Below are 72,089 nucleotides of genomic sequence, written 5' to 3'. Positions count from 1 at the left end.
CATCAGCTAATAACATGTTATCAATGACAAGGGAGGGTTCCTTACCAACCTTACCAACTCCAATGATTTTACCTTTTGAGTTATCACCAAATGTAACGAATTCTTCATCTTTGGATATGATTGATGCAAATTTAGCCTTATCTCCTATCATATGTCGCGAGCATCCGCTATCCATGTACCACTTGTCCTTCAAGGAGGACAATCTCAAGCACATTTGCAAGATATAATCAGATAACCACTTTTGGTACCCAGATTCTCTTGGGTCCTTGGGGGTTAATACTAGATTCTCCTTTGACTTTTCAGACTTTCTTAATTTTGACATCTTTATTTTTAAAAGGATAGTCAAATTTTATGTGACCGAACTTCTTACATTTATAACATGTAATATTTTTATAATAGTCTTTAGTTGGAACATAAGATTTTGACTCTCTTACGAAATATCCCATGTAAAGATGTCTCTGTTTTAGGTCATCATTTCCATTATAACAAAGACCTTCCTTTTCTAGGGAGTTTCTTTGAATTGCAAGGAGTTTTTCAAAATTAGTTTGTCCTTCTGTAAATTTATAAATAATCTTAGATTTATCTTTTAAATCCCTTTCTAACTCTTCAATTTTCAAGTCCTTGTCTCTCATTAAGGATGCATGAGATTCATTTTGACTTTCTACTGACTTTGAAAGTTCCTTCAATTTTAACTTCAAAATAGAATTTTTCTTATTCATTTTCTCAAGCATTTTAAGTGTATACAAATAATCTTGTTGTAGTTCATCATAAGAGAGCATGCCATTTTCATTTTCTGAATCGCTGGAATTATAAGATGAAGCAGAACAAAAAGATTGTACCTCGTGGTCTTCATAAGCCATCAGACACAGATTTGCAATCTCGTCATCACTATATTCAGATTCTGAACTACTGGTACTGTGAGTATCCCAATCGACCTTTAGTGCCTTCTTCTTCTTCTTGGACGCTTTCTTCAGCTGGGGGCAGTCTGGCTTAATATACCTAACTTCTCTACAGTTATAACACATAGGAAGATCTTCCTTTTGCTTCTTTCTGCTTGTTTCTCCTTTTTCGGTTTTTGAGCCCTTGAATTTTTTGGTGTATTTCTTGTTATTTCTCATGAACTTTCCGAATTTCTTAGTGAGAAGATTCATGTTATCATCCGATTTTGAATCACTTCCTTCATTGGAGTTGTTAGATGATGCCTTAAGTGCTGTAACTTTCCTTACTTTATTTTGCTCATTTATCGCTAACTTATAAGTGATGAGTGATCCGATCAGTTCATCAACTGACATCTCCTTCATATTCTTTCCTTCAGCTATTACAGTAGCCTTAGCTTCCCAAACTGGCGGTAGTTCCCTGAGTATTTTCCTGATCAACTCATAAGTAAGGTAAACTTTACCAAAAGCATTTAAAGAATTCGTGATGTGTGTGAATTTAGTGTACATGGATTGAATAGATTCATTAGCAGTCATTTTAAATGTCTCATATTCACTAGTAAGCATGTCTATCCTACTATCTTTAACTTCCTTAGTACCTTCATATGTAACCTCTAATTTTTCCCAAATATCTTTAGTAGTGTTACTGGTCATCACCCTATTAAACTCATTTACATCTAGTGCACATAATAGCAAGTTCATTGCAGTAGCATTTATTTGCACAGATTTCCAATCTTCTTCAATATACTCATTTTAGTTTTGGGTACATTTATCTTATCAACTACTTTCATAGGGATGTGGTTTCCCTTTGAAACTATTTTTTATACTTTCCAATCTACATTACACAGATATATTCTCATCCTTAGCTTCTAGTAGGTGTAATTTACACCACAGAAAATTGGTGATCTAGTGGACGAGTGTCCCTCACCAAATGGGCTTACATCGATGTGTGTCATGTGATCTTTTTACAATAATAATGGTTAAGTCTGAGTAAACCTGGCTCTAATACCAAATGTGAATTATGGTGTTATCCCAAGAGGGGGGGTGAATTGGGTATTTTAAAAACTAGATCCTTTAGTTTCTAATTTTGTAAACGATAATTTCAAACTTGCAAGTTGTCAATTACTATTTCAATCAATTTTATTAATCAACCCAATGCGTAGTTTTAAATGTCTTTATCAAGCATACAACGTTACCCAATTATTCAAACATACTCCAATTGATCAGCACATACACACTATGATTACGTGGAATTTAAATAGAGATAAGGGTAAGAGAGATGCAAACTTAATTTTACGAGGTTCGGCCTACCCCAGCCTACGTCCTCGCCTTAAGTAACCCACTCAAGGATTCCACTAAATAATCCGCTCTTTTAACTGAGACGGAGCTTTCTTTATAATCCGCTACTTACAAGAGGTACAACTTCCTCCTACTCCGTTGGTTACAAGAGGCACAACTTCCTCCTCACCCGGTTCACAACCTGAATCGTAATTACAATATAGAATTAGAATTCTACACAAACTCAATATTGCTTCTCCAAAGCAAGTGAGTACAATAGAAATCCTAAGACATAATCATATGATAAAAACTTGAAGCTCAGTATGTATGTACAAATATGACTTTTATAAGTCAAATGATATGCTTCACAAATCTACCCTTCAAGCAATATCTCCCAAAAATTAGTTTTTTTTTTTATAAATAAATATTTTGGAGATCTTGGAGTTTGATTTCGAATCACTTTATGCAAGAATATCAAATAAGATCCTTGTTGACCTTATAGGTCAAGCCCTGGTTTTGATAATGACAAATACTCTTGTATTTAATAAATATCTAGTTCATGTGCAGGTTCATATTAGCATATCATCAATGGCGCGTGAAAGCTCAAAGATTGAAGACAAATTCATGCTCTTAATTGTAATAACTTTTAGTGGAATTTGTCTGTAATAGTAAATTAGGTTATTTGGTTTGTAATAAGTACACACAACACATGCATGGTTTAATTTGTAAGCTCAAACCAGATACAAACCAAAACTGTCCTTAGAAAGACCTTAGGGTATTCACTTCGGTCGACCGACACCGGACTTTTTCGGTGTCTCTATTTTCTACCCAAGTGACCCTAAGACACACACATATACACATATGATTGGTAGGCACTTAAATAGGGCTTGATTGTGTCAAGATGGGACCAAAATGCACACTTGGTGCACTTTCGATCGACCAGCCAAATCAGTTCATTTTTGGCTTGGTCGACCGAACCATACCTGGGTCAACCGTTGACCAAGGTCCCGGTCGACCGAGACCCTATAGTTCATTTGACCCCGGTCGACCGAGCACTTTTGTACTCCAACTACCTAGTCGACCGGAGGGTCTTGGGAGAATTCCCAGAGGTTTGGTCGACCGGAGGGTCTTGGGAAAAAGTCCCCTGGTCAACCGAACCTCGGAAGTTTGGGAAATTTCCCTCTCCAGTCGACCGAGCCTTTCAGTTCAAAAGTCCCCTGGTCAACCGAGCCAGTTGAGTCTTGGTCGACCAAACCATTTCTGGTCGACCGGACCTCTAGGGTTGCTCCTATTTTTTTACCGTGGTTAATAATTTTAAACAGGGTTAAATTGATTTAAATGTCATTAAACTTTTCCAATAATCCCTAATAGGTCCCCAACAATCAAAATTTTCAGTATGTCTATATATACTCTTTCATTTGGTGGATTAATGATTGATTAGCAAAAAGATTAATAAAATCTCTCTCAAGCAAAAATACTTTCTTTTTTATTCTCATTTGCTCACACTCTTCCAAATACACTCTAGCTTACATTCAATACTCGTAAAATCATTTGTAAGTATTCTTGAGTGCTTAGATAGGAAGGTTCACTCTCTCTTGGTTGTGAGATTGATATAATTTTATTGAGAGCTGAACTAAAAGGATTCTTAGGGTACTTAGCCAATAAGTTCATCCTAAGAAGACTTTACTAGGTCTTCTGAGATTGCATATTTGTTGCAATATCTTAAGAAGCCCATTTTTGCTTTTGGTTGCGAAATATTTTCAAAATCATTTACAAATATCTATTGCTCTTTATTTTGAAAACCATTTGAGGAGATATTTATGTTTGAGGTGAAACATCTTTGTTGCAATATTTATTCACTCAAATATTCTTGCTGAAAACAAAGATCCTATATATTTTGCAATCCAAGCATATACATACTTCCATGATTGAGATATTCTATTGATTGATATTCTTGAGGCTTATCTGATACTCTGTGTGAACATATTTGATTGAAATACCTTGAGATACACAGATTTCTTGTTAGACACTCTCACGTACTTACTACACTGATAGAAAACATAGTTGAGAGTTGAAATATTTAGACCACACAGAGCTTACATTTTAAATCATCTGTGGTGTTTGTGTTTGTGCGCATTTGTGGTACAAATCTGCTTTACGTGAAAGCACCAATATATTGTACCATTTGATTGTATATCTGAGAGATTCCAGGCGTGGCCTGAGGGGGCGGTAATCCAGTTCGGTAAGGATTGGTGAAGGTTGAGGTCAGCCCTGTGGTAATTTGACCTGGTTTGTATAGGTGCCGCTCCACCTGTTTAAGTGAGCAAGTTATTGTGATAATCCTTGTGCTTGTTAGCCAAGGCGGGGAAGTAGGCAGTTGGCCGAACCTCGATAACATATCTGCGTGTCATCCTTTCTTTACTGCTTTCTGGTGCTTGTGTGATTGTTTAAACTGCTTTACTTAATTTCTAGTATAGTTACATTATTTGCACTAGATTGACCATAGGCTTGTGAACATACTGCTGTTATGAGGATTACTTAGGAGATAAATTTTAAAAATACCAATTCACCCCCCCCTCTTGGGATCACGGTAAAGCTAACACCTTAAAAAAATAGACTTGAATATTATGTAGATCTAAGTTATTGTTATCAAATAACTTGTAAGAATAAATCTTTGAGTAAACAATAAAACTTGATAGTTTTTCAAAGATTTGAACAATATTTCTCAAATACTTTTTGCACAAATAAAGTAGGTCTCTTTAAATAAAAAAATACTTTTGAATATTACAGGGTTTCAACCCTTTAGAATACTATTCCCAAAAAAAAAAATTTCCCAAATAATGATCTTTCACAAAATGTATATATAATAAATCAAGATCAATCTCTCAAATAAAAATATTCAAGAATACGTTTGTAAAAAAAAAAAACTTTGAGAATAAACCAACAAGAGTTTGATAACCAAACCTCAATACCCACGTTGTTTGCGCAATATTCGCAGGAATGCCTTTTGAGAATCAACGAAACCCAAGTTTAGATTTGATGTGAATGCTTTGAAAACGCAGGCAAGGGTGTTCAATGATTTCCAGAGATGTGTATACGTTCAAGGCTCCCAATAATATGCAAAAAGTGAGGCACTAGGGTTCTTAGGTTAGTTTTATAAGTGTTCTAGGCCCTAGATTTAATCTTGGTCGTTGATCAAGTTAAAAACAAGATTTTTTGTCCGTGTCCGTGCTGAAATGTGAATTAGCATCCCGATCTTTGTCGACGAGTGGGTAAGTTCGTCAACGAGTGTATAATACTCGTTCGTCGATGAGACCATGAGTTCATTGACGAGAGCACTGTCTGAACTTTTTAGGCTCTCGGTATTTTTTCATCGATGAGACAACACTATTCGTCGCCGAGTGGCCTTCGTATGTTCATCGACGAGGCCATTGGTTTCATCGATGAGGCCTCTACAATTTGCCTTAAAAAATTTATTCAACCTAGTTTAATGTAAATGAATTTTTCATGAATGCATGAGTCCTAATGTATATTTGAGCTTCAAAATATATCATATGACATGTAAATACATTTAATTTTAAATACCCATTCCCATTTACGGTCTCAAACTTGAAGCTTGCTTCTCCATCCTTTTACTCTTCTAGATCCATGGATTGAGCCAAGTGATAAGTATTTTAGGTTCCTCGTGGCTTCCACATCAAGATCACCATTCATGCATTCTAAATCATGATTATGTTTACAAACTCCATTGCACAAGTTAAATATCAAGTGATTTGTCATTATCAAAACAGGATTGGACTCATAGAGTCAATAGCATGGATTCGCACAGCGGGATTCTATGACATTTACCGTATTGGCCATATCCAATTGGATTAATATTTGGTCATAACCTTCGTGGAGCGATGGAGGCCAGAGATACATATGTTCCACCTAGCCCATGGTCAGACGACGATCACGTTACAGGACGTCGCGATCTTGTTCGGCTTGCCCATCGATGAAAAGCTTGTCACTGATCATATATACATGTAGACCAGCAAACGATGATGTAGACCGACAAGGACGAGTGGCACTGTGTTGTATGTGCCACCGATTGTTAGGGGTTGTGCTACCTGACACTGCCATGCATGGTTCTTGCATCCGCATGTGCTATCTATAGGAGCAATTCAATCATTTACTAGTAGATGCTGATAATGAGCGTATAGACTTCTTCACACGAGCCCCCATTTTGTGGTTGATATGTAGGACATTATTTTGCGATTTATCGGGCAGTCATGCCCATATGATGTTCCTGCCACTATTATAGGACATTACAAAAATTAGCTCGTATAGTTGGGGATTTACGACTTTGGCATGGCTGTATAGAGACATGTGTCTCACCATACACTTGTCGAGAATAGCAATCTCTGGTCCTTTACGTTTTCTACAGATCTATGCACAGGAGAGAATCCCCTCCCTAGCTCCTTTGTGCCTAGGGTATACTGCAGATTGTAAAGGATGCAGACGGTCGTCTAGTTGAACGATGACCACTGACATACCGGTTAGTAACAACAGCTATTGCAATGGAGTTGTACTCTAAGTACTACAAAGTAGTAATTACTGCTTCCTTACTTTATAATATTTAACTTTTCATTTTGTACAGATGAAGGGATGACATAAGGGCTCCTTTAGTTGCGTAGAATATATTGCCCTAGTGTAGGTTCAAGTTGGACATGCACTGGGAGCAGGAGCTATTCAACTTTAATAAATCATAGTTTTTTTTTCTGAAGAAGATATGTATTTTCCGTTTAACATTTTTTTTTTTTTTTCTGTTATGTGCAGTTCATATGGAGGTCATACACCGATGAGGTCATAATCGACTTACCCGTCGATTATCATGTCGAGAGTGACTTGTGGGTAGCCCAAATGCCACTCATATGCTTTCATATTGTGGAGTGGTATCTTCCTGTCTGAGTTCTATGTCAGTTTGGCTATCGACAAGACATTCCCGACCCCTTCTCGACATCGGGGGTACATTTACATAGGTACAACCTCCATGCAATTGATGGACGCAGTCGAGGGACGACCGACTGGACAACTTTTCGCCAGATGTATGTGGATGCATGACAACATCGGAAAAAGCATATTGATTACGTGCTAAAACTGCATAATTGGACATCTTAACCCGAGTTTTATGACTCATATTTTTAATTAAATGACCAATTACATCCAATATTTTAACAAAGTGTCGTGTTTATCATTTTTTGAGTTTTATTGCACAATTTATGAATTTTTGGCAATTTTGTATTGCAGAAAAATTCACAGGAACCAAAACTGGCACATGTCCGTAATTCGCACATAACTTTTTCGTCCAAGCTCCGATAAAGAAGATTCAAATTTTTGGAGAAAGAGAAAGGATTATCTACAACTTTCATGTTTTGAGTTTTGTGAGAAACGGGCTTCAGGAAGGTCAAAATTGAGCTTGAAATTGTTGTACTTGCACAAGACAAAGAAGTATGTGGGCATAATATATTACATGTAAACCATGAAATAAAAGCAAATTAAATGAATGGGCCGCTTCAATGTGGGTTGCTGGAATTAAAAACACATGAAAGGGGTCGTGCACTTAAGAAAAAGAAAGCAAGGAGGGCCATGGGCTTTGGAGGGCTTAAAGGAATTGAAAAAAATTGTTTTTTTTAATGCATTTGAAAAGTCAACAATTGGAGGCTTCTTGTGGGGTTTAAAGTAGGATTTCTTGGAGGGATTACGGCTGGAGCTGTTGCAAGGCAGTGGGCTGGAGGGCAAGAAAAGAAGGGAAAATAAAAGTAAGGGAAGAAAAGTCAAAAAGTTGTGGTTAGTTTTAGGCTGGGTTTTTTTGTAGGGTTATTGGAGTTTTTTCTTTAGAGGTCTTCAAGGGAGCTGTGCTGGGGGCGCTGCAGGCTGCTGCACAAGGACGAACTGCTGTTGTGTTAGGGGATTTCTCACGGCCAACCCTCCTTTGATCTCTCTCTCTCTCTCTCTCTCTCTCTGTTTGAAATTACGTATTTATTTGGGTTATTCTTATTATTAAGTTCAGTTTATTTTTTTTATTATATAAAATCAGTGTTTAAATGAAATTTTATTTGGGTTATTCTTATTATAGAAATCAGTTTGTCTTTTTTATTTAAAGTCATTAAATCTTGTTTGAGTTAGATTTGTTGTTGAGTTTAGCTTGTTTTTATTTAAGATTAGTGTTGGAACTAAATATTTGTTTAAGTTAATTAGTGTGTTTAGTATATTTCATTGTTGAAGAATTCATAATTGTTTATTTTTTTTTATTCCTTATTTTAATATTTGGTTGAGTTGATTATTGGATTGGATATTTTTGTTTACGTTAGTATTAGGTTTGTTTATATTTAAGATATTGCTAGATTAAGTTCATTTTTAGTTTAACTATTGTTAAGTTCAGTTTATTTTTAGAGATTGTAGGATATATTTATTTTATTCAAGTCATTATTGTGTTGAGTTGGAGTCTAGTTATTTTTGTTGAGTTATTAAATGGATTATAATGGGTTGGCATAGTTATTTGGGCTATTTAATTTCATAGTATTTATTTTATTGTTCATGTGTGTTAGGTTCATGGTTTAAGTTTTGCGTCATTTTAATTCCATCACAAATTCTCCAAAAACCCAAAATTTCGAATCTGAACCATGTTCTGTAATTATTTTCTTATTTTCTTCTCCTATTTCATGCTAGTTTAAAACTAATTTGCATTCCCCGTGGAGATGATCTGGTCTATTTGGGCTAATTATTACATGACGTAACTCCTGTACTTGGGATAGCCCTAGTGCTACTCATTTTTAGAAGTGAGTCAAGTTTTTTGCGCTGTTGCCGGGGAAGTGCCAGAATTAGATTTAATCTAGTGTTTCTCCATTTATTTTGATTTTTCTCATAACTTTAAAACACAAAAAAGAAATATAATATTTTAAAAGAAAAAGCAAAAAACAAAAAAAATATTTTTTGATCATGCTTGACTGCTGCTATGTTGGTGACTATCTGCTGTTTGGGTTGATGTTTGATGTCTTAGGTTAGAGACATTTCACATAGGCTATACAAACTGTTACCTAATACAGGTAGTAGGTTTCCTATTTCTGTTGTAAGTGAGGACACTAAAATTGATTTGAGTAATCTTTTTGAAGAGAATTTTGAGGAAACCATGGCTGAACCTCCACCTGCACCACACACTTTGAAAGAATTTTTGTAGCTTACACGCACCACTACACCATCCTGTATTGCTTTGCCAAATAATGCACCGAATTTCACCATTAAGCACGGTATGTTGTCAGTAATACCTCAGTTCCATAGGATGGATTCTGATAGTTCTTATCAGCATCTGACCGATTTTGAGTTGGCATGTACTACCTTCATTACTAGAGCAGGAACTGATGAATACATTAAGCTTCGTTTATTTCCTTTTTCCTTGAAGGATAAAGTGAAGATCTGGTTTAATTCTCTAAGACCTAACTCTATTTCTAATTGGACTGACATGCAACAAGAGCTCTTACATAATTTTTTTTCCTTTTCAGAGAACCAAGTTCCTATAGGAGCAAATTAGTCAGTTTATGCAAAGAGGCGATGAGACTTTCCAGACTTGTTGAAAGGTTCAAAGAGCTTATTAATCTTTGTCCGCATCATGGGTTTGAGTCTTAGAGGTTGGTAAATTATTTCTATATTGCCCTCACTCCTGATTGTAAGCAGTTTGTTCAGACTATGTGTAAGGGGGAGTTCTTCAGCAAGGAACCAGATGAGGCACTAGCATTCTTTGATTACTTGGCTGAAAGTGCACAACAATGGAATACAATGATCTGATCGGGCACCAATGGCAGTGCAACCTCTCAGAGCAATTGGTGGTGGAAATAGATATAAGGTAAAGGAGGAAACTGATATCCAAGCTCTTATTGCTACATTAGCTAGGAGGGTAGAGATTATGGAGTTATAGAAGGTGAAAGCAGTGAAATCAGTTGAGGTGTGCTCTCTATGCGTCGAATCTAGCCATAAGGCCCAAGATTGTCTGATCATGACGGTAGTGCAGAAGAGTAGGTCTGATCAGATTTAATCAGCAAATTGGGTTAACAGAGCTCCCAATTAGCCCTTCTCAAACACTTACAATCTGGGATGGAGGAATCGCCCAAATTTTTCATGGAGGAATGATCAGGCTAATCAATCTTCTTCACAATTTTGGTAGTCTCTCCAGTCTTTTACACCATAGTCTCAGCATCCGTATCAGCCACATCCGATTTCTCAGCACTACTCACCTCCAGGGTTTCCATCTAATGTTGCACCCGTTCCACCAAAAAGGTCTCTTGAGGATACTCTTCAGAAGTTCATGCAAATTCAAGTCACAACTAACAATGAACTACGAGGCGCCATTAATAAGATCAGTACACAGTTGAGTACCTTAGAGAAGGGGAAATTCCCAGCGCAGCCTTAGCCTAATCCTCATGTATACTAGCAGCAACAGCAGCCAGTGCATAATGTTTCAAGGGATTCCATTGAGACAGCAAAGGTCGTCATTACTTTAAGAAGTGGGAAGGAAGTTCCCCGACCCGAGATATCTACTGAGAGGCAAACAGCTGCCTTGACACCATAAGTTGTAGTTAAGGCAGATGAGGCCAAGGAAAAATTAGAGGAAGTAAGTCCAGAATTGAAGAAGTCAGTTGACATGGAGGCTGAGACTAGTTAGGAGTATTGACCTGTGGTACCCTATCCTCAGAGGTTGATAGCTAGTCAGAAGAACAAATACCATACTGAGATTCAGGAGATCTTCAAGCAGGTGAAGATTAATATTCTGCATCTAGATGCCATTTAGCAGGTTCCTTCATATGCAAAATTTTTGAAGGATTTGTGCACAGTGAAGAGGAAATTGAATGTAAAGAAGAAAGCTTTCTTAACAGAGCAGGTTAGTCCATTGATATTGAGTGAAACTCCTCAGAAACTCAAAGATCTTGGTTCTCCCACCATCTCCATTATAATCGGTGAATCTCGTATTGGGAGAGCTCTACTTGATTTGGGGAGTAGTGTGAACTTGCTACCATTCTCGATATATAAGCAATTGGGGTTAGGTGAGCTGAAGAAGACCTCTATTGTGCTATAGTTGGTTGATAGATCAGTGAAGGTGCCACAGGGTGTTATTAATTATGTATTGATTTAAGTCGACAAATTCTACTACTCAGTGGACTTTGTGGTTTTGGATATGCAACAACCTATCTCTACCATTTCCCAGACAGCTGTTATACTTGGATGCCCATTCCTTGCTACCTCCAATGCATTGATCAATTACCGAAGTAGAGTGCTGAAGCTCACATTCAAGAATATGACATTGGAGATGAACGTGTTCAATGCTTGCAAGATGCCTAGTGGTTGTGATGACTCTGAGGTACGTGCAGTTGATGCAATAGATGATTTTGATATTTCAAAGTTGTTGTCAGTGTTTGGTTCTGACAGTGTATTTAAGAATGACTATCCTGAGCAGCCTGATATTTTTGATGAGACAGTTCTTTTTTCTAAAGAGTTGACAGAATCTGAGGGGCTGTGCATAGAGATATATGGTTCCCCTCAGTTGTTAGATGCAGGTTATATGAGTAGTTGGCGTAAGCCAACTTTTGAAGCTCTTGACTTACTAGAAGTCATGAAGTCATCAGAAGAAGAAGTCCCTACACTTGAGTTGAAGCCACTACCTGAGGACTTGAAATATGTTTTTCTGGGCCTAAATGAGGGCACATTCCTTGTGGTAATTTCTTCTCATCTTACTTTGAAGTAGGAAACTGAGTTATTGCAGGTATTGAGGTAGCATCGAGGAGCAATAGGCTGGACTATTGCGGACATCAAGGGTATTGATCCTACAATTTGTACTCACAATATTTTTCTAGAAGGAGATGCAAGGCCAGTTCGTGATGTGCAGAGGAGATTGAATCCAACCATGAAAGAGGTGGTAAAGAAAGAAGTGTTGAAACTATTAGCTACTGACATCATCTATCCTATATCCGATAGCAAGTGGGTAAGCCTGACACAGGTAATACCAAAAAAATCTTGTTTAACTGTCATTCAGAATGCTAGTGGAGAGTTGATCCCATCTAGGAAAGTAACGGGTTGGAGAATGTGCATTGATTATCATAAATTAAATTCGGTTAGCCGAAAAGATCACTTCCCGTTACCCTTCCTAGATCAGATACTCGAAAAAGTAGCCCGGTAATGCTTTTTATTGTTTTCTGGATGGTTTTTCTAAGTAATATCAAATTTCCGTAGCACTAGAGGATCAAGAGAAGACTACCTTCACTTGCCCCTTTGGTACTTACGCTTTTCACAGGATGCCATTCGGATTATGCAATGCACTGCACCCACTACTTTCCTACGTTGTATGATGAGTATTTTCTCTAACATGTTAGATGAGATGTGTGAAATTTTATGGATGATTTTTCTATGTTTGGTAAGTCTTTTGACATCTGTTTGAAAATTTTGACTATTATCCTAAAAAGATGTGAAGAAAAGAACTTGTTGTTGAATTGGGAAAAGTGTCAGTTTATGGTAAGTAGTGGTTTGGTACTTGGCCATTTAGTTTCTGAGCGTGATATAGAGGTCGACAGAGCCAAGGTAGAGTTGATTTCCCAATTACCTGTCCTTAAGACAGTGAGGGATATTCGTTCTTTCCTTGGCCATACCGGCTTCTATAGGCGTTTCATTCAGAATTTCAATAGTATTACTAAATCACTGTGTTCTTTATTGCAAACTGAGACTGAATTTTTATGGACTGATGCATGCCAACAGGCTTTTGAGACACTAAAAAAATATTTAACCATGACACCCATTATGCGATCCCCTCGGTGGGACTTGCCGTTTGAGATTATGACCGATGCTAGTGATTTCGCTCTTGGGGCCGTTTTTGGTCAAAGAGTTGATAACAAGCATTCTGTCATCTATTATGCAAGTCGTACCTTGAATGATGCTCAGAAAAACTATACCACCACTAAGAAGGAATTGTTGGCTGTTGTGTTTGCCTTGGAAAAATTTCGCTCTTATGTCATTAGATCTCCTATTATTATTTTTACTGATAATTCTGCGTTGAAATATTTGTTGGCAAAAAAAGATGCTAAGCTTAGGTTGATCAGATGGATTCTACTTCTTAGGAGTTTGACATCACCATTCGAGATAAAAAGGGAGTAGAAAATGTTGTAGCTGACCATCTTTCTCTTTTGCAGCTACCTGATATATCTATCTCCTTTTCTCCCTTAAATGATGATTTTCCCGATGAGCATCTTTTTGCAGTGTCGTACGCTCCTTGGTTTGCTGATATTGTGAACTACCTTGTCACCGACCGAATTCTAGACCATTGGGTAACTCAGGACAAGCGTAAGTTCCTTGCAGAGGTACGACACTACTATTTTGAAAATCCATATATGTTTAAATATTGTTTTGATCAATTGGTTCGCAGATGTGTTCCCAATGATGAATTTACTTATGTGATGCATTTTTTTCATAGTGAAGCGTGTGAAGGCCACTTTGCTGCAAAGAAAACTGTTTCAAAAATTTTACAAAGTGGACTCTACTGGCCTTCTATGTTCAAAGATGTTGAGAGTTTTTGTAAAACCTGTAAGGCTTGTCAGAAATTAGGCAAAATCACAGCAAAGAATGAAATGCCTATGTATCCCATTTTGACTCTTGAAATTTTTGACTGTTGGGGGATTGATTTTATGGGATCATTCCCAAACTCTTTTGGGCATTCTTACATTTTAGTTGTTATGGATTATGTCTCAAAATGGGTGGAAGCTATACCTTGTAGAACAAATGACCACAGGGTTGTTATCCGTTTTCTCAAGGAGTTATTTGCATGTTTTGGCATGCCCAAGACGATCATTAGTGATGGAGGGTGGCACTTTTGGAACAAATCATTTGAAAAACTCTTGCAAAAGTATGGAGTGACCCATAAGGTCTCTACTCCATATCACCCTCAAACTAATGGTCAAGCTGAGTTGGCCAATAGAGAGATCAAAATCATACTCGAGAAAACGGTGTGTCTTAATCGAAAAGATTGGTCAAAAAAACTTGTTGATGCACTCTGGGCCTACCAAACTGCATTTAAGACGAATTTAGGGATGTCCCCCTATAGGTTAGTTTACGGTAAGACATGTCATTTACCTGTTGAGATTCAACATCGCACTTTATGGGCTATAAAACAAATTAACTTTTCACTTGATGATGCCAAGGGTTTAAGGAAATTGCAGGTATGTGAGCTTGAAGAGTTTAGGAGGGAAGCTTACGACAATGCCTGCTTAGCAAAGGAGCAGATGAAGTTGCCGTATGATAGGAAAATCAAAGACAAACAGCTTTTCCCTACTCAGCAAGTGCTTCTCTATGACTCCAGATTGCATCTGTTTCTTGGGAAACTGAAGTCCCGATGGGGTGGTCCGTACATCGTTGAAAAAATTCATTCTCATGGCGCAGTAGAAATTGTAGATCCAAAGAATGGCAACAACTTCACAGTCAATGGCCAGCATCTTAAGCCTTTCATGATTCCATTCGACTCGCATGAGGAGGTCTTGCTTCTGCAAGATCCTAGGGGAGTCCTTTGACCTTTCTCATTTACTCTTTTCTTTTTCTTTTTGTTTTATTTGTTCTTATTTACATCTTTCTTTTCTTTTTCTACTGTTTTTGTAGGTTGTGACTCTCTATTGTTTTTTTTTTTTTTTTCTGTTGGTTTGTTTCCCCCATGCATATCTTTTCCAATTTCCTCTATGCTTTCACATTGAGAACAATGTCTCATTTTAGTTGGGGGGAGAAATTTTGCATAAGCAATAGTGTGCTTCCATGTGAAAAAAAAAAAAAAATTCAATGTGAAAATTGCATGTGATGTTTGCATGTCAGTTTGGTCCACATTTGGGAAATACTGTTATTGAGCTTAGAGCATGCTGAATTTCTTATTTGCGAACTGACTTATACCCTTCACTTACTTGCATATAACTTAAGAATTATACACTTTAGTCATTTAGGCGTAGTTTCTCTTTATATGATTTTGTGACTCCATGAAGAATTGATTGGTAGTACACTCGTATTAATCTGGCTATATAATTTCTTGTATTTACATGACATCTCACGAGGCTGAATAAACACATCCACATGATTCATTGCACTTAGAATTTCCTTGTGAGCACTAAGAGAACACCCGTGGCTACTATGACACCTTGTGAGATATCTTTGAGCTATTTATCGTCCTTTTGAGCGCTAACATCAAATCAGAGTTCATGGAACTCAATTCTCTTTTTTTGGATGATTCCTTGTACACTAGTCTCTATTTTTGATTTGCTAGCATAGAGGTGACATCTAGTGAGGAGATAGAAACTTAGGTCTTGTAGTCTACTCAAGATGTGAAGGCTGAGCAACCCCTAGAGATAGACTTAGTTCATGGACCACTATTCAAGCTTAATTCCCATTGAAGGTATAAAGATAACAAAAAAAGTGTAAAGATTGTCCTAATTGATCAAGAAAAGACAGAAAATGAAAAATGAGCAGAAGAAAGAATAAGAAATAAAAATGTGCATGAAATGAAAATGCTAATGCTGACTCCATAGAAATACTACAAAAAGTCAAAGACACGACACATGTTTTCCACATATGAAGATTCTTCAACCGTTTAATGCCTCAGATGTATTCACGACAAGTTTGTGAATAAGTTGATCTAGGGTGGTCTCGGTTGGATATGGCGAGTAGGTGAGAAGATGCTAGGGTGAAGGTCCCGACACCTCACAGATAGGCTAGATCCTTCTCAGACTAGTCCATTCCATATACTTAGCGTTTGTTCCTTTCAGTATGTGGGATGTTTGATCGCAACACTCCTCCTCACATATGATAAGTGAACCCATTTTCTTTGAGTGTTCTTGAGGGTATACCAGTTAGGCCGAGTTAAAGCGATTGTTCTGTAGGTGTCCACTGGTATCCCTAAGTGTACTGGGTCACACACATCACACACACCTCGAGATTTTACCAATTTATACTCGATCTTATATGACCGCATTAACTATGAATTGTACCACCGATTTACTTCATGTGAGTATATTGTTCTTAATTGCTATATAAAAGATGAAACTTGCATGAGTGATGTGCTTCAAAGTTGTGTGCATTGAATATGAAGGAGTTAGTGTGAAATTCAGTTATGTTCTTGTATGTGAAATGGTATGATTGTGTTGCATGTGCATTCATTTCAATTTTGCCGGAGTTCGTAGTTGTGGGCACCATCCTAAAATTTATTCACGTTATTTGCTAGAGACTAGCAAAACGTTAGTTGAGGGGTGTGATTACGCGCTAAAACTGTGTAATTATGCATCTTAACCTGGGCTTTATGACTTATATTTTTAATTAACTGACCAATTAAGTCCAATATTTTAACAAAGTGCCGTGTTTATCACTTTTTGAGTTTTATTGCACAATTTATGAATTTTTGGCAATTTTATATTGCAGAAAAATTCATGGGAACCAAAACCGGCATCTGTCCGTAATTCATGCATAACTTTTCCATCCGAACTCCGATTGAGACGATTCAAATTTTTGGAGATATAGGAAAGGATTATCTACAACTTTCATGTTTTGAGTTTTGCAACAAATAGGCTCCAAGAAGGTTAAAATTGAGCTTACAGTTTTTGTACCTGCACAACGCAAGGAAGTATGTGGACATAATATATTACATGTGAGCCATGAAATAAAAGCAAATTAAATGAATGGGCCGCTTCAATGTGGGTTGCTGGAATAAAAACACATGAAGGGGCCGTGCACTCAAGAAAAAGAAAGCAAGGAGGGCCATGGGCTTTGGAGGGTTTAAAGGAATTGAAAAAAATTATTTTTTTTAATGCATTTGAAAAGTCAACAATTAGAGGCTTCTTGTGGGGTTTAAAGTAGGATTTCTTAGAGGGTTTATTGCTGGGGTTGCTGCAAGGCAGTGGGCTGGAGGGCAAGAAAAGGAGGGAAAATAAAAGTAAAGGGAGAAAAGTCAAAAAGTTGTGGCTAGTTTTAGGCTGAGTTTTTTTGTAGGGTTATTGAAGTTTTTCTTTAGAGGTCTTCAAAGGAGCTGTGCTAGGGGCGCTGCGAGCTGTTGCACAAGGAAGAACTGCAGTTGTGTTGGGGGATTTCTCACGGCCAGCCCTCCTTGATCTCTCTCTCTCTCTCTCTCTCTCTCTCTCTCTCTCTCTCTCTCTCTCTCTCTCTCTCTCTGTTTGAAATTACATATTTATTTGGGTTATTCTTATTATTAAGTTCAGTTTATTTTTTTTTTCATTTAAAATCAGTGTTGGAATGAAATTTTATTTGGGTTATTCTTATTATAGAAGTCAGTTTGTCTTTTTTTATTTAAAGTCATTAAATCTTGTTTGAATTAGATTTATTGTTGAGTATAACTTGTTTCTATTTAAAATTAGTGTTGGAACTAATTGTTTGTTTAAGTTAATTAGTGTGTTTAGTATATTTCATTGTTAAAGAATTCATAATTGTTTATTTACTTTTTGTTCCTTATTTTAATATTTGGTTGAGTTGATTATTGGATTGAATATTTTTGTTTATGTTAGTATTAGGTTTGTTTGTGTTTAAGATATTGCTAGATTAAGTTCATTTTTAGTTTAACTATTGTTAAGGTCAGTTTATTTTTAGAGATTGTAAGATCTATTTATTTTATTCAAGTCTTTATTGTGTTGAGTTGGAGTCTAGTTATTTTTGTTGAGTTATTAAATGGATAATAATGGGTTGGCATAGTTATTTGGGCTATTTAATTTCATAGTATTTATTTTATTGTTCATGCCTGTTAGGTTCATAGTTTAAGTTTTGCGTCATTTTAATTCCATCACAAATTCTCCAAAAACCCAAAATTTCGAATCTAAACCATGTTCAGTAAAATTTATTTTCTTATTTTCTCCTCCTATTTTACGCTAGTTTAAAACTAATTTACATTCCTTGTGGAGACGATCTGGCCTATTTGGGCTAATTATTTCACGACGTAGCTCCTATACTTGGGATAGCCCTAGTGCTACTCATTTTTAGAAGTGAGTCACATATCATCCTAGTGGAGCTGGAAGAAGGTCCTTTGCGTCTAGATGACCCATACTTCAGGTGGTATAGGTTCGTCACATGAGACTTCATGGATAGGATCGTTGATGTATATATGAGTCTCGTAAGTAGACATTAACGCACACATTGTACTTTTGTTATGTGGATTTTATGATGCGAATGTACTAACTAAATTTTGTTCTATAATGCAGGATGACATACTATAGGAGGTAGATCTAATCTCTCCAGATCCTGTAGTACAGGGATTTGTGAGATCTGGATTGAGGATTTTTCACAAGGATGGATGACGAACCCATGTACCTTGACCTAACCTGCCTACATGAGGAGGTAAAGGAGTTCTAGTATGAGGAGGACATGCTCCGCGTGCGGATAGTGGTTCACGGAGCCACTCCGGTGAGTCGCCTGTTGTACAAGCTGAGTACTTGTTTGGTCTGTCAGCACCCTATGCATGTTCGACGGGAACTCATATTGTTAAGCCGCCCAGTAGCAGATCGTATTCTTCAAATGTTCGCCTTCAAGTTTGAGTACCCTGTCCGACTCTCCTACCACTCCATCTATATCATTTCTGCTGGATGATAGTCTAGATGTTGAGGATGTGGATGCGCCAGCCACGCCACCTTGTTCTCGTCCAACATCATTATATTAGTCATCTCCTAATCTGCTTCATATGGATGATGATGCAGTACCTCAGGGCATAGATGATAGACCTACAAGACGACGAAGGGGCAAGAGACTTGATGGAGATGACTAGTAAGGAGAGGGTGTATGCAGACGACAGCCACCTCGACACGGGAGACCACCTGCGTGTGGCACTTGAGTAGTCATTTGTTGTATAGGTACTTTACGACCTATATTGTGTTGTACAGTAGTCTGATTCTTATGTTTTCATTTGTATAGCCTCATTATATTATTTCTGCATAATAAGGGATGTTTATTTGTTCTTTCCTAATATGTATATGTAATTGGAAACTACTGCTTGCATAGTCTCAATGTATGCAATTATGTATGAAAGTTGTAAAAGTGTTGTTATCGATTATCGAAATTTTTACTGTAATTCGATGTAGTGTGAATGTCAACAGCTATGTATGAAAGTTGTGAAAATATTGGTATCAATTGTCGATGAAAATTGTTTTCTTTGAACAAGTGTAAGAATGAATGGATATACTTGATTTAAAGAGGAGACACTGTCAAAATTTTTACAGTAAGTTGATGTACAGTGAATGTATACTCTGCCAAAATTTTTAGATCCCTTTTCTTTTTATCTTTGTCATTATTATTCTAGATCATATGGACCACTTTGTATTTGTATATTTATGTGACCTAAGTAAATTATCTTGAACTGCGCATACATTGCGTTGGGTTAAACTAAAAAACAAAAAAAAAACCGAGTCAATGATGACCCTCCATAGATTCGCTTATATAAGCCACAACGAAAGTTGCAAAATTAAGAGCTTGAGTACCATTTGTAAATAATCAAAGGAACATGACGGGTATACGAACCACAAAAGGTATTAAAGAAACAAAAATAACAACTACTAATTTATCGACTGACATATTCTAGAAAAGTTGAAAATTAAGTGAAAAAGGTTTTTTATTCAAAATTTCTTTTGATCATTCGTTGAATTCAATGAAATCAATTGAAATAGACATCCTATAGATTCAAATAATTCTAATAAACAAAAATTACAAGTTTTCATGTTGCATGGGTAGAGCAAAAAACGCTCGACAGTCCAATATTTTTTGATTGCCACACGTCAACCAACGGCCAATTCTCCTTATTTAAAAAACGTTTGATGGTCCAATATTTTTTAAGTAAAAGACACTGGACAGTTCAACGTTTTTTGGCTGCCACACATCAACCAATAACCACTCTTATTATTTAAAAAACATAAATGGTCTAGCATATTTTGATTAAAAATCCCGTAAATTTTAGGAAACATCGGAATGGGAAATAAAATTTACCATTACCTTTATTAATATTTTTATATAAGAAAAATAAAAAAAGGCAAAAACTAGGCTGGCTGACGATCGACAGAGGAAGACCCCGAGTCACGTGCGGGTGGGCCACGTGGACCCCACCTCAAAAGAACACCCTGCAGTCGGCGGACCTTCCGCGGCTTCCCCTTCCTTCTCTGGCTTACACACCATCGCTGCGGAGGAAAAACAGAGCTTACGGGGAGAGGGAGAGAGCGCATAGCGAGTTGCGGGCGTCCTATGCTCTGGTTCTGCCACTTATAGCAGCGTTTCTGTGCCGCAATTTATGGTTAATTTGCTTTGACTTTACTTCCAATTTGTTTACCCTGCGTTTCTCTTCTTAGTCGCTTCTCAGTCTTCTCTTTGCTCTGTTCTTCTTTTTGGGGCCAAGAATCTTTTAGATAGTAACATTTCTGGCATTGTTTGCGATTCATTTGCTGGATAGTTTGCTTTAAGTTCATCAACATTTCTTTTCTGCTCTGTGATACGAAGCATTTGTCTGATAATTTTTCTTTACCTCTACATGTAATAAATTTCATAGCGGTCGCTTACTGTTCTCTGTTCCGTTTTTTCTTTTCCTTTTTCTTTTTGGGTAACGAATTCTCTCTCTCTCTCTCTCTCTCTCTCTCTCATCAGTTGACTTTTGGGTTAATTGGCCTTTTCATCAGCTGAAAATGCAAGCTTCAACGTATGCAGTGAAAGGAAGCGTAGGGGTCGAAGTTCGAAACAATAGGTTTTCACCTGGTTTTGGGGTATTTAGGAAGAGGAATCTCTGCATGACAGATAGGGGCACCTGCTGTGGACTGCGTCTGGGTTCAGTCGCCATGGGAGCCGAGCTTGCCCGTGCAGGAACTGCTGTCGAATGTTTGTTTAGGTCTGCGGTGAAGGCCCGATCGGTCAAGGCACAAGTTTCTGGTCTGTTTGTCACCGTTGATTTTACGCTTCATTGCTTTGCTTTACTATTTGATCTTTATTATTTATTCGTTTTTTTTTTTTTTGGGATTTTCTAATCTGTTCATTTAGGTGGACTTTTTTTTTATTTTTATTTTTTAAGTGTCGTCAGTTATTGCTTCTTTCATTTGGCTGTGCCTTAACTGATGACATAGTTGCTCAAATTTTGGAGCAGTCTAAGATATTTGTCTGGAGTTTTTTTTTTTGATTGCCATTTTGTACGTATCAACTCTTTTGTGATTAAATTATGATGTGGGCAACTGATGTTATGTAATAAGCTGTGATCAGCATTGTTTGTCTGATTATCTCTGCTGAATTTTTTACATGGTCAGGTCAGCTATGGTTTGCCTTCTCTGCTTATTTTACTGATTTTATTTGTGTCTATTCAACAGATTGTTAACTGAATGGGTGGATGGAAGTCCCAACACTTTTTTGTCCCTTGAGTTTGCAAGTCTTATGTGATTCCAAGTTATTCATTTGTGTTAAGTTTGGTTTGCGAAATCTCTATTCCTAGGATTCTAGGAATAGAGTGGTTACAATAGAAGCCTTTGATAATGTTCGTAAAAAATTGCATTACCACTGTAGAGCAAGTAAGAATGCAAATTTTGTTTATGAATCCATAACAAGGAATAGATAAAGAATTAACTATTTCCAAATTTCACCATGGGAATGCCAAATGTCTATTCCTTTCCTCTCCCATGTTGGATGGAATAACATAATTTTTTAGACGAGTGAGTTCTTTCTAAATTGTTACATATCCATACAATTTTCATTACATTTTATTGTATTTCATCTTATACATAGGAATGGGTATTTCGTGAACCAAACATAACCTTGGTGTTTTATTTGCTGCTGACTCCAGCTTTTCAACTAAGAAAGCCCCTCAAGTGACAGGTTCTTATTCTCCTTTGTTGTCAGGATGGTCTGTTAGTGTTAAATGACTAACCATTGTTAATTATTGTTTGCTTTTTTGATGTGCTTGTTTAGTTATCTTGATCCACATTTTGAAAAGGGAAGAGGAGATCTTTTGTTTTATCAAATTTTGCACATTTGTGGACATCCTTACTTTTGCAGTTTTGGCATGGGATATTAGTGAGGTTGTATTTATGCCTCTTAGAACACTAAATGTCCCTCCAAGAATTATCAAGAAATTTCATCATCTAATCATGAAGCTTGACACTTCTAGATTCTACATTTATTGTTTTTATGAGCGGCTTACAAAATTGTGTTGCAGATGGGGATCTTGAGGATGCTCCTTTAGACAAGCCTCTGGGAAAATCTACTGGAATTGTTTTACCATATGTTGGCATTGCTTGCTTGGGAGCTATTTTGTTTGGTTATCATTTAGGGTATGTCTTTGTTTAAATACCACATGCTGTATTTGTTTGCATTCGACCTTTCTAATTTGAAAATATTAATTTGCTTACCAGCTGTGGTTACTTTATTAGTTATAATCTTAACAATTGACTTCACATTGATATCCAAGTTTTCAATGTTTTCTGCTTCTGATTGTATTTTTTTTTCCTTGTTAAATCTATTTGTTTATAAAACTTCATGCAATTCTGTACTTCCTATCTTATGGCAGGGTGGTCAATGGTGCTCTTGAATACCTCTCTAAAGACCTTGGGATTGTTGAAAACACTGTTTTACAAGGCAAGTTTGAAAAAAAAAAAATGTGTGCGCCACAAGCACGACATGCATGTGCATGTGTGCGTATCTTTCCATATTTTTTTATTTTATTTTTGTATTTGTACATCTTAAAAAATGTAGCAAATGATTAGCATATGTCCAAAAACCAGGTGCTATATTGCAAAATGTAATAATATAGAGAGGGTCCTTGTCTATAGCCTCCACACAATATAAATGCATATAAGCATGCCAAGATTTTATGATTTGTCGAACAGTTGGTACCCACACTGTACCCTAAATTACAAGCTAGTGCACAACAGAATTTGTAATTGCTATTTCTAAAATTTTTTGTAGGATGGGTTGTTAGTGCAAGTCTAGCTGGTGCCACCATTGGTTCATTTACTGGGGGAACATTGGCTGACAAGTTTGGTAGAACAAAGACTTTTCAATTAGATGCAATTCCGCTTGCTGTTGGGGCATTTCTTTGGTCCGTCTTTTGTAATTAATAATGATGCTGTGACCTTTGATTACAATTATTGGAAGTAATAGTTCAAAATGTTTTGATTATTTTCTAGTGCCACAGCTCAGAGTGTGCAGACAATGATTGTTGGTCGTATACTTGCTGGAATTGGAATCGGCATTTCTTCTGCTATTGTGCCACTTTACATATCTGAGGTAGTATCGTGTCATTTACATATAGTCATTGTGTCTATGACCTGTTTCTCCTTTCTTTTTCTTTGTATTCCTCCTGCTCACACATTTTCTTTTCAGATATCACCAACTGAAATTCGTGGTGCCCTTGGATCTGTAAACCAGCTTTTTATTTGTATTGGGATTCTTGCAGCGTTGGTTGCTGGATTACCTTTGGCAGGAAACCCTCTATGGTATTTCTTCATTTAGACTTCACTTTTTTGAATCAAAGAGCAAGATGAAAGCACACGAACATTTGAGCTAAATATGAATATGCTGAAGAGAGGCATAAACGTTTACTAGGAAATGTTTTCCATTGTACCACTGTGTATGGTGTGTTTTTTTGGTTGTTGAAAAGGTGTTTGTTGAAGTATAAGTTTTCATTGATGCAATTCGTAAATTTCATTTAGAGCCTTAAATTATGATCATTTCTTTATTTTAGCAATCAATTCAAAGGCATTATGGGTGCATCTGAACTAATCTTTTGTTTGGGAGCTTGGAATTCAGGCCTTGGATTTGGATTTGTCCGAATTCGACAAAACTCAACACAGTTGTCCAAATCCACACAAATCCAAATCAAAGGCCTGACAAATCCTTGCTCTCAAACACAACAAAGAAATTTTAGAGTACAGTAAGTTGAAGCATATGAGTGTAATTCAAATTTTGATGATTCTCCACAAAAGTTGATTATTCAACTGCTTATAGGTAGCTTCCAATGCTAGGTACAGGGTAAAAATAATTGATATCAAGGTTTGGGACTACATTTTTCCTCTATAACGTCTCAATGCCATTCTATAATTTTGAGGTTGTAATGATAATCATGTGCAAGCTTGAACTGTATTTCCATAACATCTGACTCCCATTCTATAATTTTACAATTTGCATGATAACTTTTGGCAGAGGAGGCTGAAATTAGTCAAAAATATGAGTAGTTACAGTTTTCTCAGCTGCTCAAGGTAACAGTGCACTCTCCCTGTTTGTGTGCTTTGTTATCAAAATGAGGTGGCTTGTTTGCATCTATTGTAGCGAGATTCCTTTTCTTGTGGGTATCTGGAGTATTTTTTTTTTTTTTTTTTGCGTTTATGGAGAGCGTTGGGTTGTCCCATATTTTTTGGAATGTTTCTGTACTTATTTTAGGGGTTCTGGATTGAAGAAGAAGAGGAAGGTTCTATGGAAGTGTCCTGTTTTTGCAGTTATTTGGATTATTTGGAGTGTAATGCTGAAACCATTAAGTGCTATAGTACTGCTAGTTTTGTTTGGTGTAGAATGGCCTTTCTTGCTTCACATTGATGTTTTTGTGATGGCCTCTTTGGAAGAATTTCTCTAAACAACTTGCAGAGAGATTGGAGAATTTTCTTCATTAATATGTGTTTTTTCTTAATTTTTGCTTTTATTTTTCCTGTGTGTTAGTTTGTTTGCAGTATGCCTTATCCTCTGGTTTGTATCTTCTCTCTTTCTTCCCTTAATATATTTCTGGTTTATCACAAAGGAACAAAAAAAAGTATAAAAAAAAAAGGAAAGCAAAACTAGTCTGAAGTCTGAACATGCTTTGTGGAAACAGAATTGAAACAGTAAAAAGTTGCAAGGTAGTGTTTCACATGTGTTAGGGTCATATGAAGGATGAATTTCTCTAGCCATGTAAAAATGTTTTGTTTGTAGTATATTTTGAAAGAAAGCAGAAAGTTATGACAATACAAACATCTAAATGAAAGAAGGCAGTCTTTTCTTGATTTGTGTTTTTAGTTTTTAAATATTTAACAGTATTTGAATTTGGGGATTGTATAGAAGATATTTTTATATTTTGTTGGTCCCCCTCCTTTGTAATGAAGCAGCATGTTTTGGTTATCAAGATTGCATTTTGGATGAGTAGTATGTACCTGTGTATCTTGTCTGTCAGGAAGTGGTATGTTTGGGAGAGAAAGGACTGGTAAAAATCTGGTAGCCTGTGGGAATGGTTAAAGCTGTAATGGGCATCATCTTTGCTTTGCTGCGCAAACTAGATATATCATTATAGTCTATTTGTATTTGGTACAATGGCTTGAGTTTGGTCAGATGCTTGACAGTTCCACTGTCAAAATATAAAAATCCAGAACTTCCATTTTGGAATCTTATCACACCTTCTGCATTTAAGAGTTCAAATTTCCTTCAGAAGTTTGGACTAAGTTGTTTTGAGCATGTTTTAATCTTCCATGAACTTGAGCTATTCATGTTAAATTCTTTTGTAGGTTTATGTAGTCTAGTTTGTTCTGCCTTTTGTTTTGGGTCTAATAGTGAATCATTTACAAAGAGCTGAGATATGCACATATTGTTGTGAGTTTTGGTTTTGGTTATCCTGTTTTTGTCATCGCTGTGGCTGTGGAATCAAGTTATCTCTTAAATAGGAGAAAATTTGCTCCTTATTCTAATATGCAACTGCTATGTCAATTTGGGAAATGTTCTTGAAATCTGGTATGGTGCTTTCTTGGCACAGAAATTTTGGACTGGGTTTATGAAGTTTCTTGAACATGTTATAGAGCCTCAATTCTCAGACATCTTAGATTGTGATCATTATATGCTGATTTCTCAATTGTGCATGGAAACTAGAATTCATGAAAAGATATTGTTGGCTCTAGGCCATGGGAGTTTCCTTATTTTAATTTTCCTCCGTGATAGGACTGTACGAGTATATATAAGTTTACTGAAATTAATTATTTTACCTCACCAGTTTTGTGGCGTAGGATATATTAGTTTAACAAAATTAATTCTTTTACCTTACCAGTTTTGTGGCATAGGATTTCTGGTTTATCATATTTCATCCAAGCTGAGTAGATCTGATTTGGCTTCTTCTTTAATTTTTTTCTCAGCTTTATTCTAATGATTCTGCACCCTCTGAAAATCATTTTAAGCTTAAAATTCACCCATCTTTTTAATGTTTCTCAAGTGGATTTTCTCTTTGGTTTACCTTACCAGTTTTCTGGCATAGTATTTGCAGCTTATCATATTTCATCCAAGCTGAGTAGATCTGATTTGGCTTCTTCTTTAATTGTTTTCTCAGATTTGTTCTAATGATTCGGCATCCTCTGTAAATCATTTTAAGCTTAAAATTCACTCATTTTTTAATGTTTCTCAAAGTGTATTTTCTCTTTGGGAGTGCATATTCATGTCAAAGGAATTGATTATATATTGCATTTAGAATTTTTGAGGATAGTTTGCCTCTCAGACACCCCTCTGTAGCTAACCCTGGTTAAGAACTTTTCAATGTCCTTATCTGGATGTTACTGTAAATCTGAAAAAAATTGAAGATCCAATGAAGAGAACACAACAGTTAAAGTTAGAGATGGAGAAGAGAAGAAACAAAGAAGAGAAAGCCCAGCAGTATTTTCCTGGAGCATACGTACAACTCCAGGTCTGCCCTCTTATATATTAAATATAAAAAAACTCAAGGACAAAAATACCCCTACTGACACAACCTAGTTACTAAAATAATATATTCTCTTCTAACTCCCCTCAGCAGCTGGAGGTGTATGAATATCACCTAACCCTTGTTGCAACCATTAGAAAGGCGGGCTAAATAAAGGCTTTGTGAAAACCTCGCCTAACTGAGCCATAGATTTCACAAAAGGAGTCCTCATGACCTTGAACAGTGCACACACCATCTCTTGCAAAATGACAGTTAACTTCAATGTGTTTTGAACTCTCATGAAACACTGGATTGCTAGCATTTAAATGACAGATTGATTATCAAAAAACATATCTATTGGCTTCGTTACTAAGAAATCCCATCTTTGACGTAGGATACTTCAACTACATAAGCGCACTCACATACTCACAGTAAGAGACATAGCTAGGTATTCTGTTTTAACACTAGATCTTGCAGCAGTAGTTCTTTCTCACATACTCACAGTAAGAGACATAGCTAGGTATTCTGTTTTAACGCTAGATCTTGCAGCAGTAGTTCTTTCTTTCTATGCTAGGTAATTAACTCCCACAAATGTGCCCAACATCCAGTAATAGAACTTCAATCATCAATAGAGGTAGCCTAATCTGCATAAGAATATCCCGTGATCTTAGAGTTTCTATTACATTTATATGTCTAACTTTTGCTGGGAGAGCCTTTTAGATACCACAAAAATCCTACAAATAGCATCCCAATGTGGTTATTTGTGATTTTCTATAAACTGAAGATATCTTAGGTCAGGTGACAGTCAAGTATATCAACTTGTCAATGAATTGCCTATGCAATGCTTGTCTTCAAAAATCCAGTTCAACATCCCTAGGCAACTTCATGTTGGAATCTACCGGATTATCAACTGGTTTAGCTCCCAACATATTGTCTCACTTAGCAAATATGAGGTATATTCTCAGTACCACAAAAATAACAAATGATGATATCATCAACATAGCCTACTTAAGTACCACACTTGTTTCCTTTTTGTGGACAAAGATCGAGTGAATAGATATAAAGCCAAATGTAGAGAACAACACACAAAATTTGTCAAACTAGTCTTAAGACCATAAAAGGTCTTATACAACCAACATACTTTACATCCTCCCCTTGAGTAACATATGTAGGAAGTTGCTCCATGTCGACTTCTTTCTACAAATTTCCACACAAGAACGCATTGTTCACATCCAACTGGTGTAAGGACCAACCAAAATTAACTACTGAGATCAATAGATGAATGGAATTTAGTCGAGTTAGAGTAACAAGAGAGTCTCAAAAGGAATCAATGCCATATGTTTGGGTGTACCTCTTTGCGGTCTGTTGAGCCTTAAGCTATTCAAGCCATCAAGAACATATTTGATGGTCAAGGCATCCATTTTTACATCCATTACATGCTTCGACCCAAGGTAAGCGCTTCAAACCGTGAGGGATGGATAGAAACAAAGGAAATAGACAAGGCAAAAGAATGCATAGAACTCGGAACGAGAATAACTAAAACACAATGATATCCATGTTCAAGTACCTTTTCAAAGCAATGGGGAAATCCAAGTCACAATGGGATGGATCCCTAGAGCTAGAAGTCTAGTTAGCCATGGATAGAAGAGGCAGTTGCATGGTGGTAGTCATGTCTATGTCTGCTTCCCATTTTTCATAAGCCTTTACTTTGCTTCTTTGGGTGAGTAACTGATGGATTTGGAAGAGCAAAAGATTTCTCGAGAGGGATAAGGGTAGGAATAGGAAGATCAACACATTAGGGGGACCATATACTATTGACAGACTTGAAATAGATTCATCCAAGTAGGACCAAACGCTAAGGAAAGAAGGTATCCCCCAATAAAAGGTGACATTGACGATAACATATCTCTTGCGATTATGGGGATCATACCATTTGTATCCTTTCCCACTTCTCCAGTACCTAACAAAGAAACATTTTTCATGAGGAGAGAACTTGTCTTGACCAATACGTGGAACTTGAACAAACCATGAGAACATGGATGTTTCTGGGCACACTTAGGTTAGGGAATTTGTTCCCTTAGAACACTCAAGGGCATTCTATTCAGTAGAAAAAGAATAGCATTATTCCAAATGGTTTTAGGAACATGAATACAAAGGATTAAAGATTGTGCTATGTCAATTAAATGTCTTTTTTTTTTGGTTTCAAATAGTCTATTTTGTTGAGGGGTATGTATGCTTGATGTTTGAAGTATAATCCCTTTGGCCAAGCAAGATAACAGAAGCTCATTTTGAACAAACTCAAGTGCATTATCATATCAAAAAATTTTGAATACCAATGCCAAATTAAAATTTTATTTCCTTCAAGAATTATCATATTAGAAAATTTGAATACTAATGCCAAACTAAAATTTTATTTCCTTGAAGAATTGGTTAATATATTAAAAAATTCAGTTCTATCTTTTAACAAATAGATCTAAGCCATATACAAAAATCTACATATTGACAACCAATCAAATTCTTCTCTCTACGTGGACTCCAAATATTTGAATGAATAAAAGAAAACAATGATTTACAACGAGACTCGGGTCTAGATGGAAAAGATGGCCTAATATGCTTTCTCAACTGAAACATTGAACATTTAACAAGAAATATACTTGAATACGACAAGGATTTCTTGTAGTTCTTGAAGAAATGGATACCTGAATGAGCGAGTGTCAATGATATAGAGAAATACCATGAGTAGAAATAGAAGAAGCCCTTTTAACAAGATTTGGATCTACCACCATCATCAAAATTGTACATGCATGCTCTCCACCAAGGAGAACGTAAATCATTGATGGACTTGAAGTAGTCATCCAAGGAGGACCAAACACTAAATAAATAAGTTATCCCCCAATAAAAAGGTGACACTAACACCACAATATTTCTTGTAATTATGGGGATCATAACATTTGTATCTTTTCTCACTTCTCGAGTGTTTGACAAAGAAACATTTGTCATGAGGAGAGAACTTGTCTTGACTAGTACGTGGAGCTTGAACAAACCATGAGAACATGGATGTTTTTGGGCACACACTGATAAGGGATTTTGTTCCCCTAGAACCCTCAAGGGCATTCTATTAAGTAGAAAAAGAATAGCATTAGTCAAGGTTTTAGTAACATGAACACAAGGGAGTAGGATTGTGCTATGTCAAGTAAATGTCTTTTTTTTTTTTTAGTTTCAGATAGTCTATTTTATTGAGGGGTGTGTGTGCTTGATATTTGATGTGTAATCCCTTTGGCCAAGCAAAATAACTGAAGCTCATTTTGAACAAACTCAAGTGCATTATCGGATGAATAAATTTGAATGCCAATGCCAAACTAAAATTTTATTTCCTTGTAGAATTGATAAATATATTAAAAAAATTCAGGCTTATCTTTAACAAATAGATATAAGTCATACACGAAAAATATCCACATATTGACAGCCAATCAAATTCTTCACTTACATGGACTCCAAATATTTGAATGAATAATAGAAAACAATGATTTACTATGAGGCTCAACTCTAGATAGAAAAGATGTCCTAATATGCTTTCTTAATTGACATGTAGAATACTTAACAAGAAATATACTTGAATATGGGAAGAACTTCTTGTAGTTTTTGATGAGATGGATGATCCAAATGAGCGTTTGCCAATGATTCAGAGATCTTGAATGATGAAATAGATATGAGATTTAGTTATTGAATAACTAATAACATGTTCATGGAAAATTTAGGCACATTTAATATAGAGGAAGATAAATAGAAGGGAGTAGATTTGGAGTGTAAATTATTGGACTTCAGGACCGAAACAAATTAGGACTGCCTGTCATATGGGAGGAGGCATCACAATCAATAACCCAAGGTGAATGAAGAGGTAAGAAACCCACCTTTACTTGAATCAGCCTCTGTAGCACTAGATGTTGAAGATTAAGTTTGGAGTTGATGAACCATGCATACATGATTGTTATACTCCTTTAGGGACACGGTAAATGTACTCAACCCCCCAATAGAGTGGCCATGTGCACTTGAAGCGTTGATGGGAGAATCACCCTCAACAAGAGATCCATTGTCCTGTGTCAGTTTCTTGTGGAGATCCCAACAGCGATTAACAATAGATTGTCACTACCACAAGGTGTGCAAATGCGAGAATTCCCTCAATGAACTCCTAGTTTTGATACACTATCTTTGCCACAGTTGCCATCCAAAACTCACCTTTGTCCTCCAATGCTTAACACGGTCAAGGACAGTGCTAGACATGACTAAATTTTCAGAGAAGCTTGAGAAGAAGATTAAGAGCCATGTTTTGTGGTCCATTGTATTCTAGCATATGCTTCATTTATGGATGGTGATTCACTGGTATAATCATGGATATGTTGAGGCTCAAGACTCAACCCACATAGAGATTTGGCAATCAAGAACTCTGCCTTGCCTCTTAATCATCTCAATGTCAGAGCTGTCATCTCAATGTCAGAACCGACTAGTTGAAACTTCTCAGACAGGTCCAAAACTCAAGCTTGGCATTTATGTTGAGAAGCTTTCATGAAGATCATCCTATACGGCCTTGGCTGTTCCATGAAACATCACGTTCACATCTAAGACCATGCAGAACTGAATTTTACAGTATCCTAGGAGGAATCATAGACAAATAGTCTCCCACTCATGCTATCAAAGTTGGCTTTGACCACACAGAACAGAGCAGCCATACTTTGGCTGCTCAGGAGAGGGCAGACAACAGTGAAGCACTGAAGGCACATAAACAGCAGCAGGCACTTAATAACCAACCAACCTGGCAGCAGCTAGAAGGATAGGCAAGTGTGAAAACAGTGACCATGACATCATAATGTTATCATTGCTCAACTAGCAGTCAGGAAACAACAGAACAGCAACAGCAGTCCACCAGAAAACATTAGGGTGCTGTTTTTACATGAATGAACTACCATGATCCACACAACGCCCACAAATATGGCTCATAACTGAGAGGGGAAGGATAGGAAACCCTAAAGGACTCTCGAGCCAGAAAAAAATCTTTACTTTTAAGAGTCGACAAGGGAGACGAAGGGAGAGGACGAGAGGGGCTGACTACGTCAGATTAATCAGGTTCAGATTAACTGCTCTGATACCATGTTGTAGCTTGTAAATCTGAAATAAATTGAAGATTCAATGAAGAAAATACAGTACCTAGCGTTGGAGATGAAGAAGAGAAGAAAAGAAGAAGAGAAATCCCAGAAGCAGTTTCCTGGAGCATACATACAGCTCCAGGTCTGCCTTTAATCCTTCATATATTAATAATAAAAAATATTACTGACAAATGTACCTCCCTCACTCCTTCCAGCACAACCTAATTACTTAAATAACATATTATCTTCTAACAGACATAATTATTATTACACCGTTTCGTTTTGCTAGATATGGTTTTATTTTTTTATAATCCCTTACATTCTCCTATTGTGCATTGCTTTTTTATTTTATCAGGTGGAGGACGATGTTTGTCATTGCTGTGGTCCCCTCTATTCTAATGGCACTGGGAATGGCATTCTGTCCAGAAAGCCCTCGGTGGCTTTTTCAGGTTTTCTTTGCTAGACTTTTCATGATTGGAACCTTTCTGTGTGCATTTCTTTTTTTAAAAAGGAAAATTGTATGTTACTACCTGTTGCACAAAGAAATATGTTTTTTGTCTGGACTGTTTGCTCATCTATACAAAATATATAAGCACCAATAGGAATTTTGATCACATTTAAATTGGACAGAAATACCCTTCTTTATTTACCCAAAGTTCAACACACTCTCTTTGTCTCTATCTTGATTTGGAATTTGAGTTTGACAAGAACTCTCTCCTAAATGATGTCCTATTGAAGGGGACATCAACAATTGAGTAGATTTTCCAAATTCTATCATCTCTCTTCTTCCTCTCCCTTGAACTGGTTCCATGTCAAACCAAAATCAAACCAATGTATAGTGCTAAGTTTTTGTTGAAGATCTGCCTGCCGCATATGGAAAGCTACCAGTCTCGGCAACTCTAAACATAGAGTGTGCCGAGAATCTCAAATAGTATGTCCTAAATTAGACTTGCCTTATTAGCTATAATTTCCTAGAATTAATTGTATGAGTGTGAGTTGATTTTTTTCTATTTATAGGCACCTGACTTCATGCATAAAAGCAGTAGTATGTAATGACATTAGAGACAACATAATACTAAAAATCATTCGTTAGTTTTTTATACTTGTTATCAAAGCGTAAGATTCTTAACACCGTAGCCTCTCAGTCTTGAAAACCGTAGCCACCATCAGCTTGTCGAGCACACAGACTCAGGCCGAGAAAGAGGTTCAGCTGCCACCCTCTCAGGCTGAGAAAGAAGTTCAGCCGCCACCCCCTTCTCAAGCAAAACCCTAGCTGCCGCACGTCCCTACCCACCTGCAACCAGAAACCTCAAAAATCACCATGTCTGTTGACATTAAACATCTTGTGTCAGCTATGCAATTCAACAGCCAGCATGATCAATCCAACCTCCCGATGGTGTTTGAGAAGCTGAATTCCACCAATTATGTCAATTGGGCAAAATCAGTCAAGATGACCATCAGAGGGAAGAGAAAGTTGGGATATCTAGATGGCTCTATGAAGCAACCAGAAGAAGATGAAGCTGCAGCAGAGGGATGGGATGATGAGAACTCACAGGTGTTGGCTTGGCTGATCAACACTATGCAGCCAAACATTGGGCGTAACTACCTATTCATGGAGAAGGCAAGTGATCTATGGGCAGCTGTGAAAGAGGAATTTTCGAGTGGAGGTAATGATGCTTCAATGTATGAGTTGGAGAATCAGATCCGAGACACAAAACAAGGTGATTCCGATGTTAAATCCTATTTTAGTACTCTAAAGGGATGATGGATGGAAATGGATTATTATCAAAATTTAGAACTTGAGAATATTTATGTGCCGGTTAGAGTTACTCGCCTTATGGAGAAGGGAAGGACGTATTAATTTTTGGTTGGTTTACAATCTGAATTTGATCATGTGTGCTCCATGGTGATTAGCATAACTCCTTTTCCTTCCCTTAGTGAAGCTTTCTCAATGGTACAAAGTGAAGAGAGCAGAAGAAAGGCCATGACTATGGATCAGAGTGGAGAATCCGTGGCTATGGCAGTCAATAGAGATTGTAGACCTTCAAATAAGTGGAAGAAAGGGGACAACAAGGACAATATTTGGTGTGACCGATGCCATAAATGGAGGCATACTATTGACACTTGTTGGGAGATACATGGAAGACTAGAAGCTAATAAAGGTAAAGGTAAAAGGGTGAGTAAAGAACATATGGCTGAAGGTGCTCAACAACAGGAGGAGACTAAGTTAGCTTTTACCAACAAGCAGCTTGCAGAACTAATGAAGTTACTAGAAATCCGTGCTAAGACTACCAACCCTATAGAGGGTGGTAAAAGTGTAAAACTTCCTGTGCTTTCTCCACTACTTCAAATAACTGTAATGCATGGGTTGTTGATTCAGGTGCTTCAGACCATATGACAGGAAATAACTATGTTTTTATCTCATATAAACCTAGCCCTGGTAACTATAAAGTTGAAATTGCTGATGGTTCAGCATCAGTAGTTGCAGGAAAAGGAACAGTTCATCTTGGAGGGAAATTGACATTGCCTAATGTTTTGCATATGCCTCGATTATTAGAAAACCTAACCTCTGTTCAAAAGTTATGTAGGCAACTTAACTGTTTAGTGCGTCTTTTTGAATCTGGTTGTTTTCTTCAGGATCTGATCTCAATGCAGAAGAGTGGTTTGGGTGAGGAAGAAAATGGGTTGTACCTGGTGAAGATGCACAACAGGCACGGACAACAGATACGATCCACAAGTTTTCATGGAATGCAACGACCTGGTGATCCTCTTGAAGCTTGGCTATGGCATATGAGACTTGGTCATCCATCTTTTCTTGTTCTTAGTTAAATGTTCCTAGCCTAATAATGCTCGTTGATGTATCCCAAATTCTTTGTTCTACTTGTGAATTAGCTAAACATTAGAGTATCTTATCCTTCAAGTACTAATATAGCGTCTACTCCTTTTTTAGTTATTCATTCAGACGTGTGGGGAACTTGTCGCATATCTTCTGTCTTTGGGCATTGTTGGTTTGTAACATTCACAGATGAGCTCACTAGACATATGTGGGTGTATTTGGTGTGTGACAAATCTGAGGTTTTTTCACTGTTTGTTATTTTTTACAACATGATCCAAAATCTCTTTGACACAAAAATCAGAATACTTTATAGTGACCAAGGTAGAGAATATGTCAATAGTGACTTTAAAACATTCTTTATCGAAAAAGGCATTATTCACTATACTTCGTGTGCATGCACCTCTCCTCAGAATGGTCTGGTAGAAAGAAAAAGCCGGCACTTTCTAGATGTCACTCGCAACTTACTCTTTAACCATAATGTTCCTTAGCATTTTTGGGGTGATGCGCTCTTACCTGCTACCTTTCTTATTAACAGGATACCTTCTAGAGTTTTAGACTTTGAATCTCCACTGGACAAACTCAAAGCTATTTACCCCATGGTTAAATTCTATTATGATCTCCCATTATGTGTTTTCGGGTATGTTGCCTTTGTTTATAATGTGTCAAGCAATATTAGTAAGTTAGAACCTCGTGCAACAAAGTGTATTTTCCTTGGGTACTCGATGTTTCACAAAGGGTATAGGTGTTATTGCCCACAGACTAGTAAGCTGTTTATTAGTAGAGATGTCACCTTCCATGAGTTGGTCCCATTTTACCTCCCTACTGCTCGGCAAGGGGAGAATAGGGTCAATCCCAAGCAGTTCTGGAGTCCTAATCAAGGTCTAGATCAAGTCTCTATGCCAAATGCTATGCCTACTGATGTGTAGGAATATGAAACTATCACATAACAACCTGACCTGCATCCTGAACAGCCTGACCACCTGTAGCCTGAACAGCCTGACCACCTGTAGCCTGAACAGCCTGACCTGTGGCCAGAAACAACCTGACCACCCTGACTTTTGGCCTAATCTCCTGCAACCTGAACATGCACCTGGAGACATCATACCACTTGACACTTTGCAACCTGAACCTGAACCCACAGACAGCCTGCAGCAGACTGACCCTTCTAAATTGCGAAAAACAACATAGTTTTTGTCGATACCAGACAAAGAACTAGGCACATCTGAACCCATCATTCCTCACAAGTTCCCTTAGATGCAATAGAGGAAAGTATATCTGAAGGTAACTTAGCTTTAGATTTACACAGTGAACTTGATATGCCTATTGCTATTAGGAAGGGGTCTCGAACATGCACTATGTTGGGTTTTCCCTCCTTGTGGGGTCCATGCCTTGGACAGATGTTGGTTTATTATTATTATTTGGCTTCTCTAGGAAGCTTGGCAGCTGCTGCCTTGTATTTTCAAAGCCCTCACGCGCAGCAGCAGAAGTGAGCAGCCCCTTCATTTTTCCTGTTTTTTATTCACCCACAGCAGCTGCGGCTCTCCTAGTTTTCTCCATTTTGGGTTTTTCTCTCCCACAGAACCTCTGCCTGCAGCCAGCACCAGCGCCGGTCATTTTTCTCTGCTGCAGTTCGTGCAACTCCAGCTGTGTATCAGCATTTTGAGATTTCTCTATTTATGCTACTTTGGTTGGTTATTTGGGAGCTTTGTTCGGAATATTTTGGTGAGGTTATTTCATCTTGCTATATTTGTTTATACACTCTTGTGTATTTTTAAGGCTCGTGCCTTTTGTATCCACTTTGTACAACATTTTGGTGCTAGTGGATTTGGACCTCCGTGCCCCGTTGTCACGGTCCGCCTTTTTCACACCGTTTTGAAGGGCCGTGCGGCGCTAGCTAAAGCACTCTTGCTTAACTAGCCAGCCTTTTGTTTACCAACATTCATCCACGAAGCACTTTCATTAACATTCAATCAGATAGCAGCGGAAATAATAATCAATTCATGAAAGCCGTGGCAACCAAGCAGTAAATATTGAAGCAAACGTAATTCATTAACAAATCCTCCGTTGACATGTTGTACTTAGCGAGGGAGGCAAGTAGGCTAAGCACGTTGACAATTGCTAGTGAGTTTTACAATGATTGATGAACACTCACCCTCCCCTAAAGAGCTTTCTAGGCCATTCTCACTCTGGCACTAGGAAACATCAAAGTGACTGAGGAATCATACTGCCTTATTTGGCTTACAATGAAATAAATACTAGAAAATAACCCTACACTAGTATTTACATGATGGAAACCCATCCCAAACACACGAGATAAGCGGTCATAGGCAAGCATAATGCCCTGAACAAGCTTAGCCCGTGACATTCTCCCCCACTTATGCGGTCGACGTCCTCGTAGACTTTTGGCGATAGGTACACTTCAACTTTGTCCACGAATGGCTTCAAATCTTCCGCAGAAATCCTGCTGATTTCTTTGTCATCAAGGCACTTCCACTTCACTAGGAACTTCTGCCGCTTCTTCCTTGAGGATAGAAACTTTCGGTCTGCAAGGATCTCTTCAACATCATGTCTGTCAGGTTGCACTGTCTTCAATTCTGCGCTGTTTGACTGACTTCTGCTTAGGTCGTTGGTGTTGTCGTTGAATGGCTTGAGGCAATTGACATGAAATTGCGGTTTTCTCTGCTGATCTGCCCACTTCTTCATTTGCTTAGAAGCTTTCTCCAGATAGGCTTGGGCAAACTCTACATTCTATCCTCCTTCACTGGTGAAGATGTACGCCCTGGGACTCTTTCGTCTGTACGGCTCGCCCACTGTGTGAGGTAACAGTGGCAGCTGGTCTGTAACAAGCTCAAAAGGGCTCTTGTTGGTTATTGAGCGCCTTTGGGCGTTGCCACAGAACGGAGCCACATCAAGTAGTTGCACGCCATTCTTCTGGTTGGCATTGACAAAATGGCACTAGTACTCATCTAGCAGCTCTCTGAATCTCTTCATCTGTTCGTCTGTCTGTCGATGATAACTCAAAGAGATGTCAAGGTGTGACCTGAATATCCTGAAAAATTCTGTTAAGAAGTTGTCAGTAAACATTAAATCTTGGTCACAAATAATAACTTGGGGAAAACCCCAATGTTTCACAACAGTCACAAGGAACAATTGTGTCGTCCCCTCTGCTGAACAGTACTTTGGTGCGGCCATGAAAGTACCATACTTTTTCCGCTCCCCCTTGTCTTGTTGGCAAGTGAGACAAGTTTTGGTATAATCAACCACATCATCCCGCGTGTGCGGCCAATAATACCTCCCCAGTAGTCGTGTCATTGGAGTCATTCTCCGCGAATACCCCTTAACGAACTTCCTGTAGAAACTAGTAAGGCCAAGAAAGGAACGCAACTCCTTCACTGTCGTGGGGATCTTCCGTTCTTGAATCATCCTTACCTTCTCCATACCCCTCCGGATACGACCTTGTTCAACGACTTGACCAAGGAATTTGTTGCTCCGCCGAGCGAAAGAGAAATTCTCCTTCTTCAAATTCAGACTGTTTCCCTTCAGCCTGTCGAACACCTTCTGTAGATGCTCTTCATGTTTCCTCTGAAACAACACCGATACTCCCAACGGTGTTTTGGAAGGGCGAACACATCCCGCTTCCACTTCATCAAGTTGCTTCCCCAACTCTACTATCTCTCTAGGCGCAATCCAACATGGCCTTTTAGCAGGTGGTTTCACTCCTGATAACAACTTGATCTCTTGCTCCACAGTCCGTCGTGAAAGCAAATTTTGAGGCAGCTTATCCGGCAACACCTCCTTATCCTCATCCAACACCGCTTGGATGGTCGTAGGCTCCAGCTCTTGGCCTACTTCTTTGTCTACCACCACCGTGGCTAGACGTGTCTGCTCACCCTGACCCAATCCTTCATTGAGTTGTATGGCTGAAAGGGACTTCCCTTCGTCTCCTTTCGTTGCAACGACTTGCACCATGCACGAGTGATTTCCCATCAGACACAGGGAACTAGCCGAAGGTATCAGCATTGCCCTCGCCCCATTAGGAACTCCATTCCCAGAATGACTGGATAGTCATCCAATGGCACCGCTGTGAAATTCGCATGACCTTCCCACTGTCCAAGCTTTATAGCCACTTGCTTGGCTACTCCTAGAGTAGGCTGGGCTACAGAGTTAACTGCTTTCACGCTTCTTGTATCCTTCTCTAAGGATAAGTTGAGTCTTCCTGCTTCCAACTGCGAAACAAAATTATGAGTAGCTCCCGTATCCACCATAGCGCGAGTACTCTTCCCATTTATCTTCAAGTCCACAAACATTAACCCTCTTGCTCGTGTAACTTTCGGTGTTTTTGCCTGCTTTTCCAATGCGTTCACTAACCGCACTGAACCCACCCTCGGGGCATCATCCTCTTCCCCATCGTCTTCTACTGCCTGTTCTACAATGGAAGCCTGTAAGGCATTAAGTGATGCTTTGTGAGGGCACTCAAAAACTCTATGAGGACCCCGACACAAGAAACACTCAATTTTACTCTTCCCCTTTCCATTGGGTGTGTTGAACCCTTGAGACGACGAAGCTTCCTGTGAGGTTGATGATTTAGAGTCGGCTCCCCCACTCTTGGGTTTGCCATTCTTGAAAGACTTTCCACAGTTTCCCTCTCCGCCAAACCGTTTGGACGAAGCAGTCTCATCACCAGCGTAGTCTGTCAAGCGCTCTGCAGCCGCTTGTGCAGTTGACAAGTCTTGAACCCTTTGCCTATGAAGTTCAGTTCTTGCCCACGGTTTCATCCCCTCTAGAAAATAGAACAACTTGTCCTTCTCCGACATATCCCGAATATCCAACATTAAAACAGAAAATTGTTTCACATATTCACTGATTGAACCCGTATGCTTGAGATCTCTCAGTTTTCTCCTTGCATTATACTCAACATTCTCAGGAAAGAATTGGGCCTTGAGCTCTCTCCTCAAGTCTACCCAACTATCAATCACACAGTTTTCATTTTCAATTTCTCTGTACTTGGTACGCCACCACAGTTTGGCATCACCAACCAAGTACATGGTTGCAGTATCCACCTTTGCCTGTTCTGAGGCCATCCTCACAACGCGAAAGTACTGCTCCACATCAAACAAGAAGTTCTCTAACTCCTTGGCATCTCGGGCACCCCCATACGTCCTGGGTTCTGGCACCTTGGTTTTGCTAACTCCCGGAGTGTTGGAGTTCCCTATAGCAAGAACCATCACATTTACCTTTGCATCCAGATCTGCCATCCGGGCTTGCAAAGTTTCCACAGTGTGGCGAAAGTCCTCTGACATGTCGCCTATCAAACCTGCTTGATGTTTTTGTGATCCCCTCACTTCATCAACAAGTTCTCTCATCTGGGCCACCTCCGCGGCCATAGTGTTGGTTGACTCTTCAACCTGTGCTTCCAGCACGCTGATCCTCTCAGCATTGTTTGGTGCCATGGTCACTTACCAAAGCTTTCCAAACCCAACAACGAAGGCAATCGAATTCATGTAGCAACTCAACCTTGGGCTCTCACCAAGTGTCACCGACTTGGGCTCTGATACCAAATGTCACCGTCCGCCTTTTTCACACCGTTGTGAAGGGCCGTGCGGCGCTAGCTAAAGCACTCTTGCTTAACTAGCCAACCTTTTGTTTACCAACATTCATCCACGAAGCACTTTCATTAACATTCATCCACGAAGCACTTTCATTAACATTCAATTAGATAGCAGCGGAAATAATAATCAATTCATGAAAGCCGTGGCAACCAAGCAGTAAATATTGAAGCAAACGTAATTCATTAACAAATCCTCCGTTGACATGTTGTACTTAGCGAGGGAGGCAAGTAGGCTAAGCACGTTGACAATTGCTAGTGAGTTTTACAATGATTGATGAACACTCACCGTCCCCTAAAGAGCTTTTTAGGCCATTCTCACTCTGGCACTAGGAAACATCAAAGTGACCGAGGAGTCATACTGCCTTATTTGGCTTACAATGAAATAAATACTAGAAAATAACCCTACACTAGTATTTACATGATGGAAACCCATCCCAAACACACGAGATAAGCGGTCATAGGCAAGCATAATGCCCTGAACAAGCTTAGCCCGTGACAGCCCCGTGGACGTACCTCAACATTTGAGGGAACCACGTTAAATTTCTTGTGTCTCATTTTTATTTATTATTTGCATTACTCCATTGATTTACTCGCGGGAATTAGTTCATATATAATATTTTTCCCAACAAGCGGTATCAAAGCCGTGTTAGTTTGACTCATTAGTTTTGTGTAAATCATGGATGGTAATTTCGGTCGTATGATTAGCTTCAATGAAAGCAATTGGGTAACGTGGAAAACAAAAATGCAAGACCTTTTATTTTGCAAAGATTTGGATGGACCTAGTGAAGGTGATAGCCGAAAGCCTAAAGACAGGAGTAATGATGAGTGGAATAGGCTTAATAGAAAAACCGTTGGTGTTATCCGGCAATGGATTGATGATAGTGTTTTTCATCATGTTTCTACCGAAACTTCGGCACATGAATTGTGGAAAAAATTAGAGGGTCTTTATGATAGAAAGTTGGCTACAAATAAAGCTTTTCTTTTCCTAAAATTGGTAAACTTGAAATATAAAGATGGCGGTCTTATTACCGAGCATTTGAATGAGCCTTAACGCTTCTTAGCTCTTTGCCGGAAAGTTGAGAGATTTTGGTTGTGATAGTTAGTAATTCGACTCCTGATGAAATTGTTACTATGAACCAAGTAACTAGCAACTTGTTGAATGAAGAAATTAGAAGAAAATCAGTTGGCTCTTCTCATTTAGAGACACTTGTGACAAAAAACCGGGGGAGAGGCAGAAGTAAAAGCAGATATTCTCACCGCAATGATAAATCAAGAGGCCGGTCCAGCTCTGTTTCGAAAAAAATATTAAGTGCCACTATTGTCATAAAAAGGGGCATATGAAGCGGGAGTGTAAAAAATTGAAATTCAAGGAGCAAAAAAAAGAGAAAAATTTTGAGAAAAAGCATGAAGACACAACTTCAATTGCATCTGATGGCAATCTTATGGTTGTTTGTGATGAAATTTGCTTTAATTTGACAAGTCAAGAGACTGATTGGGTTATTGATTTTGGTGTGTCATTCCATGTCACTTCTCGGGAAGATTTCTTCACTTCTTATTCCAAAGGAAATTATGGAGTTGTTCGGATGGGAAATGAAGGTTTGTCAAAAATTGTTGGCATGGGAAATGTTTGTTCGGAAATAAATCTGGCATGCAAGTTGGTGCTCAAAGATGTGAGACATGTACTCGACATTTGACTAAATTTGATATCTACCGGAAAGCTTGATGATGAAGGGTTGGACAACCATTTTGGTGATGGAAAATGGAAGCTCACAAAGGCTAATTTGGTGGTGGCTATAGGCAAGAAGACTGGTACACTGTATATGATGCAAGGTAAAATTGGTAATGGTATTGTGAATGCAATTAAGAGTCACACTTCCATCGATTTGTGGCATAAGCGGCTTGGGCACATGAGTGAAAAAGGAATGCAGTTTTTGTTCAAAAAGAAGCTTCTACCCGAAATGAAAGGTACTTCTCTTAAAGCTTGTATTCATTGTTTGGCCGGTAAGCAACATAGAGCTCCTTTTCGTACAAAACTTGTTACTAAAAAATCTAATGTTTGAGATTTGATACATTCTGATGTATGTGGTCATTTGAAAGTTAAATCTCATGGTAGTGCTCTTTATTTTGTTACTTTTATTAATGATTGTTAAAGAAAAGTTTGGGCTTACACTTTGAAAACTAAAGATCAAGTTTTAGATGTGTTTAAGCATCTTTAGGTTAAAGTTGAAAGAGAGATTGGAAAGAAGGTGAAATGTGTGCGCTCGGATAATGGTGGAGAGTATATTGGCCCATTTGATGCATATTGTTACAGCCAAGGCATTAGACATCAAAAGACCGTCAAGAAAACCCCTCAACAAAATGGAGTTGCTGAAAGGATGAACCGCATCATACTAGAGAGAATGAGATGTATGCTTTCTCATGCAAAGTTGCCAAAATCATTTTTGGGGTGAAGCAATGAGGACGGCGGTGGACTTGATTAATTTGTCTCCTTCAACTCCTTTACTTGGTGAAGTTCCTGAAAAAATTTGGAAAGGTAAGGATGTCACTTATGATCACTTGAAAGTATTTGGTTGCCGTGCATTTGTTCACATTCTAAAAGATGAGATCCAAACTTGATGACAAGACAATGCAATGTATTTTTATTGGCTATGGGCATGATGAATTTGGATATAGATTGTGGGATCCGATTGAAAAGAAAGTTGTTAGAAGTTGGGATGTTGTATTTTTTGAAGATCAAACAATTGAAGATTTTGGCACGGTTGAGTAGCCATAATCTAATGGGAATGATTTTGTTGACTTAGAGTCACCTTCTTCACCTTTGGCACGTGATGAAAATATGGAAGATGTTCTTCTACCTGTTGAAGATGTTGGAAATGATGAAATTCCTAGTGATGTTGAAGATGAAAATGAGGGGGAGCAACAAGTTCAAGAGCAAGCTCCATTGAGAAGGTCTTCAAGAGAGCCAAGACCATCAACTAAATATCCATCAAGTGACCATGTTACTCTAACAGATCAAGGGGAACCTGAAAGCTATCAAGAAGTCATGAACCATGAAAATAAAGCTGAATGGATGGAGGCTATGCAAGAGGAAATGAAGTCCATAGTAGACAATCACACTTATGATTTGGTTAAACTTCCTCCTGGAAAGAAAGCTTTGCAAAACAAATGAGTGTTTAGGTTGAAAAATGATGGAAAGAATCTTCGGTACAAGACTAGGCTTGTGGTAAAAGGCTTTGGTCAGAAAAAGGGAATTGACTTTGATGAAATATTCTCACCGGTTGTGAAAATGTCATCTATTTGTGTTGTTCTTGGCATGACAGCATACTTGAATTTAGAAGTTGAGCAATTAGATGTGAAAACCGCTTTCTTACATGGTGACTTGGAAAATGAAATTTATATGGAACAACTGGAAGACTTCAAACAAAAAGGGAAAGAGAATTTAGTGTGCAAATTAAAAAAAAGTTTGTGTAGGTTGAAGTAATCACCACGAAGATGGTACAAGAAATTTGATTTTTTCATGATTGATCATGGTTACTCAAAAACCTCTTCAGATGATTGTGTGTTTGTGAAAAAATTTCCAGATGGTACTTATATGATTCTCTTACTCTATGTTAATGATATGCTCATTGTAGTACAAGACTCCTTCAAGATTGACAAGTTGAAGTTGGAGTTGAGCAAGTCTTTTGCTTTGGGACCGGCAAAGCAAATTCTTGGCATTAGAATTGTTCGTGATCGTGAAAAAGGACAAATTTGGTTGTCTCAAGAAAGGTACATTGAAAAAGTGCTTGAGAGATTCAATATGGATAAAGCAAAACCCGTTGGTTGCCCGCTTGCTAGTCACTTCAAGTTTAGTACAAAACAAAGTCTTACAAGTGAGAAGACAAGGAAGAGATGAAAATTCCTTATGCTTCGGCCGTTGGTTCATTCATGTATGCAATGGTTTGCACAAGACCGGATTTAGCTCACACTGTTGGAGTTGTTAGTCGATTTCTCTCTAATCCGGGAAATGAGCATTGGTTAGCGGTAAAATGGATTCTCCGATACCTTAGAGGCACTTCAAAGGTGTGTTTGTGTTTTGGAAATGGTAAATCTATGCCCCATAGATTCACGGATGCCGACGTGGCTGGTGATGTTGATTCTAGAAAGTCCATTTTGGGTTATTTGACGACTTTTGCAGGGGGAGTTGTGGCATGACAATCTAAGTTACAGGAATGTGTTGCTTTATCTATTACGCAAGCTGAGTTTATTGCCATTACGGAAGCTTGCAAAGAATTGCTTTTGAAGAGATTCTTAAAATAGTTGGGCATAGAACAAGAAAGGTATGTTCTTTATTGTGATCATGGACTTAAATTTCCACGAAATTGTCAAAATTTTTGTCGAAATTTTCGATTTTCGTTACCCTCGAAATCAAAATGGCAGTCGATTACCGTGTTGCATAATTTCCATCGAAATGTCAACGAATCATCCAAAATTTATCAAAATCTCAAAATTTTAGCGAAATTGGTTGAAATTTTAACTATACAATGAAATTTCGTTAGAATTCACGAGATTTAGGAGTGAAATGAAATTTCTCTTTTAGTTTATTTTATTTGTTTTACTGAAACAAAAGATTATTATAAGTGCTTTTGAAATTATATGAAAAAATAAACTTACAGTAACATTTTATTTAACCATTCATGTCTAAATTATCATTATTTGAATAATAAATAATATTTAAATAATTTATGATTTTCATTTGTATTAATCGAATATGTTTAATGTTATATCTTACAAATATGTTTGATACACATAATATTTTACAACTTTTCCACCTCATACAAAACATAGATGTATTTAATTTGTAATATATTAGTCTTAAAACTTATATTATTATTTTTGTTAACCATTTCTAAAGTTTCACAAAGAATTCCATGCTTTACTACTAATTTCCGTTATTTTTTCAAACCGGAATCGAAATTGACATCGAAATCGAAATTTCCATAGAAATTTCCGTAATTTTGGAGCTTCGAAATTTGAGTAGAAATCGAAATTTAAGACCTTGATTGTGATAGCCAAAGCGCAATTCGTTTGAATAAGAATTCTATCTTCCATTCAAAGTCTAAACATATTGATGGTAGATATCATTGGATTCGGGATGTGTTGGATAAGAAATTGTTAGAACTTGACAAAATTTACACCGATGACAATGATTCGGATATAATGACGAAAGCATTGTCTAGGGACAAGCATGTGAAGTGTAGAGTTTTGGACGGATTGGTGGAGTCGTCCCCATAAGTCGGGAGGGGGAGATTTGTTGTGTTTTCCCTCCTTGTGGGGCCCATGCCTTGGAAAGATGTTGCTTTATTATTATTATTTGGCTTCTCTAGGAAGCTTGGCAGCTGCTGCCTTGTATTTTCAAAGCCCTCACGCGCAGCAGCAGAAGTGAGCAGCCCCTTCATTTTTCCTGTTTTTTATTCACTCAAAGCAGCTGCGGCTCTCCTAGTTCTTTCTCCATTTTGGGTTTTTCTCTCCCACAGAACCTCTGCTGCAGCCAGCACCAGCACCGGTCATTTTTCTCTGCAGCAGTTCATGCAACTCCAGCTGTGTATCAGCATTTTGAGATTTCTCTATTTATGCTACTTTGGTTGGTTGTTTGGGACCTTTGTTCAGAATATTTTGGTGAGGTCCTTTCATCTTGCTATATTTGTTTATACACTCTTGTGTATTTGTAAGGCTCGTGTCTTTTGTATCCACTTTGTACAACATTTTGGAGATAGTGGATTTGGACCGTCGTGCCCCGTGGACGAACCTCAACATTTGAGGGAACCATGTTAAATTTCTTGTATCTCATTTTTATTTATTATTTGCATTACTCCATTGATTTACTTGTGGGAATTAGTTCATATATAATATTTTTCCCAACACACTAAACATCCACTGTCAAATTATGTATCCTATCATAGACTTGGACCAGTGTTTAAAGCTTTCACTACCAGCCTACCAAGTCTTTCCATTCCAAAGAATGTCACAGAGGCACTTCAATAGGACAATTGGCGGAAAGCAGTATTTGAAGTGTTGGGAGCATTAGAAATGAATCAGATGTGGAAATTGTGCACACTAGCAAGAGGAAAAAGGGCAGTTGGTTGCTGATGGATGTTTGCAGTAAAGTATAAACTAGATGGAAGTGTTGAAAGGTTCAAAGCATGCCTAGTAGCTAAAGGATATACTTAAACTCTAGGTGTTGATTACTTTGAAATTTTTTCTCCAATGGCTAAGACTAACACAGTTAGAATCCTACTGTCTCCAGTAGCATATCTGGGGTGGGAACTGAAACAGTATGATGTTAAGAATGCATTTCTTCATGGAGAACTTGAGGAAGAGGTCTACATGGAAATTTTACGAGGGCTAATAGGAGGAGATGTAAAGGGGAAAGTGTCACCTTCGAAAATCCTTGTATGGACTAAAACAATCACCTAGAACATGGTTTGGGAGATTTGCAAGGTTCATGAGAGGAATGGTTTATAGGCAGAGTCAAGGTGATCATACTTTATTCATCAAACACACTATAGGTAACAAGATTGCTGTCCTGATTGTTCTTGTGGATGATATTATTGTTACAAGGAATGATGAAGAAGAAATGGAGAACCTGAAATTGAGGATGGCCCGAGAATTTGAGATCAAAGAGCTCGGAAATATAAAGTATTTTTTGGAAATATAAGTTGCTAAATCTAAACGGGGTATTTTTATCACTTAAAGGAAATATATTCTTGATCTATTAAAAGAGGTTGGGATGGAAGGAAGTAGACCAGCAGGAATTCCAATTGAAGCAAATGCCAAGCTAAGAGTGAATGAAGGGGGTGAAGCAGTTGATAAGGGAAGATATCGGCAATTAGTTGGTAGATTAATTTACCTATCACATACTAGACTTGATTTTGCTTTTGCTGTAAGATATGTGAGTAGGTTCATGCTATGTCCTAGTAAAGAACATATGGAAGCTGTGAATCAAATCCTAAGGTATTTGAAGTCATGCTCAGGATAGGGCATCCTATACAAAAAACATGGTACACTGAATGTACAGATTGGTCAGGATGTCTGGATGATTGAAGATTCACTACAGGACACTATGTGTATATGGTGGGAAATTGAGTTACATGGAAGAGTAGGAAGCAAAATGTTGTTGCTAGATCCAGTACAGAAGCAGAATTTCGAGCCGCAACTAAAGGATTAGATGTGATACTGTGGATTAAACTAATCTTGAAGAACCTACGAATGAACATCAATGAAATCATGAAGCTCTACTGTGACAACAAACCAACAATCTCATTAGCTCACAATCCTACATGAAAGAAATAAACATATTGAGATTGATAGACACTTCATTAGAGAGAAAATTGAGTTCGGAGAAGTATGTATGCCATATATCCCTATAGCTCAACAAGTCTATTTACTAAAAGGTTAGATAGGAAGGCTTATGAAGCTCTAGTGGACAAGCTTATTGACATCTATTTGCTAGCTTGAGGGGTAGTGTTGAAGATCTGCTGCATATGGAAAGCTACCAGTCTCGGCAACTCTAAATATAGAGTGTGCTGAGAATCACAATTAGTGTGTCCTAAATTAGACTTGCCTAATTAGCTATAATTCCCTATATTAATTGTATAAGAGTGTGAGTTGATTTTTTTCTATTTATAGGCACTTGACTTTAATTGTATGTGGTGACGTTATACGCAACATAATACAAAAAGTCATTCGTTAGTTTTTTTAACTGTTTTCAAATTATATCACCAGTACAAAGTGCCAAATGGACATAATAATACTTGTTAGATTACCACTTTACTCAAAAACTTAAGTTATTAGGTTGTGGGTCAAAAATGTATAATAATAATAATAATAATAATAATAATAATAATTATTATTATTATTATTATTTTTGTTATTATTATTATTATGAAGTTCACCAACAACAACAACAACAACAACAATAACAACAATTATTATTATTATTATTATTATTATGAAGTTCACCGAGACTCAATTTGTGAATAATCTAGTCCTCATTACAGAAAAATAACAAAGTTATTAAATTTGGATTGTATGCATTTTTGTTGTTCATTTCATTTCATATTGCACATAGCTTACCCGCTAGTCAATTAAAAGTGTCAAGCTAAACATCATTGTTTCATCATTGTTTTGCAACAACAACAATAAGAATAATAATAATAAATAATAAATATAATAATAATAATAATAATAATAATAATAATAATTATTATTATTATTATTATTATGAAGTTCACCAATAACTCAATTTGTGAATAATCTAATCATCATTACAGAAAAATAAAAGAGTTATTAAATTCGGATTATATGTATTTTTGTCGTTCATTTCATTTCATATTGCACATAGCTTACCTGCAAGTTAATTATAAGTGTCAAGTTAAACATCATTGTTTTGCAACAATGGCAATAATAATAATAATAATAATAATAATAATAATGATAATTATAATTATAATTCTAGTAATTATTATATTATGGAGTTTACCAAGACTCAATTTGTGAATAATCTAATCCTCATTACAGAAAAATAACAGAGTTATTAAATTCAGATTATATGTATTTTTGTCGTTTATTTCATTTCATATTGCATAGCTTACCCTCTAGTTACTTAGTTAGATATAAGTGTCAAGCTAAACACCATTGTTTTGCAGCAAGGAAAGATCTCTCATGCTGAGAAGGCTATCCAAACACTATATGGAAAAGAAAGAATAGCTGAGGTTATGCATGATCTGACAGCAGCTGGCAAAGGTTCTGTAGAACAAGAAGCAGGGTGGCTGGACCTATTCAGCAGCCGGTATTGTAAAGGTATATCTGAAATTATGAAAGTGAGCTTCTTATATATTAGACAGGGAATGTATAATCGAGGTACTCAAATTGGTGGCTGCAGCTGCAACAACAATAACAAAAGCAGCAATACAACTATGAGCTGTTTGATATTGCTATTGAAAGTTATGGAAATGAGAACCATAAACAAAAAAATAAACCAGAAATAGATAGAAACAAAAACTAGCAACTTTTTTGGTTAATATTCCTCAAATTGAAACAAGTTAAAAGGCTAATCAAACGTATGTTCATTTTTAATCCTTGGATCGAATAACAATTAATAAATGTGATTATGCTAATGAAAAGGCAAAAAGAATACAAATTAAAGACATTATTACAAAAATAGAAAAAAATATAATTATTTTACTTAATTATTATATTTTTAAACTCATTTTATTTGTTCCACAAATAATCTTATTGTATATGAAGGTTGAAAATTGGTGGAAATATTTTTAAAATGCTTTTTATTATTTTTCAAATTTTAAGAAATTTTGGGGATTTTTTATGTTGATTTTATTTTAAATTCACATGGCAATTTTTTATTTTTTTATTGAAAAACTGTGTACACAACAACTTAAGAAAAAAATTGAGTTTTAGATGATAAAGTATATAATACTAAAATTATTTTATGTTAATTTTATTTTAAATTCACATGGAATTTTTTCTTCATTAAAAAAATTTTGTACACAATAATTTTTAATAAAAAAAAATGACTTGGATATTAAAGTATATAATATCTAGAGGCTGCTTTGATGTAGTTTCTAGTTTGTTTTTTCCTTCTTCTATGAGGATTTCTTATCCTCCTTCCCTTGTAATTATTTATTCTCAGTAATAGATTTGCTTTCTTATCAAAATAAATTTTAGATATTAAAGTAGAGTTTCACAATAACTGAAAATTAGGAAATCTTGTTTTCAGTTGTTGCCACTACTTTTGAAAATGGACTATAGAAAGTGGAAACTAACAGCGCAGACAAACGTGTTGTGGCTCCCTGCTATTCATTGTGGCTGTACTACAACAAAACATGAAATAGGAAGAAGAAAATAGAAAATAGAAAATGATACCAAACTGCTACTAAACCTTCATCCCAACTATACAGAGTTGGTTACATGGATATTTTTTCTCCATTCAATTTGGTTAAGACGCACTCTAGCTGGATGTGGCACGCTCGTATAACAGTTATAAAAGACTCAATTCTGCCCCATTATATGTATGCCACATGGTTGATTAGGTTTGCCAAAAATACCACTCAGATTATTTAGCCCATCCAATCTGCAAAATTTGGTATTACTTTGAAAATTCTGCTTCATAGTGAACTATTATTAATCACTAGGTTCAGAATAAACTAAAAATAGTAATTTATTCATACAATATTCTCCTATATTATCACGCTAATTTTGGATGCTAATCTTCTTTTACATTCTATATACACTCTGTAGATTGTTTGTATAGATCTGGATAGACAAATTCTAAATTTTTTCCATTTTAGATAATTGAAACAACCAGATCAATTTATTTCATTTGGTTCCATTGTCTCAAATTTTGTCATAGATGATTGATTAATGGGTCAATGTTGCTATTATTAAGAAACAAATGCTGCTGCATAGTTTTAAAACCTTAACCAGTGACCAACCCGGCAAAGTCATTGGATTGGTTGTACTGATTGAGTCAGTGGGTCAAACCAGTGATCAAACTGGGGATGTGAGCATATACATAAAAGATAATATATAATATGTAAAAAAAATGTTCACAATCACCTGCTAATAATTCGTAACCAAAAATAATTAATAGTTACGTCTAGAGATGTTTTTGCCACTTTCAATTTCTATTACTTTTTATTTATTCTTAGAGTTTACTATTTAAGATTATGAGTAAAAGAATATTGAAGGTAGTGAAAGAGAGTGTTTTAATTAAGTTTAAAAAATTTTAAATAGTAAAAAAAGCCAAGTGTTTAGCCATATTTATGTGTATAGCAGTGTTTGTACATATAGTTTTGTACAGTTCTTAACATAAAAAGACAGCAGCTCCAGTAGTAAGTTATTCTTCCTTGTTTCCAATGTGCAAGGTTCAGTCCACTTTGCTGCAGTTTTAGAATAATTCAAATTTTTGGATGTACACAGATTGGGTCAACCCAGCCGCTTCGCTGGGTTCGGGCAGGTTGCCTGGTTCTGGCCGGTTTTACCTCGGTTTGATGCATTTCTGGGTTTAGGAGGTAACCCAAACCTGTATCCTGACCAGTTCCAGTCTGGGTTTTATAACCATGCATTGTTGAAGTATTGTTAAGTATCTGAATGAATATTTATATTTTTTTCATTTGCTTTTATTTTTAATTGTGCGGTATTTATCCTTCAAATGACACTGTGATTTAAATCTGGTACCAACATCAAGGCATCTGGATGGACTACATGTATGCATGTGTCAATAAAGATGATCTTGTTCCCCATGTATTTGTGACATGACAGTCTTTCTACTTAAGAACTACACTTCTGCCTTATATCTTCCCCATTTCTTGGTTATTTTTGTGATGATAAGATGCTCTAATCTTAAATAGTAAACCAAAATAAGGGTTTGTTTAGTTTTAGACACAGTTTCATTTTGTATTTTCAATATACCATGGAATTACAAAAACGCTACTTTGTTTTCTATTTTTCGAACATTTGTATAAATAAGCTATAAAACAGCAAAAAATTGCTTTCCAACTTTTTACACAAATGTTAAAATACTAGAAAACGAGGTGGTATTTTGTAATTCTTTAGAAAATTGTTTATTGAATTAAATTATTTTCCACAACTGAAAATGCCCTAAATGTTTTCTAGGGAGGAGGCACATTGTGGAATATTTAGTACGATTGGAAAATCTTGCTAAGAGTTACTGCCTGATCTCCTATTTTAATTAATTTATTAACAATTTAATATATCCATGGCATCTTTCAACTCTTCTCATTGTGGCTCTAATGAGTTTTAACTTAAGGGGCATAGAAATTCATAGGAGAAGGAAGATAAGAAACATATTTGACCATTGGTTTTACTGTAATATCTCTGCTTTACAATTTCCTCACATCAAGTGCCTAACGATTCGCAAATATCAGTATCCACTCATATGAATATCCGCTACTTTACACTCGTGGCAGTTATGCATTCTGATGTGACATGTCAAAGCATATTTACTGACGTACATGTCATGCTGCAGTTGTGAGTGTTGGTGCGGCCCTATTTTTGTTCCAACAGTTTGCTGGGATAAATGCTGTTGTATATTATTCTACATCAGTGTTCCGCAGTGCTGGAATTGAATCTGATGTTGCAGCCAGTGCTCTTGTTGGGGCAGCAAATGTCTTTGGTTAGTTTTTCTAACAATACTTGGAGTATATGAAAATTTTGACTGTATTTTGCACATATTGTTTAATGTGATTGGCACTCATTCTTCTCAACAGGTACAGCAATTGCATCATCCTTGATGGACAGGCAAGGAAGGAAAAGCCTTTTGATTACAAGCTTTTCTGGAATGGTAGTCTCATTACCATGATAGTACTCTTTATTCATCTGAGGTGCCTGAACATTAATTTCCTGATATATTTTACATAAATTCTTGAACATTGCCTCCCCATGTGCTCTTTTGGCCATCACTGCATTGGAGTGGAGTTTCCAATCAATGTTGTGGCCTGATGATTTTCTTAAAGCTAGTTTTTTATCAATATTTTCAGTCCATCTGGCTTATATGGCTTTTGTGAAATTATTTTAAGGATTTAATAATCTGAACTGAATTTGGCCAACCTCTATAGAGTATATCGAAACTAAATGTAAACATATAGATGTTGGAATGAACTTTAGATAGAGCTTTAGCCTTTGCAGGTATTATTTCCAGTTTTCATCTATTCCTGCTCACCTTCAACCTGAAGGGAAGTAAATGTAGGTTCTTGCTCTTCAAGATAATGGATTATGGATGCCAGGCCATGCACATGATCCAGTTATATCCCTTGTAGCATGATTAATTGTCTTGAAGATCTAAAGCGAGAATACACGAGCTAGTTCTTGATTTAACTCTTTGCACAAGCTTGCTCAATTGGATTGTGCATTGAGTTCTAGACTCTCTTTTATCCGAATTTTTGGCTTTTGATAGGCTAGGATGACAGGGATGTATAGGGTTTATGGCAATAGTTGGATAAGCAATCTGAAGTTGGACTATCATCATGATCATCATTATTTTTAGTAATCTACATTACTGTTTCTTAGTGTTCATATTGTATAAAACATAAAAAATTTGAAGAAATAACTCATAACTATTTTTCTAATAGAGTGAAAGGATGAATTTTTTGGTATATTTATTTTAACAATTTTTTTGTTAAGTTCACTTGGTTTTCTATTTGACTGTTTTAATTTTTATTTTGAATTATACTTCTTTAAGGCCGCTTCAATGTTGCTGCTGTCCTTGTCTTTCACTTGGAAGACCCTGGCATCATATTCAGGCACCCTTGCTGTTGTTGGGACTGTTCTGTAAGCTAGAGCATTTATGTATTTCTATGTTTCCCATTTCTGTTCTTTTGTCTTACTTGAACCAATTTGCTATAAATCTAATCACACAGGTATGTGTTGTCATTTTCACTTGGTGCTGGTCCTGTGCCTGCTCTTCTCCTTCCAGAGATCTTTGCATCTAGAATTCGAGCAAAGGCGGTTGCTTTGTCATTAGGCATGCATTGGGTAAGTCAAGTTACATGTATGGTTTTCACTATTGAGTATTGGTGTGTTTTTTTCGCTTAACATGCGCTTTCGTGGATTCAAAATCAACATTGAGTTATAATACATATCAAGGTAAAGCAACACAGAAACTTTCATTTTGACTGGAAACTGCAGTGTCTTAATCACCATTGGCAAGTTTGTTTTGGTTTTTCCATTGGAATGAAATGTACCAGAAGCAAATCAATCCAGTTTTCCATTTTTGTGTATCGGACTTTATATGAAAAAAAAATACCTCCAATTACTTAGGATCTAATGCTTTGTGGGAAGTATGCATGCGTTATGTACCAATTGGTGCTTCATCTCATGCAGTCAACCTAACCTAAGTTAGGATTTGGAGCTCTGTTGAGTTGGGGCTGAGCTGAATTAAAGTCATTTTCCTTCTGACTTAATGCTTGCTTCATTGTTTTGGTATATCAGTAAAAGTCTCAGGCTGCCAAGCACAACTGAATAGGTTTAACTCTCTTGAGAGCACTCTGTTCATTCAACTTGAAGGTTAGGATCCACTGCTAGGTTTGTTTGTTGTGTCTTGATAGTAGCCACTTCATGCAAAAATTGAGAAGATTTAGGAAAGTTTCTAGACCACTCAAAAGGCTTTAATGGTTTCTCTCCTTTTTTTTGGATAAAAAAAGAATATCATGAACAGAAGACAGACAGAATTACAAGTGACAGAGAATTAAGACATCCTTCTTAATTTAGGGACCAAACAAGCCCCCCAATCCTGTTGCAGATCAGTCAACAAGATTCCCTGGAAGAAACCAAAAGAATGCACCCAGAAAGAAGGAAAGAAACTTACTCTATCCTACAATAAATGGACAGTCGTAGTTTTTCTGTGAAAGTTTCTGGAATTCCTCTCATTCCACTAAGTCCAAAAAAGAGAGAACACTACACACCTCGATAACACCATTCATTTCTTACTCTCCCAAAACCTCAAAACTCAAATCATTAGGAATGTCTTCACAGTACGTGGCAACACCACATCCTCTCCAAAAAAACTGAAAAAAGATTCCCTTGAAACTCCTTAGCCACACAACAATGAAGAAAAAGGTGCTCACACACATGTTTGCTTGTTATGGAGGTGTTGCACACACGCACATGTGCTTTTGCGCTTGAGCATGCTTGAATTTGTCACGTTTTCTATGCTCACATGTCTATGCATGTGCATGCTCACAGGCAGCTGTGGGGTTTCCATTGTTCTATAGTTGGAAAATGAGTAAGTAGTCAGGCTCATGAGATTCTGTTATTTCCTGAGCCAGTAGATGTCTGCCCTCTTACAATTGTTGGCAAGTATTAAGCCATAGCAATCAACCTGAAATGAAATTGATTGGAATCTCTGGGTTTGTGCTGATTGCGGCTGGTATATAATGCTCTGGTTCACATGGTTTCCATTGGACAGGGATTGTTCTAGCTGAAATAGAACATAACAAAAAATATTTGTGGTCCCTATCAAGTGGAAACTGGGCAACCATATTTCTGTAGTAACTCGGATGCTCCTTTTATGCTGCTGCGTGCTGTTTTGTACAATAGCATCAATCAAGCTCTCGTTTCAACTATTTGGGATCACCACCTGCATGAATCCTTTTCATTCGGCTCCCTTTAATGCTATATCTCCTATCTAATTAAAGAATTTTAAATCTTTTCTTTTTATATTTACATTCTTCTGTCTTCCTATTGCCCCAATGACATTCTTCACCTCGACTGTATCACTCTTATGAACTGGTATTTCTAATGGTGTATATGTCCTAACCATCCCAACCTATTCAGTCTCATGTTCTCAATAGATGTTTATCCTAGCATCTCACATACACCATTTCTTATTCAATCTTGTATGGCCATTCATTCATCTCAGCATCCTTGTTTCGGCTGCACTCATTCTCTAAATGTTGTTTCCTAATTTCCGAAATTCCGATCCATAGTATAGACCATTCAATTGAGACCTTGTTATAAAATTTTTCTTTCGACTTAATAGCCACTAAACAATATCATATTATTCCAGAAATTGTTCCCGTTTTAAATCATCTTGCCTTTACTCCATGTTGTCTTCTTCAATCTTCCCACTTAAGTGAATTATTAATCTCAAGTAGAGAAATTGATAATTTTCAAGTACATCTTGACCATTAATATCCAATTATCAATTATTCATCATTTCCTCAACTTTTAATGTTTCTTAACTCTTAAACTTTTCATAGGGGTTGCTAGACAGTTTACATTGGGCCTGGACTACAAAATAAGGGTTGCCCATTCTGATCTCCCTTCTAGAAAAATCCAAAAGATTCATAAAGTTTGAAATTGAGACATAGGTTTTGTGATCAAATTCTTGGGTTGTCATCTAACAGACATTAGTTTGAATGTGTAGTTGGGAAATGAATTTTACTATATTTCTCTACCTAATGACTTCTTTGCTTAGAGGAAGAAGAGGAGGAGGACAACAACAACAACAACAAGCCTTAAGTCCCACTAGGTGGGGTCGATTACATGAATCCCGTTCCACCAATTCACCTGATCCAGATCGTGTTCCTCTATTAGATTAAGATCTATTAAATCTTTTCTCACTACCTCATTTCAAGTTATTTTAGGCCTACCCCTACTGCTTTTCATGCCAAAAACAATAACTCACTTACTACTCACAAGTGCTCTACTATGCCCGCGTTTCAAATGCCTAAACCATTTAAGCTGCCCCTCCCTTATCTTGTTTCCAACCGGTTCTATGCCTAAATTATTGCATATATGCTTGTTTCTTACTTTATCTTTTAATGGTAAACCACTCATCCACCCTAACATAGGCATCTCAACAACTTTCATTTTTTGTACATGTTGTTTCTTAGTTGCCCAACATTTTGAACCATAAAGCATAGCTAGCCTTATAGCCGTCTTATAAAACTTTCTTTTTAATTTTAAGGGTGTTCTACGAACACACAACACACTTGACGCACTCCATTTTACCCAACTTGTCTTAATTCTATGTACTACATCTTCAATTTTCCCCCTTCATCTTGCATAATAGATCTAAAGTATCTAAATCTATCAGTGCTATTAATCTCTTGATTATCTAGTTTAATCTTCTCTTTGTTGCTACTCCCTGCATTACTGAAATTACATTTCATATATTCTGTCTTATTCCTACTTATTCTAAATCCTTTAGACTCTAATGTTTCTCTCCAAAGTTTTAGCTTAGATTTCACTCTGCTCCTACTATCATCAATTAATACGCTATCATTTGCAAACAACATACACCAAAGGATCTCATTTTGGATATTCCTAGTTAGTTCATCAATTACTAAAGTAAAAAGATTAGAACTCAAGGTAGAACCTTGATGTGTACCTATTGTGATTGGAAACTCTCTAGAATTTCCTCCTACAGTCCTAACGCTAGTCGCTACTCTATCATGCATATCCTTAATTATCTTTGTATATTTACTACAAACTCCCTTCTTTTCTAATACCCACCAAAGACCTTCCCTAGATACTCTATTATAAGCTTTCTTTAGGTCCATAAAAACCATATGCAATTCGTTCTTCTTTTCCCTAAATTTTTCCATTAAACTTCTTAAAAGATAAATAACTTCTGTTGTTGATCTCCTAGACATAAAACCAGATTGATTTTCTAAAATCTTTGTTTCTAATCTTATTCTATGTTCAATTACCCTTTCTCATAATTTCATCGTATGACTCATAATCTTAATTCTATGATAGTCATTACATTTTTGAATATCACCTTTGTTTTTGTACAAAGGCACTAACATACTTTTCCTCCATTCTTCTGACATTTTCTTGGTTTTTGTAATAGTGTTGAATAGATTAGTTAACCAAATAATTCCTTTTATCTTCTAAACATTTTCAAACTTCAATTAGTATTTTATCTAGTCCAAATTTCCACTTTTTATCTTTTTTAATGTTATCTTAACTTCAAGGATTCTAATTTTGCGAATAAATCTCCTATTTTTAATCTTCTCCTCATTTGTCACATCCAAGTTCAATCTTTCAATTTGGTTTTCATTAAACAACTTATCAAAGTATTTCCGCCACCTCTCTTTTATGTCTTCTTCTCTAATTAAAACATTATCATTCTCGTGCATTATACATTTTACATCACTTAAATCTTTGCATTTTCTTTCTCTAGCTCTAGTAAGTGTATAAATGTCTTTTTATCCTTCTTTTGTATCTAGTTTAGTATATATAGTATCATAAGCTCTATGTTTAACTTCATTAATAGTCTTTTTTGCATTTTTTCTTGCTTTATATTTTTCAAGATTTTCTATATTTCTATAATTTTGTCATATTTAATACCAATTTCTTTTTGGCTTAACAACTTTTTGGACTTCATGATCTCACCACCAACTTTCTTTATTGCCCGAGTATCTTCCTTTGGAAGCACCTTAAACCTTTTTTTTTATCCTTACAATGGAATTTGCCATTTTATTCCAAATAGTATTTGCATCAACCTTATCCCCTACTATCTAATCACACGCTTTGTTCATTTTATCTTTGAATTTTACTATATTATCTCCCTTCAAGCTTCACCATCTAGTTTCTTGTGTTGATTTATGCTACTCTTTCATTTTTTATCTATGTTGTGTAGCCAAACCTTCACCTAGAATAACTTTACAATCCTTATAAGATAGACGATTCCCGTTCTTAGTTAAGAAGAAATCTATTTGACTTTTTGATGTAGGAAAAGAAGTAAGACCTTAGGAAGATCCTTATTGGAAAATAATTAAGATGAATTGAGTTAAGGAATTGTGGGTTTAAGTTAGTAGTTTATTAAGTGTTCTTTTCTTTTTATAAAACAAATATTCAATATAACCAAATTGTAAGACATGACAAAATCTAAGATTGTATGACCAGCCTCATTTTTATCTTCATATCCATGGCCTTCATGTATCCCTCTCATATCCTATTTTATCCTTAGCCAATGTGACCATTCAAATTAGCTCTTATGGATGTCTTTTCAGACATTGGTATCCTTTGTAAAATACTATCACTATCTTCCTAAAATTGTCTTTTCATATTTTTATGCTAAGCCTATTTGGGGAGCATACACACTAATGACGTTCACTATCTCCAGTTTAAAGCTATCCTAATTTTAATGATCCTATCCCCTATTTTATCCCACTTTGTTTTTATGTTTCTCTTTACCCCGTGTACCAAAGTTTAAATCTTGTTTTCAATTTTTCCAGCTTTCTCTCCTACCCATTTTGTAAGGGAAGGAGGAAACATCTTGAAATAAGACTTGCACATTTAATCTTGCATATCCTTAAGTTACCTTTCATTCACTCTGTTTATACATTATCATTTTGTTTGTCTAGCAATATCTTGATAATTTTCTAACTAATATGCACAAGTGTAATAGGAGCGGCTTGGTTTATAGAATCTAGATGTCCCCAACCCCCATGGATATTTTTGATACATTGGAATATACATAGGATACTTTGTTTTTGGTTCAACATGGGAATTCTGCCAAATATTTTAGTAAGATCACCAGATTACCCCTTGATAGTGCCTACTAATAGTTTATTCTAAGATAAGCTACTTTATTGTATCATTTTAGGAAAATATTAGCACAAAACATATAATGCAGTACAGTATAACATAATGTAACACCCAATGCATAAGGTCCCCTTGCTATAGGGGCTTGGGGAGGGCATGATGTATGCAATCTTTACTTCCATGTTTAGGATACTGTTTCCTTGATTTGAACCTTCGAGTTTAGATGCAACACCCTTGCCATTGAGCTAAGGGTTGCCATCTTAGTCCTTTAAAATTATCTCAGTAATGAATTTTTAAAATTTATGTATTATGCAATATGGATTTAACATTTGTATTTTTAGGCTGTCCCGCTGCATAGTGCGGGCTTTTTATTAACATTGGTGCATGCTTTTCTGGAGTATTATATTATATTGGAATATTTTTTTTGAATCAAATGGCCAAATATTGAGGACATTTGGGTTCCCAAAAATTGGAGGCATCTGAGAATTGAACCAAGGGTATGGGATTTTCATGTTTCATCAAGAGGCCTATCTTAGATTTCCGCTGCATTTCCTGTGCAAACCAAGCTTGAGAATTTGACATTTCCAGCCATTACATTCTTGAGAATCTCTCAAGAATGGCAACTTACATTTTGACTGTGTTAATTTTTTTTAGTCCAGAAGTAATGTGGTGACCTTCTTGAGAACTCGAATTCCTAGGCATTTTCATATTTCTCATGGTTTTCTTATATCAGATATCCAATTTTATCATCGGCCTATATTTCTTGAGTGTGGTAAACAAGTTTGGAATCAGTTCGGTGTACTTGGGATTCGCTTCTGTTTGTCTTCTTGCGGTCTTGTACATAGCTCGAAATGTTGTGGAAACAAAGGGGCGATCATTGGAGGAAATAGAACGTGCTCTTAGTCCTGCAACATGATCTCGTCCTTCAGAAGTTGAGGAAGCTGTTACAGTTCCTGTTGTGGCGGGCAAATATTAACTTGAGGAAGTTTATTTCTCTTAACCTGCATTCTGCTGTTTTTTGCGCTTGAATATTTTGTAATCAGCTTTGGTAAAGCAGCTCATGCAGTCCAGAGTTGTAGACCTATTTAAATAAAGCTTGATAGTATATCTGCAAGGTTTTTCCACTCGGTTCTAATTTCTTGTTTACTTGGTCGCTGGATAATTTTGGGTATCTCATAGTTAATCTCGATTTAACTGCTTGAGTTATTTTGAAACTATTTATGTATTAACATAGTGGGAGAAAAAATACCATTAGTGTGGACACAGTACCATGCTGGACTGCAGACGACTTAGCTTAGTTATAACTTAGTTTTGTTTTAACAGGTCCAGCTGAATATTGCAAAAGTTAATTAACCAATGGCTCACTAACTCGTAACTATATCAGTTCTTTCCGTGTCTAGTTTTAACATTTTAAAATACTATCAAAAGCATGCAATCACTGTAATAAATTACATCTAATGTTTCAAATTAAAATTATTTATTAGAGCAAAAGACATTAACCTTTGTTTAGCGGAAAGATAGACCCGGCTTGAGGTTTTAAAAATGTTACATACATTTCTTAAAATTTTAAAAGTGTTATATTTTTTTTTTGATGTCTAACAAAGGGAGATCTCTCTTAAAAAAAAATTATCTTTTTAACAAAATAGAAGAGAGTTTGTCTTTTTGATAAATTTTAGGAGAGGTTTTTGAGACTTTTGAAATCTTAAGAGTAGGTCTCTGAAATTTTTGAAGCGAGGGGATAATCTTTTTATTAAAACTCGGGGAAGTTAGTGTCTTGTTTTATTTATTATTATTATTATTATTAATTTAAAAATTTTGAAACCTTAGGAGAGGTTAATCTTTCTACTAAATTTAGCGAAGGTTAGTATTTTTTGTTTTATTATTATTATTATTATTATTACGTTCAAATTTTTTTCATTATGATTTTCAAACGGAATTTCATTTATAGCAGGGATTCTCTTATTCAGTTCCTAAAACCTCTTTATTTGTGATAGAAACAGTGGCAATATGAAGTAATATTATATATCTTATAATTAGTCCATAATTAATAATCAAGACATAAATATCACATTACTTTATACTAAGTTATAGTTAACAGGTAACCTGCTGTAACTGTAGAAATATTTAATCAAGCACTAGCATTTGCATGACATTTAGGTTACTAAATTCAATTTCAATATTAAAAATTGAATTTTATAAATTTGATTTTAATAGTTTTTAATGACATAAATCAAGTATGCTAAATTCTATTCCAACCTGAACGTGGACCGAATAAATTCAAGCTTTGTTTGCAATAATGAAGTTACCGAGTTTGACAATTTACCTACCCTAATACTTGAATTTGCTTAAAATTGACTTCACTGAAATTAAATTTACGGAATCAAAACAGCTACTTTCCGATTGTTATTTATGAATCCTGAATCCATAAGTTTTATTTCCTTTGGCTGGATGCTTGTGTATGCCTTTACCTTACCTGCATTGCTCACCATCAGAGTTTTCTTTCATATTTTCGCATACGCTTCTAGTTAATCGGAGATTTTTGTGCTTGGAGAATTGGTATCTGTACGTGCTGCAACAATTTACAATTAAATTACAAATGGTTTTTCAATTTTTTATTGCTTATAATTGTGCTATCATTTTGTTAAGAGTTGGCCTACTCTTGAGGGGAAATAGTTACGAAACCACCATTAACACCTTTACAAAATGGACAAGTTAAATTTAATATACTTATTCATGAGAAGAAACGGTTATAATACCGCAATTAAAACCTTCACATAAATGCCCTTAAATCTTCATAACCCCTATAAACACAATAATGCGCTCATCAATGTCGAATTGAAAGAGGGTCAACCTCCACCACTATAAAAGGGGACTCTAAGAGGAGGTAAACATCTCATTTTCTTCTAATTCTTTCTATTGTTGCAATTTAAAGCCTCTCACAAGTCTTTAACTTAAGCATTGGAGTGATCCCCCGAAGTACACCTTGGGTCCTCAAAGACATTCACATTTGATTCTTTTCAGGTGATCGCGATCGAAGGACGATTCACAAAAGCCATTCGATTTTTCGACAGTAATAGTTGGCGCCATCTATAAGAAACTTTTGGGAGGTTTTTATCCATCCTTGACCATGGTTGCATCACATAACTCAGTCGGAACCTGCTATGAGTATCTAGTCGCCCTAATCAATTCATTATGCACCGACAGACAACCCTAGTGTACCACTAAGCGAATTCTTAGCTTTCCAAAGAAGAGTGGAGGACATGTTCACTGTGATCTTGTAGCAAAAAAGGGATTATGGGAACGTGGTCCTGAAGCTAATTGAATGAAGGTTGTGTTTGATGGGAAAGTTGTAGCCCCACTAGAAATTGTTGCAAATGCTTCTGATCTAATAAAAAAGGTATAAGATGCTAATAGTGTGGGCATCTATGAGCAGTGGTCCCATTAGCTGGAGGACCAATTCGAAAAAATTGACCAATTGGAAAAGATGATGGGAGAGTTGATGACGTGAGCCCAAAAATACATAAACCTTGTTGGCTTTATGGGGAGTCAGCATTTCACCCTATTGCGAGCGATCGTAGTAGTGGGACCTAGCTCGATAGTGCTTGGCACGCCAGCTCGTCGGCACTCCTTTTTGGAATTGGTGTAGCCCCTCATGTCCACCCGATGCGTAGTGTGAGGCTCTGTGCTGCCGTTTAAAGGAAAAAGTTGCGCCCCTTCTACCACCAATTGGTTTTAGAAAAACCGGTTACGCTTGATCTTGATAAATGGTATCAGAGCAAGGTCACGGGTTCGAGCGCTCCCAGGGTAGCTGCTGGGGAGGTTGATTGTTGGCTTTATGAGGAGTCAGTAGTCAACCCTGTTGTGAGGGATCGTAGCAATGGCCCCAGCTCAATAGTGCTTGGCGTGCCAACCCATTGGCACCCCTGCTTGGAATTGGTGCAACCCCTCATGTTCACTCGATGCTTAGTGCGGGGTCTTGCGCTGCCATTTAAAGGAAAAGGTTGCGCCCCTTCTACCACCAATTGGTTTTAGAAGAACCGGTAGCGCTTGATCTTGACAATCTTGTTTCCAAGTATTGCGTGAATGGTTTCCAAATTGAGAGAAAACTAAAAGGAAAGTTTTTGAAACCTTAGTACACTATTTAAACATATTATTCTCACACATTAGGGTAAGAACACATTTTGAAAAGTGAACGACACGCACAATTTTTGTATACTCTTGTCTACATAAGGCGATTGTCGTGTTATTGTTTACAACTCAGAGAAAAACTGATTTGATCCTTTGTAACACAATCTCTTAATTAGTTCTGGTGATATACTTCGAGTTTCAACTTTCATATTGTTATTTTGAAGTATTATTTTTGAATCTAACGTGTACTAATCTTTGAGGAGCTTTTCATTGTACAAGCAAAGTTTTTTCTGTCGTTGTATTGTTTGATAATTCAGGATTGTTGGATTGTTGTCTAGCGAGAGGGGATTCTCGTTAGAGAGGCGAACTCCACCTTTGAGGGAGATAGGTTGTAACTTCACCTGGTAACGAAGTTGGTAAAGGAAATCCTCTCGGCGGGTTGCTGGAGGCAAGGATGTAGGCTATGACTGAACCTTGTAAAAACAACGGTGTTCAGCTTCTTCTTCCCTACTCTTTTTATTTTCTGCAAGATATAACCTGCATGCTTGGATTTATTTTATTTATTATCTTGCTGAATAAGTAGTGTTGAATATCAAATCATAGTAAATATTGAATCTTGTTAAAAATTGAATACTTGTGAATGTTAAATACTTTCATCATCAACCAGTTGAATATTCCTTCTTGTTAAATATTACATTGTGTTGAAAGTCTGAGTTTGGTAAATATTAGATCTCTTCAAATACAAATTGGTTGTGATTAAACTTGTATCCATTTTGAAAGTACAAGAACTAAAGTTTGTTTGAAAAATAAGAACTGAAATCAAAATTAGTGACATACAAAAATTGGTTTTGAAAGAAAATACTTTTGTTGCTGAAAATTAGATTGTCATATTGGTTATTATATTGAAGCATAAATCAAATCACTAAGTTTATTATCGAGTACATTATTGTAACTGTTCTTGAATCAAGCTAAAAGTTATATTCCGAACTAGTACTTAACTAAATGTACTTCTCTTTTTAAATTCAAATTGTATGTTGTTATTCACATTCAAACTTAGGATTTCTCACTTACATAGCTAAGTAGAAATATTGTTTGTCTTGAAAGATAACATAGTTAAGGGTTGAAGTAAATAAATTCCACAAATAATTTTAAATAACCCAATTCACCCCTCCTCTTGGGATTACATCCTAATTTCATCCCAAACTTTATTTTGCTCCATTGATTTCAACTCATCATTTATAGCATTGATCCATTTTTCGGAATCACTATTTTCAATGGCTTGTGAAAATGAAACCGTATCTTTACTTGTCCCTAAATCATAATCAGATTCTTGTAGATATACCAAATAATTATTTGAAATAGCTAATCTCCTTGCTCTTTGACATCTCCTTAATGTTATTCCTTGTGATTGTACTGCAACTGGTTCATTGGTGACATTCTCATTATGGAGTGACTAATCACTAGATTGTTGTTCAATATTATCATACTGTTCGATAACTGGAGAAAAAAAAATTTCTGTTGAAGTTCTGGGCATTGGGATAGGCACCCAAACTTCTTCAATGACTACATTACATGATACATCACTCCCACTAATTTCACCATTCTCAAGGAATCTAGAATTTCCAGTTTTAACAATTCTTGTACTATGGTTAGGACAGTAAAACCTATCCTTTGGACTTCTTGTGTAGAGACCCGAAAAAGTATAATAATAAAAATAATTGAAAAAGGAGGAAATTCGATTTGGTGAAGACCAAATCGTCGACGGTTTGGTGAGGGACATAGAAAAACCGTCGATGGTTTTCTTTTACTGCGGGCTGGTAACAGGTAAAATAGTGAAAAAGGGTGAGTTAAAGCCCAAACCGTCGACGGTTTTGTGAGAGGCACAATAAACTATTGATGGTTTTCTCTGCAGTGAGAGCTATAAGAAAGACCAGCGAGTTGGTTTTGTTAAACAAAATTAAATTCCTCTATCTCTCTCTCTCTCTCTCTCTAAAACCCTACGACACCCCTCTTCTTGTCTCTTTGATTCTGGATTCATTCTAGCCCAAATCAACGATCCGGAACCACCACGAGGTTCATGGGAGAATTCTTTACAACTTAGGCGGAGCAAATTTTCAATTTGGGGTTCCGAGGCACCATCACAAAATTAGGGTAAGTGAGGTATTTTAGAGTTTTAATATTAAATTGGAGTAATTGGGGCATAGGGAATACTAAATGTTAATATTTCGAAGGTTGTGTTGAATAATTTGGGGAAAAATAAATTTCAAACTTTTGAGCTGCAAATGCCGAGGAGCGTAGTATTTAGGGTATTAGTGGACCTCTTAGTAAAACAAGTAAGGGGAATAAATTATAGTAGTATTTTTAGAACTATTACTTGAATTGATATGTGAAAATGAGCATATGGTATTTTTATTGAAATTTTTATGATATGAATATAAGATAAATTGTGTGGCATCTGAGTAATACTGAATTGTGATATTTTGGAATATGAAATATGATTATAGAAATATTTTCTATAATAAAGGGGAAAATATGAGAATATGATTTGTATTATTGAGAAATGTGAAAATTCACGAAATGATATATATATATATAATGTGGATTGAAAAGATGGGAAAGAAACAGGAAATGATGAGAATATTAAAAAGTGATACAAACCAATGTGAGATGAGATATAAATATGAAAATGTGAATATTGCAATGTTAGTACTGCCATGAAAATGTTGAAATTTGAATACTAGAATAAGAATATGAGAATATGAATATTGCAATGTGAATACTGCAATGTGAATATTGAAATGAGAATCCTGGAAATGTGAAAACTATAATGTGAATACTACAATGTGAATTTTGAAATGAGAATGCTAGAAATGTGAAATGGCAATGTGCATATTGGAATGTGAATGTGAAATGTGAATTTGAAATGTAGAAATTGCAATGTAAATATTGCAATTGTGAATACTGGAATGTGAATGAGAAATGTGAATGATGAGATGTGGAAATGAAAACCCTGATGGATGGATAGTGATAATGAGTACGGTACCGTTGCTAGTGGTGACTATGTGCAACCACACGAACTCGTGGAGCGTGTGGCATGACAGTCGATTGAGCTAGTGAGAAGGGTAGTTTTGCCCCTGGGTCTAGACCAGGGTTTATGGTAGGTCAATCGTACTACAAAAGAGTATATGGATTTTTTATTTTTATCTAACTAGTTTGGCCAACCACGGTTAAATCCAATCTTTGGGCCGCACTACCTTGACCATGGGGAGAAGCATGGCATGGAGAAATATCCTCAGGGCAACCATGAGTTACAAACGCAATATGCACATTTGGCCGAGGACACTCACGGGCTGGATGGTGAGATGTAAATGGGAAATGAAAGAGTGTGACTTAATAACATAAATAATTAAAGCGAAGTAAAACACTCCACCCGAGGGCTTGCTGAGTAAGGTAACTTCCCTGATTAGTATCACTTATAGTCAAACCCGAGTTAATCAGGCAATAATACAAACGGTATTAAGGTAGAGGGAAGCTACTTGTATGGGTGGGTAATCTTCCTTATTCTTAGGAATTTCTCTAGTAAACGTGGATCGCATATGAATGAGATTGAAAAAGGGGATTAAAGCTTTTAAAAGCTTGTGTTGTATATCTATATAACTATAAATTTTGAATTGATATATTTTTCTGAGAAGGTATTATCACTGAAATGAATATATGTTATAATATAATGAACTCATACTGTCACACGCGATAAATAATTTATTTCGTCTTACTGAGATGTGTCTCACCCAAATATTTAAATATTTCAGGGAATCGAGAAGGACCAAGTGATAAAGCTCCGAGATAGAGGGGAGCTGGTACCCTGATATAAAGGGTGAGTGTATGAACTAGGGATGTATGTTCCCCTAGAGTTTTATTGTTTTTGGGAATATAATAGACATGTATATATGGATGGTTTAGTACTCTGGTATGTGTATTCGCTATGGTATGTAAATATTTTGACTTCCGACGATAGGGTTGGTTGCATGATTGCATAGCCAGTATCCTCTTCGGGTTGGGTTATGTTTAAATGGTATCAAAGATGCTGACGTGGCCGATATGTGATTAATATGTTTTATTTATATTGGAAAAAAGATGGTATGGAAAATTAGGGCGTCACAGTTTGGTATCAGAGCTTAAGATGCTAGGTTTTGCAGACTTTAGTAAACAGCAGAATACAATACCAGAGTATAGGAATAGATTTTGAGGAAAATAGGGGATGTGTAGGTTGAAGCATGAGTCAGATACTTTTAGAGGATGAGATTGAAATTTAGGGTTCTATTTTGTGATCTGGAGGTAGGAGTTCCATGGTTGTTTCTATGATTTTCCTGGGGTGGCAACTTTTGGAAAACCATGGATACTATCGCTGATTCTTGTTTTAGAGTGGTAGGATTGACTCTTAAATTGGGTTGAGGATATTGGAGATGGATTATTATAGAGGAAAATTTTATGAGTTTAGTTTGTCGAGTATATTAGTGAAGTTGAGATAATATAGTTCTAAGAATGTTTTATACCATTTGTAGGATGGATCTAGGGAGCATTTGTGCTCAAGCTGGAGAGGATGATGCAAGGCCTTCTAGTATGGGTGGTGGAGATCCTGATGTCGTACTACATAGCATCACTCAGCAGGTGATGTCAAGGATGGCTAGAGGTTTAGGGGAGCAGAGCTGCACGATTGAGCAGTTCACGCGTATGAGACTCCTATCATTCTCTGGAGGAGCTTACCCACTCGTGGCTGAGAACTGGGTCCAGGATATAGAGGATATGTTGGCAGTTCTTCTGTGTACAGATGAGTAGAAACTACTGTTTGCGACATTTAAGCTGATAGAGGAGGCAAAGCGTTGGTGGAGATCAGCGAGACTATTGGAGGAGTAGAGACCAGACCCTGTAGTGGTGACGTGGAGCCGCTTTAGGGAGATATTTTTCGAGAGATACTTCCCCGCTATTGTCATAAGTGCAAAGGTAGTGGAGTTTCTACCCTTGATGCAGGGACCGATGACAGTACAACAGTATGCAGCTAGATTCATTGAACAGTTTCAGTCTGTTCCGTATTTGGTACCAGATGAGGAAAGGAAAGTGAGGAAATTCGAGAAGGTCCTAATACATATTTTTTTTAAGTAGGTTATAGGCTTCCGGGCCCAAACTTTTGTAGAGGTAGTGGATAAAGCCGCAGTGATTGAGAGTGGCCTACAGAGAGGCACTGCAGCACAGAATCAGAGGAAGAGGCCCGTGCCTCCAGATTTTTAGGCAGGGTCTAGCTAAGGGCCTTGGAGGAGAAAGGATAGTAGAGGAGGATGGAGATAGGGAGTGGGAGATCGGGCAGTACATGGTAGACAGATGCCCCCTTCTTGTCCCATATGCTATAGGAGACGCCCGAGAGAGTGCCGGGTTAGGGAGATTGTTTGCTATCAATGCCATCAGCTTGGGCATATGGCGAGAGACTGCCGAGCATCACCAATTTTTGCACCTGCTTATAGACCATGCCAAGGAGGTCACCTAGCACCCCGAGGCCGACAGTAGAGGAATACTGCCCCGGCACAAGTTTATGCGATGATGCCGGGAGATGCTGAGGCGGCAGGTGATGTTGTGACAGGTACTGTTTCAATTCTTTCATACACAGCTACTGCTTTGTTTGATTCAGGGACGACTCATTCTTTTATCGCCTGAGAGTTTATTAAATTTTGTGGGTTAGAAACACAGTAGTTGGGTGTCAGTTTGTCAGTGGCTACGCCGATAGGGGCTGTGGGGATATGTGAGAAGGTACTTAGGAACTGTCCAGTCTGCATTTAGGGGAGGTCTTTATTAGCTAATCTGGTGGTCTTGGATATACATGAGTTTGAGGTAATATTGGGGATGGACTGGCTAGCTGCCCACTATGTTAGTATTGACTACAATTAGAGAGAGGTAGTGTTCAAACCTTCAGGAGGACATGAGTATAGATTCGTGGGGTCTTGTGTGCACAACCCACCACAATTGTTATCCACCATTCAAGCAAGGCAGTTGTTGTTAGAGGTCTATCAGGGATATGTGGCCTGTGTGAAGGAGATATCAGGAGGGGAGTTGAGGTTAGAGGACATCCCGAAAGTGAGGGATTTTCTTGATGTTTTCCTTGAGGATTTGTCGGGACTACCTCCTGATTGTGAGGTAGAGTTTACTATTGATCTAATTCCAGGGACAATGCCGATTTCGAAAGCGCCAAAAAAAATGGCACCAGCGAAATTAAAAGAGTTGAAGGACCAGTTGCAGGAACTATTAGATAAGAGATTTATTCAGCCCAGTGTGTCGCCTTGGGGAGCGCTGGTATTGTTTGTTAAAAAGAAAGATGGGTCGATGACAATGTGCATCAACTACTAAGAAATTAACAAAGTGACTATCAATAATAAGTACCCGCTTCCCCGCATCGATGATTTGTTTGACTAGTTACAGGGGACACAGATTTTATCGAAGATAGATTTACGGTCTAGGAATCATTAGGCAAAGGTTAGAATAGAAGATGTTCTAAAGACTAAATTCAGGACTCGATATGACCACTACGAATTCTTGGTTATGCCGTTTGGACAGACAAATGCTCTTGCAGTGTTTATGGATTTGATGAATAGGTTTTTTCACCAGTATTTGGATTAGTTTTTGGTGGTATTCTTTGACGAAATACCGGTGTATTCAAAGAGCCCAGAGGAGCACGAGGAACATCTGAGAATAGTGCTTTAGGTGCTGAGGGAAAGAAGATTGCATGCGAAATTCAAGAAATTAGAATTTTGGTTGGAGCAAGTTACCTTCCTTGGACACATGGTATCCAAGGGTGGTATTCCAGTAGATCCAAGCATGATCGAAGCGGCAGTAGATTGGGTGCGACTGAAGAATGTGCAGGAGATAAGAAGTTTCGTGGGATTGGCTGGGTGCTACCGCAGATTTGTTGACGGTTTTTCTAAATTATTGGGTTCATTGATTAGATTGACCAGGAAGGGTGTGAAATTTTAGTGGACCGATGAATGTGAGTTAAATTTCTAGGAGTTGAAGCAGTAGCTCGTCACTGCACCGATGTTGACGATTCCTTCAAGACAAGAGGGTTTCGTGATCTACAGTGATGCGTCACATAAAGGGCTCGGTTGTGTTCTGATGCAGTAGGGGAGAGTTATAGCATATGCCTCACGACAATTGAAAGAATATGAGATTCTTCCTACGATTTAGAATTGGCAGCGGTGGTCTATGCACTAAAAATTGGAGACATTATCTCTTTGGGGGTAGATGTGAGATTTTTACTGATCACAAGAGCTTGAAGTACTTTTTCACATAGAAAGATTTAAACATGAGGCAGAGGAGATGGTTAAAGCTGATAAAAGAATACGACTGCACCATATATTACCACCCAGGAAAGGCTAATGTGGTAGCTGATGCCTTGAGCGAGAAATCAATGGGTGCATCAGTATCTGAAGTGGCAATATAGCATCCGGTCTAGATGGATTTGGATAGACTTGGGATAGAACTCATAGAGGGTGATTATCAGGCATTTATTGCCAATTTGATATTGTAGTTGACCCTATAGGAAAGAATTAAAGCGGCTCAGAGGAGTGATGCAAAGTTGGTAGAGCTTATAGAGAAAGTATAGGATGGTCAGGAGGTAGATTTCAGTATCTTAGATGATGGAGCCTTGAGGTTTCGTACCAGGCTATGTGTACCTGCTAATCCTGAGATTAAGAAAGTGATTCTAGAGGAGGCACACCGATCCCTGTATATGGTACATCTTGGTAGCACTAAAATGTATAGGGATCTTTGGGATTCTTTTTGGTGGAGCAGTATGAAAAAAGAGATCGTCGAGTTTGTAGCACAGTGTTTGACATGCTAGCAGGTGAAAACTGAGCATCAGAGACCTTCAGGAACATTGTATACGCTTTACATTCCTGAGTGGAAGTGGGAACATATAGCGATGAATTTTGTCACAGGATTACCATCGGCACTACATGGACAGGATGCCATTTGGGTAGTTGTAGATCGTCTTATGAAGACTGCCCATTTCTTGCCTATCAGAGTTAATTACTCCTTAAATAGATTGGCGAAGTTGAATATACAGGAGATAGTTAGAATGCGTGGCGTGCCAGTGTCCATAGTTTCAGACCGAGACCCATAGTTCACATCTCGTTTCTAGAGGAGTTTACAAGAAGCCATGGGTTCTCAGTTGTCGTTCAGTACAACATTTCATCCTCAGACAGATGGACAGATGGAGAAGATGATATAGATATTGGAGGATATGCTATGTGCATATGTGTTGGACTTTGGAGGCAATTGGATACGGTTTATGCCACTAGTCGAGTTTGCATATAATAATAGTTATCAGGCTAGCATTAGGATGACACCATTTGAGGAATTATATGGT

At 36.9% G+C, this 72,089-nt stretch overlaps 1 protein-coding gene across 3 annotated transcripts; it reads left to right on the top strand.

Annotated features, from left to right (window-relative positions):
- The first annotated feature begins 20,335 nt into the window (after positions 1-20,335).
- On the top strand, positions 20,336-60,675 carry LOC131147067 (plastidic glucose transporter 4). Of its 3 annotated transcripts, none has more exons than XM_058096908.1 (14): positions 20,336-20,532; positions 20,912-21,158; positions 22,429-22,543; positions 22,780-22,847; positions 23,178-23,310; positions 23,399-23,498; positions 23,595-23,707; positions 32,389-32,482; positions 49,165-49,318; positions 52,524-52,670; positions 52,765-52,838; positions 53,736-53,824; positions 53,914-54,028; positions 60,285-60,675. In XM_058096908.1, exons 1-14 carry the CDS (start codon positions 20,530-20,532, stop codon positions 60,465-60,467), a joined length of 1,635 nt encoding a protein of 544 aa, XP_057952891.1. In that variant the 5' UTR covers positions 20,336-20,529; the 3' UTR covers positions 60,468-60,675. The 3 variants fall into 3 exon arrangements, with proteins under 3 accessions (XP_057952891.1, XP_057952893.1, XP_057952894.1); XM_058096910.1 differs by having other exon boundaries at positions 20,880-21,158; XM_058096911.1 differs by having other exon boundaries at positions 20,376-20,532; positions 20,940-21,158.
- Positions 60,676-72,089: the final 11,414 nt, after the last annotated feature.

This window comes from Malania oleifera, chromosome 1 (genome assembly GCF_029873635.1).
Source record: "Malania oleifera isolate guangnan ecotype guangnan chromosome 1, ASM2987363v1, whole genome shotgun sequence".
NCBI classification, from domain to species: domain Eukaryota; kingdom Viridiplantae; phylum Streptophyta; class Magnoliopsida; order Santalales; family Ximeniaceae; genus Malania; species Malania oleifera.
This window is presented reverse-complemented; position numbering and strand designations above follow the sequence as displayed.

Coding starts and splice junctions, on each gene's coding strand:
- LOC131147067 (XM_058096908.1), top strand. Junction 23,311..23,398: donor GCTGTTGGGGCATTTCTTTG/GTCCGTCTTTTG, acceptor ATTATTTTCTAG/TGCCACAGCTCAGAGTGTGC. Junction 49,319..52,523: donor CAGCAGCCGGTATTGTAAAG/GTATATCTGAAA, acceptor GTCATGCTGCAG/TTGTGAGTGTTGGTGCGGCC.